The 60,948-nt window shown below is 32.2% G+C and overlaps 4 protein-coding genes and 1 long non-coding RNA gene across 6 annotated transcripts; 4 read left to right on the top strand and 1 right to left on the bottom strand.

Moving 5' to 3' along the window:
• The first annotated feature begins 620 nt into the window (after positions 1 to 620).
• LOC131608035 (octanoyltransferase LIP2p, chloroplastic-like) lies at positions 621 to 6,856 on the top strand. Of its 2 annotated transcripts, XR_009285475.1 has the most exons (10): positions 621 to 875; positions 1,413 to 1,522; positions 1,693 to 1,762; positions 2,166 to 2,223; positions 2,314 to 2,381; positions 2,766 to 2,832; positions 3,050 to 3,398; positions 3,504 to 3,572; positions 3,713 to 6,060; positions 6,373 to 6,856. XR_009285475.1 is itself a non-coding variant. In XM_058879978.1 (3 exons), exons 2-3 carry the CDS (start codon positions 5,730 to 5,732, stop codon positions 6,633 to 6,635), a joined length of 594 nt encoding a protein of 197 aa, XP_058735961.1. In that variant the 5' UTR covers positions 3,637 to 4,085; positions 4,511 to 5,729; the 3' UTR covers positions 6,636 to 6,856. The 2 variants fall into 2 exon arrangements, 1 of the variants encoding a protein (XP_058735961.1); XM_058879978.1 differs by lacking the exons at positions 621 to 875; positions 1,413 to 1,522; positions 1,693 to 1,762; ... (3 more) ...; positions 3,050 to 3,398; positions 3,504 to 3,572 and having other exon boundaries at positions 3,637 to 4,085; positions 4,511 to 6,060.
• A 10,225-nt stretch (positions 6,857 to 17,081) lies between these two features.
• On the top strand, positions 17,082 to 18,042 carry LOC131608034 (thaumatin-like protein). Its single transcript, XM_058879977.1, has one exon. The coding sequence runs from the start codon at positions 17,130 to 17,132 to the stop codon at positions 17,658 to 17,660; it is 531 nt and encodes a 176-aa protein (XP_058735960.1). The 5' UTR covers positions 17,082 to 17,129; the 3' UTR covers positions 17,661 to 18,042.
• Positions 18,043 to 24,080: 6,038 nt separating this feature from the next.
• Positions 24,081 to 24,845, top strand: LOC131608033 (uncharacterized). Its single transcript, XR_009285474.1, has 2 exons — positions 24,081 to 24,255; positions 24,446 to 24,845. It is a non-coding gene; the product is annotated as an uncharacterized LOC131608033 (long non-coding RNA).
• Positions 24,846 to 33,115: 8,270 nt separating this feature from the next.
• LOC131605902 (uncharacterized) lies at positions 33,116 to 37,240 on the bottom strand. Its single transcript, XM_058878194.1, has one exon. The coding sequence runs from the start codon at positions 37,238 to 37,240 to the stop codon at positions 33,116 to 33,118; it is 4,125 nt and encodes a 1,374-aa protein (XP_058734177.1).
• A 14,746-nt stretch (positions 37,241 to 51,986) lies between these two features.
• Positions 51,987 to 52,698, top strand: LOC131608032 (thaumatin-like protein). Its single transcript, XM_058879975.1, has one exon. It carries the CDS (start codon positions 52,003 to 52,005, stop codon positions 52,531 to 52,533), a length of 531 nt encoding a protein of 176 aa, XP_058735958.1. The 5' UTR covers positions 51,987 to 52,002; the 3' UTR covers positions 52,534 to 52,698.
• The last annotated feature ends 8,250 nt before the right edge of the window (positions 52,699 to 60,948 follow it).

The following is a 60,948-nucleotide window of genomic DNA, read 5'->3' as shown; positions in this document are numbered from 1 at the left end:
GAGATGATTATGATAAATAATGATTGAGATTTATTCTTACTTTTCTTGTTTTCACTTTTTCTTACTAACAAGCATTTTCCTATTAATAATACTAGGAGTGCAAATCTTACTAAACATTGGAGCAAAATCTGGAAGATTAGGGCCACTGAGAGAACAAGAACCTTTTCTAGGATGGTTCAACATAAGAATATCAAAGTAAATCAGTTGCTTCAACCCCTTTAGATCAAAAACCATTTTTGTTCAGAATGTGATGGAATTTTTCAATCAACCATCCATGCGCTTAGATTCCGCATCAGAGACAAATATGGAGCTTGGCTAGGAAGCTTCTAGGAAATTGTATTATTGTAGTACCGAAGCTTTGAGGAGTGTATGAAGGACTGAAACATGTGTTTGACAAAGGCCACATGAAGTAAAACTTCACATAGATCTACAATATAAGAAAGTTAATTGCTCTGGAAAATACCGATTTGCCCCCCTGCTTCTATATTGTTCCACGTGGACAACTTAATTGCAAAGCTTCCCAATCTACCTATTCTACCTCATTGAATCACGTTTCTCTCTCATTTTTTCTCTTTCACGTTTCTCTTTCTCTCACTTTTTCTCTTTTTCTCTTTCTCTCTACAGAAGGTGGGGTTGTTCTTCCTCAATCTTCTCCATCTTCCTCTTCCTCAATCTTCTCCATAAACCTTCTTCCTCTTATCTCTCTTCCCTCTATTTGTTATTCTCTTTCTCTATCGTTGAGATGAAACTCTGATTTCTGATTATGTAATGATGCACAAAATTAGGGTTTCAAAAATCTTATTTAGCCTAAAAGAAGAAACACAAAATCAGGACTTTGGAGAAATCACTGGTATCCCTTTTTGTATTCTACCATGGTGAGTTCCGATTTCGATTCCGTAACTTATGTGAAAGAACAATCAAAGCATCCATCAGAACAATAGGCTATGGTGATACTGAATACTGAAAAATTGTTTATTTGTGATTCATTTTTATAAAAACGGAATGTTTGTTTATTTGCTGTTATTGTTGTTGTTTTTGTTTTTGGTGGTGTGTTTAGGGAAGCAAAATGAGAAGAACTTGCTGAGTTTAAAGGGTTTGTTTTGTGATGAAGTTCTTACTTTTTGTCATTTTAAAAAGATTGAATCTGATATGAAGCTTTTGATTTTTGATTTTTTTTCTCTGCAGAATTTTGGAGAGTTAGATGAGCTTTCTATTTTTTTATGCCAAATTCTAGAAAAAATATAATCTTAATCATAAATCACTAAAGTATTTTATAGAAATCTGATGTTACAAGAGGTATAATAAAATTGCAATCTTTTGATATCTTAGTAAAAATTGGTTTCTTTTAATATCAGTAAGCACACCTGTGTCCTTTGATTTGTGAATTTATACTGATTTTTTATTCCTTTCAGCTGAGGATTGTTGAAGCCTAATGTAGTGATTGAAGCATTTCAAGATAGGGATTCTAGGATGAATGTTGTTGTTGCTCAAAATCTCAGCAAGTTCACTAATCCTGAATACGGTAAATGATTCAATATATCATATATTGTTTGAATCACAAGCTATATTGACCAGTCCTGTTTTGCAACTTTTTATACTTTCTATTAGTATAGGCATGTGTTGTTTTATCAATATAATTTGTGCGACATGTCCGATATTATTGTTATTTGCTAATGGTTTTTCTCACCGTAGGTTTTCAAGAACTCTCGGCTGACTTAGTTGAGGCAGCAGCTGCTCACTGCCAGTTAATTGTTGTTTCCAAGTAAGTTTCTACTGAATTTACATGTCATTGCTTGTAATTAATGTGTTGCTGATTTTTACTCTCGCGAGCTTCATGTTCTCTATATACTTCTTATTCGGTTACTTCATGTTCTTTATATACTTCTTATTCGGTTACTTCATCATCAGTTGTTCAGAGTTTGAGAAGTTTGGCTGAATTGACTAGGTTTCAGGTAACGGGTTTAACAATTTTCAAACTTTGTGAACACTGTCATTTGATCATTTGACAGCAATGAGACTTTAGCTACGCTTTTAACTATAAATTATTTTGGAACTATGATCTATAGCCAGTCTTTACTACACGTTATATTTATAACCAGTTTTTAATCACTATTCCTATATTAACTGATCACTATTTCTATATTAACTGAAAGAAAATTCTGCAGGTAGCTACTCGTGGAGGTGGTTTATCAACTATCATTGTTGTTAGTATGGCTGTAACTGGTATAGAAGTCCTTTATTACCATCAATATAGTAAAAATGACTTTGACTTCAGTTATTCTGTCTCAGAGCATAAAACCTGCTGCTTCACAGGTTAGTGGTTCAAAGTTCAACAACTTGAAAAATGAAGCAGGTGCGCCTAAAATGAAGCATGTTCCTAGGTATTGATTTTACCATACTTTCATATTTCATGTTAAATTGGTTTGAATGTTGGTCATCAATAATATTGTTCAATTACAATTAGTCATCGAAGATTCGATTTCGATAGAGTTTTATAGTTAGTTTATTGAGTGATGCTTTTCCACCCCGTATGGTTCTTCTGTTTCGTATAATGTTAAAGTGGTTACATATTGATTGTAAATTAACAATGAATTGTTAATTTGAATCTAATCCGACCGTTATTGGAATAAAATTGTTTACCATTTGATTTGATGTAATTTTGTGATGTTTGTTTCGAACCGGTAATCTACGAGCTACTTGAGAACCTATCACTTATCTTTACATATTTGTTTTCTTAGGTGTATTTGAATCATTCGTGGGTGCAGGTTTACAGCGTCAGTTGCAGGAACCTGTCCACCGTACGATCTCGAGGTTCCACCGTAAATTAAATTGGTAAGTAGAGATCGGTAATATTTCTGTTTAATTTTGCCGAGATATATACTTTAATGAAATCAAGGATTATGAAATGAAGAATTTAATGCTTTGAAGTTATTAATATAAGTTAATATTTGTATTGGCTTCATGAAATAAACTTGCTGACAGTTTCAAAAATCCTTCAAATCATTGTGTTGGTTTGTTTTAATGATGTTTAGTGGCTTTCACTTTTCAGGTTCAATATTTCTTTGTTGGTGTAAAGGTATTGTTCCATCTACTTGGCGATCCTAAAACTCACGACGATACCTCTACCCGTATGAACATTATTGGATGTCACACGATTCTGTTAGAAATATGATGCTCATAGTGCCGGGGTCGTTCTCCTGTTGGCGGCAAAGTGAACGATACTGAACATTCAAGAGAAGTGTCTTCATTAAACCAAACCTGCCCGCTGTCAACATTCATGAAAGTTTGGTTTGAACCTATAACTTCTAAGGTGCATTGTTAGTCTTAAGCTAATCGGTACGTTGGATTGGTGTCGCTTATAGTTGAGCGTTTTCAGAATGTTGTTCGTAATTCGTAAGGTGCGTTTTAAATTTGAGACCGGAAGATCTAACTACCTTATATATTCATAGGATGATTTCGAGTATTGTTTTCTTTTGATATATCACAGTTATTTCTGTCTATAGGTCACTGGCAAGGCATTGATGTTAGCTGAAATCAGAAACTATGTACAGTCTCTTCAGCAAAAAATGAAGGTATGGATAAGATCATATTTCTAACCAGTGATTATAAATAAAATAATCCAACTGATTTCATCATATTTTTGAATTTCTTAACCATTGCAAGAAGTCGAGCACCGAAATTACCTAAACACTAATCCTTAATTATTTTTCAGTTATGCACTTATAGTTTAATTTCTACAACATTTCCAACAGCTGGATGATGAATCATATATGTTTGAACGCCGATCTCAATTGTTGCATCGTCTTAGGCATGTAAATTACTCGAGTATATGAAGTTGCTTCCTAATTTCCCCTCCTTAAAGTTGTCTATTTCAGTTTGATATACAGTTTTTGCTTGGAGGTAGACTTCATTTTGAATAAATACATGTATTTGCTTGCTGTCTTGCGGATGGAGTTAGTAATTTGGAGCTGCCAATTTGGTACAGGGTGATATCAAGACCTGATATGACAAAAACATTAAGCATTAAAGAGAACTTTATGGTAGCATCAATGTTGGGAATGTGTGGAGAATATTCACACTAACAGGTACATATGAGTTGATAATGATTAAAAAAATTAAAGTAAAACAAAACAACTAATATTTTATATTCTATAAGGTAGTAAAGAGTAAAAGTTGTATTAAGTGATGACTATGGCTTCTCAGCTCTCTTATGACAAGTTAAGGTTCTATTACGATTTATATTTTGGTATACTTATGTCAACGCCATAATATAATGTTAGAATTGGTTAATTAAAATTTCGTTTTACTGTGGAAAAAAGAAAAGGGAGAATGTATGAGTATGTTGTTCACGAAAAATAATGGTAATAAATATTTATTGTGCGATCTCATATCGGAATTTAAACTAATCGTCGTTGTTCTTCCATACAATATTTTACTTTAGATACACTATTTAGCATAACTATTTAGTGAAAAGTGGTTCTTCATTAACTTTTTGTTGCTTTTGCTTTAGCTCTGCTGACAATTCAGATCAAAATTGCAACCTTCCGCTCATAGAGTATTCATCTCTTTCAAGTTTCAGCTTCTCCCCCAATCGGTTTGAACCATTCAACCGTTTCTTTTTCTGATTTAAAATATTTGTTATAGCTTTGTTGGTCTATTTAAGTTGTTACTAATATGTTACTATTGCTATTTTACAATTTTGGTATTTGTTTGTTGCTGTTGGATGCTATCTACTGCTATATTGGTATTTATTTGTTGTTGTTGGATGTTGATCTGCTGCTGTTTTGCTGTTTATTTGTTGCTGTTAGAAGCCATTGAATGTCGTCTGTTGCTGTTCCGTTGAATGCCGTATGCTGTTGTTTGTTGCTGTTGGATGTTGTCTCATGCTGTTTTGGTGTTTGCCCGTGTTATTCTGATGCTGTCTCATGCTGTTTTGGTCATATTTTTAATACTTCTTATGCATTATGATGCTATTTTGAATAGATTTGAAGTATATGTTGACAAACTATGAATTTTATATGCATTTTTCTCTTCCTGTGTGCAGGTTCAAGCATCCCACAGTTTCGATTTGAACAAGGCTTATGTTTTTTCTTGATACTTCTCATCAGTATTTTCAATAGCTTATGTTTTTTCTTGAAGCAAATGCGTATCTATTAGAACAATAGCTTATGTTTTTCTCATGAGTATTTTCATATGCGGGAATGGTCTTTTGTCTATCTATTAGAACTCATAATATCGGTTTTCACGTGTCTACAGTAATTTATATGACAGGCCTTTATGGATTGTTCAGTAGCCGTCTAAATCAAGCCCAGATAAGAGTCACGATATCGTCACCGCCATTGAAAATTACAGCCTAAATGACTTTATGACATATATGATATTTTCTGTATGGTTGATACGTTAGGGATACATTGAGGCTGAGCCCTCGTGATCATGCTTACTATCTCGATTACGTCGGAAATGAATTGTGAGGACGATGCCTCCACCCAAAGATAAGTGTGTTTCCTTACAATATATATGTTTTCCATACAACAAAGTTATGCTTACAATATATGTGGCTTTGTGACAATATATCTGTTTGTGTGAAATCTCTATGCTTCACATCCACTTATTGCTGCATTTAAATACTCTGTACTACAAAAAGGTTGTTGGTCATAAAATACTCTTTATGATAGAATAACATTATTTTTTTGTTAAATTGTTACAACCATGTCTCTTTTCCCCTCTTCATGATTCGATGCAGATCTGGAGGAATGGCCCCTGCTGCTAAATACGGTGGGTTTAGTTTTGGAGGGCCGGGTATGTCTCATAGACAACCTGCTGCTGATAATGGGTCGGGGATCACTAACAATACTAGGTTTGGGTTTTGGAATTTTGTATTGAATTTTAAATGTGTTTTGGGGTTGCAGGTAGTGATGTATCCAATTATCAACCTTAGGAAACACAAGATGGATCTTTATTGGTATCTCAGAAAACTTGAAGAGGTTGTTATTAGTGTTCTGTCTTTAACTTTTTCGATTCATGCTTCTCGTGTGGAAGGTTTAACGCGTGTTTGGGTTGGTAAGTAAGACTCTACAAACTGAATTACTAAATTACTAATTTTCAACAATTTAGGTATTCTAACGAGTTTATGGAAATAAGTTGAAAGTAGCCGATGAGCATGTCATAAGGTGTTAGAGATTAGTATACTGCAACAATTTATCATAATTTTGGAATCTTGATCATAATTGACAATTTAGTATACTGCAACCTGTAGAGATTGTTAGAGATTATTCAATTTGTGTTTGACTTTTTTATGTTTCTAGAAATGCTGAAATTTTAACTGTCCATAATCTGTTTTTACTTATTCTTCATTATATCTTTGTATTTCAGGAAATGAGAAAGTGGCAGCTATATGTATAAGGGTGGCTCAATGGATAACATATCATGGCTTAGCACTTAACGTAACGACGAATTTGAGTCCCTTTAAATGGATCGTCCCTTGTGGAATACGTGGCCGTCAAGTTGGGAGTTTCAAAGGGTTGCTAAGAGAAGCTCAGTCATCATGTAATGATCATGGAACATCTAATTTGCATGGTTTGGATGATGACAGTCTTATTCATATTACTCATAAGTCCTTAATTGAAGAGTTCTAAAAAGTGTTTCAGCTTGAGTACCATAAAACTATTTCTGTATCCATGTTGTGTGAAAGTAAGGGAAATGAAGTTATATACCAAAGAAACAGCAAACCTGAGTTTCTTTAATGCACATAGACAATTTATTTAGTATTAATTTTTTTATAGGTGTGTATTAAGGCATGTGATGCCAACAAAACATCATTTATAAATTTGTAAATTAACAGGAATTCCAGTCATGTTAATTTCTAAGACATTCTTAATAAGTAGATTCTCCAATGTATCTGGACCTGCATAGCAATTAAAATTGTATTTTGAATTATGATATTATTTGGTAGGATTGTAATTTCCATGATGAAACCAAGTACCAAGTACTTTATTCGTTTAATTGCTACTTTTTTTTAATGTTTATATGTTTGTATTATACCTTAATCTTAAATTTGTATGAGTGAAATAGAATAGAGAATCACATAGGAAAAATGAGATTTATGGTGGTTCTAAATTTAATAAATGTGTTGAAATTTAAGGAAACATGAGTGAAATGTTTGACCATTGAAAGTGAGACAAACTTACAAATACGCAGAGAAAATAATTTTTAATTAAAGCTTAAACTTTCTTTTTTGTCATTATGCCTCAAATTTTTATTTTTTTTTAAATAATCAGACATTTTTCTATATGTTCAATTATTATTTTTTCACGGGTACCCGATATTTTTCTATACATTCAATTATTATTTTTTCACAAGTACCATATATTTTTTTATACATTCAATTATTATTTTTTCACGGGTACCAGATATTTTTCTATTAAAATATAATCTGAAACAAATGCGCGTCCCGTACCAGAACCCGTGCGAACGCACGGGTTTATTACTAGTTGCAAATATGTGTATATAAGTCTTACTTCTACAAACTACAATATGAGAGTTGGATGGGATTTACTTTAAATAATCAAGAATTGGCTAAACCAGGATTGTGTTTGTTTTTTTAGCAGAACTCGTTGGCACTTGTTACAGTAGGATTATAATGACTACTTACCACCTCACATATTTTTAGAATTCCCAAGTTGCCCATGGACATATTTTCATATTCGTAGTCCATTCAAAATTTTCAATAACAGATTAAAATTCCGATAGTTCATTTTTAAATATTTGGTGTGAATTATTTATTTATTTTTTTTGAAAAATATTTAACATATAGAAAATTTTGATAAATCTGGTATTTGCCTTATTTTTCAAAAATTTTTAAAATTTCGATAGTTCATATTCAATAAAAAAAAAACAAAAATTTAACACTACCAAAAATTTCAATAAGTGTTTAGTTTATTGAAAATTTTAAAATTTTTTTGATATTTTTTCAAATTTTTACCGAAAATGAGTGATTTTGTACCGAAAATTTTGATATATCTTCGCAAAATCAAGTAAATGCAATAAAAAATCATAAAAAATTTAGTAAGAACATAAAGATAATAGCAGTCACTATGTGGGGTGTCATGTATAATTGAGGGGTCGGTAGGTTAAATAGTCGATTATAATCCTGTAGTCTGTTTTATTTCATTGGGCCTAGACCCTTTGGTATTAAACAAAATATAAGATAAAATAAAAGAGAATATTTAAAATTAGGTTTTATTTATTTTTTTCATTAACTCTCTGGCTCATTAAGGGAATTAGGAATATGAGTTCATATTAAAGTATAGCTCTATTGATCAAGTGTCCAAAACATTTTCAAAAAAAAGTTTATTAGAAAGGTAAATATAGTGACCTTCATTTAAATTAAGATTCGCACATAAAATATTCTTATAATTAATTTTTAGGTACGACACAAAATGTTGAATTATATAGTACTCCCTCTGTTTTTTATTATAAGTCGTTTTGGAAAAAAAAATTGTATTTTAATATAAGTCGCTTTACAATTCCAATGAATAATTAATGCTATTTTTCCTATTATATCCTTAAATATTTATTATTCTCTCTCCTTTCAATTATATAAATTTATCTTCCACATGTCATTAATGAAGGATAATTTTGTAAAAACCTTCATAATTTCTCATTTTCATACAACAATTATTATTTTTCTTAATCTGTGTGAAAAGTCTAAAACGACGACTTATAATAAAAACGGAGGGAGTATATCCTAAGAATTAATAAAGTTAAATAGAGCTTTAATTATGTGACCACAACTAAGGTTGATATGTAATATAGACATGGTGTGAAAATTATAGTCACTTTTATAGTTTTAGATCATAGGAGTAATACATAAATTTAATTTAGAGACCAAGCTAAAACTCTAAATTGTAATTAACTTACATGTATAGGATCCAGCTAGAATGTTGAAAAAATTATCCGAACAGTAATAAAATAGAAGAAAATTCAACAGAATTTTATATATGTCATCAAAGTTAAGGTTATTATATAGACATCACGTGTAAACGAAAAAAAGAAAAGAAATTATAGTACTAGAATAATTAATAAAATATACAATTTAAAAAAAATATAAATGAGATAAGTCTTATAAAAAAAATTATATTCGTAGATGAAGAGTGTGTTATACACGTGATAATAGATAATTAATTTACAAATATAGATACGGACTAAAATGTTGAATAAGATATCTGAATGATAAATAAAATTTCGTAATTTTTATTTTTCATCAAAGCTAAGTTGAGATATAGACATGACTTAACTGTATTGAAAGGAGAAATTATTTTTATTAATTTTTCATCAAACAAAAAATGAAGGTATCCCTAGGCTTAGGCTCTTCTCCGAAGGGGTTTTGATTTGGTCCCCTGTATTTTTTGTAATTCTCCTTTCCTTTTGATTTATTGAATTTTCAGTTTATTAAAAAAAAATAGTAGTACTTAAATTAAATTTAGAGATAAAACTAAAACTCAGTATTTTGTAATTAACTTAAGCGTATAGCGAATAGCTAGACTATTGAATAAAGTATATGTAGGAACAATTAATAGAAGAAAAATCAACTGAGCTTTATTTTTGTCATCAAAACTAAGGTTGACATATAGGCATGATGTGTAGATCTGTAAATAGATTACAATAAAGTTAAATTTATGTTTATGATATCCAAGATTCAATTTTTTGATAGTTCGTGGTGGTGCATCGTTGCGCATGGTTAGTTAGCCCCAACATTTTTTAATATGATATTAAGAGTCTCGTTTAAAATTCGATGGATCATCTGCTATCACATACCAATTATTTCCACGCTTCGGATGTCTAATCCTGGGTGTGGAGGAATGTGTTAAGAGTCCCATAATGCATGACATGAACATGTCCTTATACGTGGGGACAATCATCACCCTATAAGCCAGTTTTGTTGAGTTGAGTTAGGCTCAACCACATTTCTTATTGTTCATTTTGATTGACCGCATTAGGTAAAACAATATGAGTAGTACAAGATATATTTCGGTGAAGATGCATCATGACGGACAAGATGTTCCAGCATGAGGGGCAATATCTGGCCTCAATATATTAGCTAGATTTCGTGAGTAAATTTGAGCTTGATTGTGTTTGTTTTTAAGAAGATTGTTTTTGAAAGAAGTTTGTTAATCCAAATCAGTTTGGAAATAGATTTTATTAAATCCATAAAGGTTGAAGATGACTTATTTGGATATGGTTTAATTATAGAGATTGAGATTTGGTTTAAATAAGAAGATTTGGTTCGATTGGATTTGCATTGAAAGAAAATTTATTTGAATATGGCTTAAAGGAAGATTTGTTTCAGATTTAGTTTAATCAAGATTGTGTTGATATTGGATATCAAAATATATTAATTGAAGATTCATTCCATGAAGAGATTTATTTTGAATTTGCACTTAATGAGAAAATCTTCAATCTTTCTTAATGATGATTTAAAGAGTGATTCAATTTTTGCAAGAGATTTATTCTGGATCCTTTGCGTGAGAAATTTGAATTATATTTTATATCAAGTAAAGATTTTATTTTATTTGTTCAAGATTCATAAAATTTTGTTACATGGACAAATGTCATGTCAAATGTTCCAGCATTCTGTGAGACATCTGTCTTGGTCTGTTACTTGGTGAGCAAGATAAATTAAAGTATATCTTGTCCTTTTAAAAATTTATTTCTTTTTCTGTTATATCAGAGATATAAGTGTGCTAGCTTGAGTTTGGATTTTGAAAAGATCTTATTTTAGCAAGATTGCATGTGGAATGCTTAATTTGTAATAAAGATTTGATTGATCATGTTTGTTTTTGTAGGATGTGATCTGAATCAAATACAACAAGAATAGTCAAGAAATTCAAATTTATTCAAGGTGATCAATCAAGATCGAAAATCATCATTGTTGAAGATTAATCACATGTACTTTTTAAAAGTCCAGCCAAAATGCATGATGGGCTTTTGGAGCTCGATTTTTTTGGCTATATAAAGACTTGATCTCCTTTGTGAAGACTCCAACCTCAAAAGAAAATATCTACTCATTAGGAGAATTATGTTTTAGTTGAGTCTTATTTTTGTAGGTTGTAATACTTTGTTCCTAGATACTAATTATGTAAGCTTGAGAACAAAGTATTTGTGAGTGTTTGATTGTTCCTTATTTTCAATCATAGTACACTTGGGAGAGTTCTTGAGAGAGTGAGAGAGGTCACTTATTCAGGGGGAGCCTAAATAAAGCTTCATAGGTAGTGTATTAGAAAAGTGGTCTTGAACTGAGAGAGTTTAAAGTAAGCCAATTTGTCTTTCTAACTATTAAGAGAGGAATAATTCTATAAAGAGTCCTGAATAGAAATACACATGTAGTATTAAGAAGACGGACATTGAACAAAGGTTTTTATTCTAAGACACTTTGTACTAATACAATTGAGAGTGAATTTCCTTTCTTGGGTCGGAAGCCCCATAGACGTAGGTGACGTTGCACCGAACTAGGTTGAAAATCTTTTGTGTTCTTTATTGTCTTATGATTTATTTTCTATTATCTGTCAAATCTGGTATAAGATGTTGAACACATTGTCTTAGACATCGTGTCCAACATCTGTTCTGAGAAGAACAACATTTTATTCCTTAACATGATCATGAAGTTATCAACAAATATGATGAAATGAGAGAAGAAGAGAGCAAAAAGAGAGAATTGACGAGAGTTTGTTACAATGATGATATAGTAGCTTTAGATGCAGCTAACTACTAACTAACTCTTTAACAATATAACTACTATATAGTTCACTTATGATAGCTTATCACACACTTTCACTAACTGCACAACTTAGCATACATGAACATGTTGCATATCTGTCACGAGCCTTCACACACACACACACACATCATGTCATGCATGTATGTATGTATTTGATAGTTTTAACACCCTCTCTCAAGTTTAGCATGATAGATGTCAATCATGTTTAGCTTGGATATGAAGTCGTTGAATGTATTAGGTGGTAGAGCCTTGGAGAAAAATCTACAAGTTGAGCATGAGACTTGATGGGAAGTAGTTTGAAAATGCCTTGTTGAAGCTTTTCCCTAACACAATGACAATCAATTTCCAAGTGCTTACTCCTCTCATGGAAAACTGGGTTAGCTACAATATGAATTTCACTTTGATTGTCATAATAGAGAACATTTGGCTTGCTACATTGGATCCTTAAATCTTTCATCAAATAGAGTAACCATTGAAGCTCAAATACAACAAATGAAAGAGCTAGATATTCTGTCTCATAGGAACTTCTAGAATTGTTTGTTGTTTCTTTGCTCTCCATGAAACTAAGGGTGAATCAATGAAGAAACAATAACCTAATGTTGATCTCCTAGTATCCAAACACCATGCCCAACCAACATCTGTGAAACTAAGAAGTTGCAGTGTGGAATCTCTTTTGTACATTAAGCCTTTTCCTAGTGAATTTTTGAGGAACTTCACTACTCTGCAAGATGCATCATAGTGAGTTATGGTTGGTGTAGTGAGGAATTGACTCAGTTACTTTGTAAAGAAAGCAATGTTAGGCCTTGTAGTGGCGAGGTAGAGTAGCTTTCCTACTAGTCTTCAGTAACTGAGTATATCTTCATAAGGTACTGATGTATCTTAGTGTATTTTGATGGCTGGATCAAGTGGAGTTTTGACAAGCTTAAAGCTAAGTAAGCCAATATCCTTCAATAAATTCAAGCAATAATTTCTTTGATAAATACTGATGCCATTGGTAAAGCGATCAACTTCTACGCCTAGAAAGTATTTTAGCTTCCCAAGATCTTTAAACTTGAATTCATAATCAAGTGGACTCTTGATTCTTTCAATCTCATCTAAGGAATCTCCTGCCAGAATAACATCATCAAAATAAATCAATAGTGCAATAAAATGAGATTCTTTGTGAAGTGTGAACAAAGAGTGGTCTGAGCTTGATTGTTGATATCTTTGTGTAGTAAGAAATCCTGTTAGCTTTTCATACCGCTTTCTATTGGCTTGTTTCAAGCCATAAAGAGACTTCATCAAGTTGTACACTTGATTTGGACTTGGACATGTGACTCCTTGAGGTATGGACATATACATCTCTTCATGTAAATCTCCATGCAAAAAAGAATTACTTACATCTAATTGGTGTAAATGCCATGAATGAATAAAAGCCAGTGCAAGTAATAACCTTACAATAGTTATCTTAGCTACAAGTGAGAATGTCTCAAAGAAATAAATCCACTTTACTTGATTATACCCTATGGCAACCACTCTATACCTTTTCTATTGTTCCATTTGCCTTATGTTTAACCTTCGAAACCCATTTTCTCCCAATAGGTTTAATGTTGCTTGGAGGATAATATAGATCCATGTTTATTTTTTGTGTCAAGGCTTCTAATTTAGACTTCATAGCTTTGATCCAACATTCTTGCTGGCTAGCTTCTTTATAATTTCCTGGAATCATGGTGGACTTCCACTCGCCTGACTAACGCGAGACACCAATGTTTTACACGTCACCAATCCTTAGGCCGAGCCCCCTGTTTTGTGTGGATGTCGCCTAGGTGACATCACTCTTAGGCGTGGATGCCACAACCTCCCTTGTTTAGGATTCTCACAAATATAACACTCCATAGTCCCTCAAGCGCAAGAGCTTTGTGAAGGTAGAAATATTTTCAAGACTTCTTCCACTTGTGAGGTATGTCCCTTGTCTTGGGGTGAGTCTCTCAGCTAAAAACAACCTTTTTATTAAGAGGCGAGTCCCTTAGCGTGGGCTGAATCCCTCAGCTAAATGCGACTTTTTTTACTAAGGGGCGAGTCCCTCAACTTAGGGTGAATTCATCAACTGAAGGCGACTTCTTTTTATTAAGAGGCGAGTCTATAAGTATAAAGTGCAAATGAGTTAGATTTTCTTTTTTTTTTTTTAGTTTTTAAGTGATGGTTCCTATGTTCTTATTTTTTCATAAATATGTTGATGAACTTATAAAGTAAAGTGCAGAATTTAAATGCAAAAAAAAAAAATAAAGAACACAAATATGTATACTAGTTCTCCTTATCAACCAATGATACATATAGTCCACTCACACACCGTGAGAAATTTTCACTATTTTTAGATATTTGTACAAGCATCACACCAAAATTTCTCCTACAATCTTCTAACAACAACAAAGAAGCATGTCACTTCCTTGATTTTACAAAAACACCAACAACTATGGTGGACTTTGAATCACCCCGATTCAAATGAGATTTTTCCAATAATCATCAACATTATGATTATTATTACAAAACAAGAAAGCACATCATTTTCTGTTTACAATACTTAGGAAGCACACCACTTTCTATTACAAACGAATGTCACCACACACTTGATGATCAATACAATGAATACAAGTTTGAATAATTTTTTCAACTTGACTTAAAATCCAAGATATAACAATTTTGATCTTCTCTTTCAATTGAATACAAATCGAGTATATATATATATATATATATATATATATATATATATATATATATATATATATATATATACCTTTTATTTAAATGGAAGTGGAGAATTCTTGAAGACTCCAATTCATTATGGTTCCGCATTTTGAAGGCTCGTTATGTAGATATTAGACTTCAAGTGATTAAGAACGGAGGGAAAATGCTTAATAGGAACTCTTGTTCGGCGTGGTGGGCGGATATTTATGCGTTGGAGAAAAAGGTCCCGGAGGAGTTTTTTGCGAAATTATGTTTTTTTCATTTGGGAAATGGATTCTCTACATCCTTTTGGCATTCTCATTGGATTGATGGAGGATCTCTTAAGGACCATTTCCCGGCTCTGTTCAAAGGTTCTGTTTTGCAGGATGTATCCGTCGCTAGCATGGGAGGTTGGAACAACGATTATTGGCAATGGAGCAATCTCGGAGTGCAGCTGCCAGCCACCCCGGAAGCTGTTGCGGACGACCAGCAGTTGCAGCAAGTGCTGCTACAGCGCTGCCCAACCGGTAATTCAGCCGATTCGGTCCAATGGCGGCTGTCCTCTAACGGTTGTTTTTCGGTAGCGTCTTGTTACTCGGCCTTATGTGAGAGGTATGTTAATTTTGGACCGCCTAATCGTTATGATTTCTCATTTTCTTCTATTTGGAAAGTCGATGTGCCTCTTAATGTGAGAGCTTTTGGTTAGAGATGTCTCCTCAATAGAATTCCTACAAAGGACTCTCTTTTTCTCAGAGGAATCATTCCCTCCTCATATAGTCTTGATTGCGTTTTTTGTGAAGAAGTTATCGAATCGTCGAATCATTCGCTTTTGTATTGTCGTAAAGTGGTGGATGTTTGGAAGGAAATGGCCGATTGGTTGGGATTGGAATTCCAAGTGATTCATGACTTCAAAGAAACTTTTATATATAACTGCTCAATATGTTTAAGAAACTTTTATATATGATGTATGAAATTTATGAATAAAAAGTTACACAACACTATTTTTGACTTTAGGCAACAGACTAATAGACAACGATTAAAAAACCGTAACTTAATAGAGAATAGGCAACACTTTTTACGCATTGTCAAGTTTCATGAATTTTATAAATTTTCACTACACGGTTATGGAATGTGGGTGTACTATAACCGTTGCCTATCATGTATATAAGAATTTTTTAGTCATAAATATTTTAAGCCACCTCTATAACCGTCGCCTAAACATAAAGAGCACAGATTTGTGAGATTGGCCACAACTAAGTAATTGTAGCCTATGAACTTCAACCAATAATAAAAACTACAGCCTAAAAGTAATATGAAACATACTAAACTTTCTTTTTGTTATTTTAATAAAATATATATTTTTCTTATTATTTTTTTGATATATATATATATATATATATATATATATATATATATATATATATATATATATATATATATATATATATTCTAATTTTTTCTTATATATAAATATATAGTAATTCATTTCACAAATTAAATTAATAACAAAATAGTTAATTATCAACTAATTATTAAAAAGTAATGAATTTAACTAAATATGATATAAATTATTTATTTAACAAATTTTATAAAACATTAATTTAATTAACTTTAATACTTAGAATTATGAAATATATTACAAAGCTATTATTTTAATTGGAATTTATTATATAAATTTGATTAAATAAATAATTATTTAGTTATAAAATTGAAAAGTCTAAAATATTACGAAATATTATACAAACATTTATTATATATGTTACATATGTTGCGTTATCACACAATAAAAAAGTTAAATTATTAAAATTTAACAAAATATTGAAAGACCAAAGCTTCAACAAATAAGAAAGGATAACACAATACTTAATATATATTTGAATGTATTTTAAATTTTAATGATATTAAGCAAAAATTATATTACGAAAATTAAATCATTTTAATTTTATTACTGTGATCTTAAATTTGATTATATTTTAATATTTGAATATATTTATTATAATCTTAAATTTGATTACTTATAATATAACTATATTAATTATATTATTACAAAAATGATGAATACAGAATAAAATAAACTTATATATTTTTAATACTAATAACTAAACACGTCTCCTTGAAGTGTGTGAACAATTTATCATTATATATATATATATATATATATATATATATATATATATATATATATATATATATATATATATATATATATATATATATATATATATATAGCATTTAAATGCTTTTATTTCTGTCCCAGATTTTACAATAATATTTTTGAGAAATTCGTTATATTGTAAGATAATGAAATATAAAATATTTTATAAAATTATTTTTGAGTTTCATGACGACTTTATTGAGTGACAATATATAATTTAAAACCAATCTTATATTCAAAACAAAAAGTTAAATTGTGAGAAAAAGAATCAACTAGAGATGCCGTGTGAAACTGTAAATAAAAAGTCATGTATCATTAATGATTAGACTTTTCAATTTAATTGATTTTTTTACATACGGCATTGTAGTTTCATAATAATTATGGTCCTGTTTGTAGCCTATATAAGCTAATCTTAATTCCTAATTTCTATTCACAAAACAACATCACTCAGTGTTCTAGTCTTGTGAGTTAATTGTTTATTTCTCTGCATGAAAAATGTCTCCCATGAAAATATCATTGTTGTCTATGTTCACTCTTTGCTTGTTATCTGCACAGGCAGCAAATTTTGAAATTGTCAACCGATGCTCTTACACTGTCTGGCCAGCTGGCATTCCCAGAGGTGGTGGTAGGCAGTTGAATTCAGGACAGTCATATGTCTTAGACATTCCTGCTGGAACCTCGGGTCGAATTTGGGGCCGAACTGGTTGCAGATTTGATGGCTCAGGCCGTGGTAGTTGTCAAACCGGTGACTGCGTTGGTGCCCTAAGTTGCTCCGTATCTGGTAAACCCCCTACCACACTTGCTGAATTCACTCTTAATGGTGGAAACAATCAGGATTACTTTGATATATCTGTGATTGATGGTTTCAACATTCCAATGCAATTTGGTCCAACCTCTAATGGATGCAACAAAGTGCGAACTTGTAGAGAAAAGTCTTGCTCAGATGCTTATCAGTATCCCAGTGATGATACTAAAACAGTTTCATGCCCAGGTGGTACCAACTACAGAATTGTCTTCTGCCCTTGAATCCATGATGTTATAGTTGGTTTTCCATAGCAAATAAAAGAAAACTCGAGTAAAATTTAGAATAATAAATATTGCTTAATTTACTCGTGAAATTTTATAAAATTTCTCGAGATTGCAATATATGAAATAAATGGTCTTTTGATATTAATAAACTACTAGTATCGTTATTATTATTTTGGCACTATATAGTCTTGTCTACAGAGATGTCAACTTGTCTCTGTTAGTGGAGATCTATGTGGGTATTTTCCGTTTGGGAAATATTCGCGGGGATTTCCATGGAGATTTCCTGATCCGCGGGGACGGGGATGAGAAATAAAGTCTCCCCGAAGGCACTTCGAGGATGGGGGTGACGTAAATATCCCCCGCCCCGTGGAGTCCCCCACTGCCTAAAATAACATATTGACTTTAATTTATATATAATTTTAAACTATTATGTAAGTTTATTTGTCATTTTATATAATTAATCTTATGCACAAATTTAAAAAATATATATGTATTGTTACTAAAAGAGAGATCTAAATGATTATTTTAATTTTTTTATTTTGAAATTTTGGTGGTCATACCACTTAATATTATAGGTTAAATATTGTTAAAACAATATATTTATCATAAAGAAATAATTTCTAAATTTCTTGTGGTTAGTTTTTGAAACTTTTACTATTAATTTAGTTTAAAATAATAAATAAAAAAAATCATGTTTATGGATCTCCTTATGAACCATGGAGATCCGTGGAGACCCGCGGGGACGGGGATGGGGAAGAAAATCCCTCCGTAGAGGGGATGAGGAATAGATTTGAGGGCGGAGATTATGATGAGAATGTATCCCCTGCCCGGACCCGTCCATTGGCATCCCTAATTGTCTAGTTGGTTCTGAATGTTAAGTATGAAGAATGACGGTGAAAAGTGTAGTTACTTATTCAACAAGTCAGCTCAATACTCTATGATCAATAGACTAGGTTAATAATAACTAACTTGTATTGGTTGTTACAAGTTGTTATGAGTCAGTCTGTGGCAATATATATATATATATATATATATATATATATATATATATATATATATATATATATATATATATATATATATAAGGATCAAATTACACTCGAAGAGTTATACCGCTAAATAACTTCATTTCGAATAAATATTTTTTTTAAATCAACTGTTGGATTGAAACTATAATGAGCTCAATACTCTACAACTTCGTAGATCATATCTATATAGTTTGAGATTCAACTATAATGATTTATGAAGTTGTAGTTGGTGAGGTTCGAACTCATGTGCAGTACTTATCCTTCGGTTTTACAGAAATTGAGGGTTAAAGTAAAAACTTTTATGACGCCCATCGTTACATCACATCGAGGTAAAATTCCTTTTTCAACCAAGGTAAAATGTGCTTTTGTAGTAGTGGACAGGGAAGACTTGAGCGGCTTATTGGTGTGGAAATGGTATCTTGGTAGGCCAGTGTGTAACTTCTATTCTTTCTCGGCCTGACTTAAGAATACTATCATGCACCTGAGCTAATAGCAGTTGGAGTGTCTACGACCTCCCTTTTGTATTCTTGGTGTTTTTTGGAGATCGGTATTCGTTTGTGTTGGTTCGTGATTGGGGAGCTCTAGCTATGTCTTTTTTTTCCTGGTTGTTTCTTATTTATATTTTAGGGAAGATTTGTATTTGTTTTTGTTTTGGTGGATGACATTTTTTTCTTCTGTTTGTAGTTTCCTCTTACTTCTTTCAGTGTTTGTATACCTTTTGCGCTTGTTCCAGCATCAAGTTGTACTAATGGCCTTATTTTAAAGGAATATATATATATATATATATATATATATATATATATATATATATATATATATATATATATATATATATATATATATATATATATATATATATATATATATATATATATATATAGGGGACGACTCAAGTGAGAACACTTGGTTAATGTGAGAAATGAGAACAATTAATCTTAACCATTAAATTTCGATTCATTGAATTTAATGAACAAGATTGATTTCTCTTTCCATAGTCCTCTTTATTAGTAATGTATATAATCTTCAAGAAAATTAATTCATATTTATATTTTAAGAAACAAAATATTTAATTTATTGTTTTTTTAGAAATAATGAAAATTGATAGAAAATAATTTTTTAAAGATGATGCATTTTATTTAATAATTAACCTTTATATTAATTATTTAATTTTCAAAATATAACAATTCTTCCAACAATTATTTACTTCTAATATAATTATAAATATAAAATTTATTTATATTTTAAAAATAACAATTAATATAATTATGAATAAATAAAAATTAAAATATTAGCATATATTACTTTTCATATTAATAATATTGTTATAGATTTATTATAATCCTAAGTATATTTATATGATTTTTTTTATAGAAATACTAAATATTTTCAATCGGATATTATTTTAAAAATACAACAATTCAAATAGTTCATTTCTTAAAATATAACATATCTTAAATTATAGAAAAGTTATATAAATTACAAATATAAAAGACATTAGAATGAGAAATAAATAATTACATTTTTAATTTCTTAAAAAAACTTATGATTTTTATCTAAAAATTACTAATATAATTATATGATAATTAAAATATTATATATTTAGTTTTTATATAAAAAAAAATTATTATAATTATATATTAATCATTAACATTAATATTTAATTATATAAACTATTTAATTTTTAAAAACAATGAGAATATTTAACGTTAATGAGAATATGTAACGTTAAAAACAATGAGAATATTTAACGTTAATTATTTTAAAAATTAAATAATTAATATAATTAATATAAAGTTTAATTATTAAATAAAATATATCATCTTTAAAAAATTATTTTCTATCAATTTTCATTATTTTCAAAAAAACAATAAATTAAATATTTTGTTTCTTAAAATATAAATGTGAATTAATTTTCTTGAAGACTATATAATATACATTACTAATAAAGAGGACTATTGAAAGAGAAATCAATCTTCTTCATTAATTTCAATGAATCAAAATTTAATGGTTAAGACTAATTGTTCTCATTTCTCACATTAACCAAGTGTTCTCACTTGAGTCGTCCACAAAATATATATATATATATATATATATATATATATATATATATATATATATATATATATATATATATATATATATATGTATATATATATATATATATATATATATATATATATATATATATATATATATATATATATAGAGAGAGAGAGAGAGAGAGAGGAGGGATCAAATTACACCAATGAGTTACACTAATTATCACACTCATTTATAACCTTTGATTTGTTTTAAATCCAATGGCTATTAAAAGGTAGCTTGATAAAATATTAATTTTCCCCACATAATTAAATCATTCCATATATAGATATTCTATGCACTCTATAATTAATAAAATATTCGTTCACAAAAATATTTTATATACATACTTATATGTACGGCATAATTAAAATAATATTTATATATTAATAAAAAATTATTTTTCTCAAGGGATTATTAAATTTCATATAGATAAAAAGAAATGCTTAAAAATATTTTTATTTTTAATAAAATATGATTCTAAATATTTTTTAAGATAATCATGATTCTTAATAAAAAATAATTTTTTCTTATTTTAAATACATTTATTTTTTCATTTAAATTAAATTATATTCTATTTATTTAAAATAAATGATAGAGTCTAATTACTAGAAACTCATAGTTTAATTTAAGTAAATAGAATTTTGTATTTAAATTCAAAATGAAATTGATTAAAACAAACATGAAAAAATTAAATTATTATGAATCATGTTTTTCTTAAAATATATTTAGAATCAAGTTTTATTCAAAACTATTAATTTTTAAACATTTATTTTAGTATATGAAATTGATTAGTGACTTGAGAGAAAGAAATAATTTTTTAATATATAGATATACATTTTAATTTATTCTATTAGCAATTAAATTGTTTTAAATTCATTATTTATGATAATTTTCTTTTAATCACAATTAAATTATTTACACTCGTTATTTTTACATTATTTTATTATTACTCCGTAATCTATTTAAAAATGTAACAATTTTATCAAATCAAATGGCTACTTACAACAATGAGTACAAAATAATATGAAAATGTAACTACTGTACGAAATAATAATAATAAAATAATATCAAAATAATGTGTACAAAATAATTCGATTATGATCAGAAGAAAGTTATAATAAATAATGAGTATAAAATAATTTAATTGTGAATAGAAAAAATTTAAATGTATATCTATATATTAATACTTTTTTATTTCTCTCAAGTCACTAATCAATTCTATAAATTTAAAATAAATGTTTAAAAAATAATATTTTTAAATAAAACTTTATTCTAAATATTTTTAAGAAATGTATGATTCTTAATAAAGAAATATTTTCTTGTTATTTTTAATAAATTTCATTTTTCATTTAAATAAAAAAATTTCTATTTACTTAAATTAGATTATGAGTTCCTAGTAATTACACTCTATCATTTATTTTAAGTAAATAGAATATAATATAATTTAAATAAAAAATAAATTTATTTAAAAATAAGAAGAAAATAATTTTTATAAAGAATCATAATTTTATTTAAAAAATATTTAGAACCACATTTTATTAAAAATATATATTATTAAACATTTCTTTTTAATTATATGAAATTTATTATTCACTTGAGAAAAATAATTAATTTATTAATATAAAGATATTATTTTAATTAGGTTGTACATATAAATATATGTTTATGAAATATATTTATGAAAGAATATTTTGTTAATTATAGAGTGCATATAATATCTATATATGGAATTATTTTGTTATGTGAGAGAAGTCAATATTCTATCAGTCTACCTTTTAATAGCCATTAGATTTAAAACAAATCAAAGTTATAAATGAGTGTAATAACTAGTGTAATTTATTGGTGTAATTTGATCCCTCCTCATATATATATATATATATATATATATATATATATATATATATATATATATATATATATATATATATATATATATATATATATATATATATATAGGGGACGACTCAAGTGAGAACACTGGGTTATTATGAGAAATGAGAACAATGAATCACAACCATTAAATTTTGATTTTGTTGATTTTAATGGACTGGATTGGTTTCTCTTTCTATGTTGATTTAAAATAAATACTAAAGATCATATAAAGAGAAACCAATCTAGTCCATTAAAACCAACAAAATCAAAATTTAATGGTCATGATTCATTGTTCTCATTTCTCATAATAACCAAGTGTTCTCACTTGAGTCGTCCCCATATATATATATATATATATATATATATATATATATATATATATATATATATATATATATATATATATATATATATATATATATATATAATATATATATATATATATATATATATATATATATATATATATATATATATATATAATTTTAAGTTGTTAATTTATCATTTATTTTATAAAAAATGATAAATTGTTCACACACTTCAAGGAGACGTGTTTAGTTATTAGTATTAAAAATATATAAGTTTAATTTATTCTGTATTCATCATTTTTGTAATAAAATATAATAAATATAGTGATATTATAAGTAAACAAATTTAAGATTATAATAAATATATTGAAATATTAAAATATAATCAAAGTTAACATCACAGTAATAAAATTAAAATGATTTAATTTTCTTAATATATAAAGTAATGTAACTTTTGCTTAATATCATTAAAATACATTCAAATATATATTAAGTATTGTATTATCCTTTCTTATTTGTTGAAGCTTTGGTCTTGCAATCATTTTTTCAAATTTTTCTTATTTGTTGAAGCTTTGGTCTTGCAATCATTTTTTTCAAATTTAATAATTTAACTTTTTTATTATGTGATAACTCGACAGATGTAATATATATAATAAATGTTTGTATAATATTTTAAAATTTTCAATTTTATAATTAAATAATAATTTATTTGATCAAATTTATAAAATAAATTTCAACTAAAATAATAGCTTTGTAATATATTTCATAATTCTAAGCATTAAATTAAATTAAATTAGTATTTTATTAAATTTGTTAAATAAATAATTTATATCATATTTAGTTAAATTCATTACTTTTTAATAATTAGTTGATAATTAACTATTTTGTTATTAATTTAATTTGTAAAATGAATTACTATATATTTATATATAAGAAAAAATGAGAGAAATCTATCATATAAGAAAGATAGATGTTCTTAAAATACCATTTTTACCCTTTTTCCCAATACTCATCAATGAAGCTGTCCACGTGGAACCCTCTGCTTCCTTCTTTTCTCTTTCCATAACTTTACACAACTTGCCTTTTCCCAATACCATTCGTTACTTCTACCATTTGCATGTTTACTATGGATTATTATTTTATTCTCATTTTTTTCCATCCACTTTTCATTCTCTCTTCTCTCTCTTTGTTTACTTCATCTTTCTTTTTTATCTCAACATTCTCTCTTCTTTCTTCCCTAACCTCTTGCTTAAAGATTCAATCTTTATGCTGTGTTTCATCTTAAACATGATTTTTTAGAAAGTATTTTCTTCATATCTCTCCTTCTCTTTCTAATCTCTATATTTTTCATTCACTTTTATGATTTTTAAGTTACTATCTTTTTTGTGTTGTGTTCTTACTTTGAAGATTCAACCATTATATTTATTACTTTTTTAAAAAGTTTTTTTTTTTTTTTGCATTTCATTAATATTTTGGGTGCTAATTTTTGTAGATCTGGACTATAATGAGATGGAACAAAAATTTTCAGATCTGAAATTATACGATATAAAATTGAAGGTGAGTTGTTACTATGTGTTTATTTTTCTAATTCTTTTTCGTGTTTGTGTTTTGGAGCAGGACACCGCGGCTGGGATTTCGAGCGAATGAAGGTGTGTGAGCGATATCGGCATGAAAGAGTTTTGGATCAGATCTTCTGCTTCCTCCTTCTGTTTGTTCTTGATCTTTTATTTTTTGCAAAAAAACTTGAACTATAATAATGTTGAGAATTTGATATTTGGTATTGTTTGATCTTATATTATTAGTGTGGGTTAATGTTGTTTTGATTGAAGTTAATTGTCATGATTGTTATAAGATTCATGGAGATCTTGAATAAAATTTACAGGTTTGTGAAAGGTGTGTTTTTTTGTTATTGGTTAAAATCTTTCCGACAGATTGGTTAGATTAAAAATACTTAATGTTTATCAAAAGAAAAAAGAAAAAATATTAATTAAAAGATAGTTTCATTGCTATTATTTATATGTTGGAAAATTATTATATTTCTTAACATTAAGATATTTATTCTATTTTATTAAAGTTTTATATTAAGGGTTGTATGCCATTATCTATTCCCTATGCTATAAAATATATAATATTTTTATTTAGCCACTCTATTTTTCTGCTATGATAGGACATCACATTTCCATCTCCTAGAAAGTAACAATTCTACTTGCAATATTTAACAAGCATGATATTTTGGGTCCCAATGAAACTTATATTATTATGTTTTTCACTCAATCTTGGTCATTAAATAACCATTAAATTAGAATGAAATAAGGATTAATTTTATCATTACTTTTATTTATTATAATGAATAATTTATTTAATAAATACAAAATTCGAATTTTTATTTTTGTTATTATAGATCTTTTTTGTTTTATTTTATTTCTTATATTTTTTGTTTTATTTCTTATTATAGATCTTTTTATTTATCTATAGAACTGAAAATTATTTCTTTACATTTAAGATTTTTTTATTTATACATTTTTGCATTAAATTATTTATAAATTATTTCTTCTACTGGTTGTAATCTCATTAAATTTGTCTTCAATCATAAATGCTATAATAAAAACAGAGATTTAATACAAAGTTAATACAATATACACATATCACATTTTTTAAGTAATTACCATCACAAAGTGGCAGCCATTTGAGCTTGGCCATTAGATTCATCAAGTAAATGATTCCAATAAATATTCTAATTGTTTTAATAATTGATAAAAATATTAATGAAAAAGGTAATTAATTATCATGAAATCAAATATTCTATGTCTCATTAATTAATTTACTAAAGATTGCTAATTCAATTTTATATTTTTGTTTAAATATATTTTTTATTCTTTTAAATATACCAACTTTTATTTTTAATTCATAGATAATATCAATCCATTTTTAATTTAAGATAACTTAATTATTTAATTTATATTAATTTATTTGAAGTTTTAAAATGAATATTAAATTGATGATTTAAATATTAATTCTTAGCATTGTCTATTTATTTATGTTCTCTCAACATATAAATTAGTTGTGTCACTCAAATAAAATTCAAGTGTCATCTTCTCAATTTTTTGCGGTTAGTTTATTTTTCTTAATTTTGTTTTTATTTCTTTAATCCGTTAGTTTTAATATTATGTTCTATATTTTTTATACTATTGTTCTATTTGTAAATATTTTGTTCTTTATTTTATTATTTGTTAGATATACTATTGATTTTATTCCTAGTTTATTATTTTTGTTTGACTTATTAGTTTATTTTTCTCAATTTTGAGGTTTGCTCTTACTCCTTTAATCAATTAGTTTTAATCTTCTGTTCTATATTTTTTTTACATATTTTAATAATATTGTATTGTTCTTAAATAATTTTATTATTATTATTTTATTTTTAAATTATTATTCATTTATTTTTATATTGCTCTTTAATATTTTGATCTATATTTTTAAATTTTTTTAATTTAATAAGAAATTTATTTTAAATTTAAATTCATAAATTTTGTTACTAGTAAAGAGAAATATCAATTTATTTTAATTTAAATATTCAATATTTAAGTGCTTTGATCAATTGAAAATCGTTTAAGGGAAGAATTTTTTTTATTATTGATTGAGAGGAAGCGATTTCCGGTCACTGGTAAACGATTTCCGGCGAACACTCTAGGTCTTCTTTTCTTGATCTGCAATCGGTGTGGTGGGAACTCCGGTCAGGTTTAAAGTCCTAGCCTTCGGGTTTAGGGACCAACCGGAGGAAACAACGCATTGAGGGTAGATCCTTTTATTTTAGGTCATGACTCGGGGGAGAGGAAGGCCAAGAAAGAAGGAGTCATCTTCTCCGATTTCCCCCTCGACCTCAGGGATTAAAACGGACACAGTAAATGCTTCAACAGACACAAAGAAGAAGGTTATAGAGGAACTCTCAGAATGCTCGGAGGAAGAGATAATCTCAAAGATCTTAGTGGAAAACCCTACCCTAGCTAATGTGCAAAAAGGAGAGGCGGCTGAAGAGAAAAAGAAATTGTGGGTAGATGTTATCAGTGGGAATAGGCTACCCACAAATGGTCTCACGATTGAATTCTCGGCCCCAAAATTAGTTGAAGGAAAATTTGAGGTAGAAATAGAAGAAGCTGACATTGAATCTGAACTTTTGTTTTGGGACTCAGCACTGATTATGTATGCCCTGGGAAGAAACCTAAGCATGAATGCCGTGAAAAACTATATGATCAAGTTTTGGAATTTTGTGCAACTACCCAGCATATACTACCATGAAGAAGGTTATTTCCTTCTAAAATTCCAATCTATACAGGATAGGGATCAGGTACAAATGAAAGGACCTTATTCAATCCATGGGGCCCCGATGGTTCTAAGAGAATGGTATCCTGATTTTGAGTTTAAACGTGATATGCTAAGGACTCTACCTATCTGGGTAAAACTCCCAAACCTGCCTCTTCAGTTTTGGGGAGCAAAAAGCCTTGGGAAAATTGGAAGTGTTCTGGGAACGCCGTTATGCACGGATGAATGCACAGCTAATAAGCTACGCGTGTCCTATGCGAGGATTTTGGTAGAGATTGACATCACCTCAAAGCAACAAGAGAGCATCATTATCCGTGATAGAGATGGAAGGAAGATTGACCAACCCATAGAATATGAGTGGAAGCCAAAATATTGTGAAACATGTATGAAGGTGGGACACAACTGCGAAGAGGAGAAGCTTAAAGTGGTTAAGCAGTGGCAACCAAAGAAAGCTCCACCACAAGCCTTAGTGACAGAGAAAGTAAAGCAGCAGAATGAGCCAGAGAAAAAGGACATCCCTGAAACATCCACACCATGGATAGAGGTCTCAAACAAAGGAAGGAAAGGTAAGCAAACACATGACTTGTTACCTATTAATGATGGGGATATCTTCATGGCAAATGGTTTTGAATCACTGCGATTTTGGAATGAATCGGAAGTGAACCTGGATCCCCCTATATGATTATATCCTGGAATGTTAGGGGAATAAATAATGTGGGGAAGTGTAGAGAGGTTAGTTCCCGCCTCATGAACCTCCACCCCGTTTTGAGCATTATTCTAGAGACTAGAGTAAAAGTTAATAAGGCTGAGAAAGTCAGAACTAAATTAGGAAACCAATGGTCTTACATTGACAATTATGAAAAGCATAGCAATGGTAGAATCTGGATTCTGTATGATGAGAATTCAATCCAAGTGAAAAAAGAGCATTGCACTGATCAGTTAATTCACACAGGGGTCTATGACAATAATGGCAATCTGAAGTTCTGGTGCACAGGTATTTATGCGTGGAACACTCTAAATGAGAGGAAGCAGTTATGGGCTGATATTATGACTATCAAGCCTCCTTCTAGTGAACCTTGGATGCTCATGGGAGATTTTAACAATATTTTGGGGGCTGAGGACAGAATGGGGGGCCGAGTTGTTACGGCTTCAGAATATGAGGATTTGAAGAACATGATGGATATTCTGCACCTTTTTGAAAAAGACAGCATAGGAGATCACTATACTTGGAATAACAAGCAAGCAGATGGGATGATATACTCTCGAATTGATAGAGTTATTGGGAACATTGCGTGGCAGCAGGAAAATATTGATACTTCTCTTCACATCATGGAGCCGGGTATCTCTGATCACTCTTTATTGTGCCTAAAAGATCCAAATCAACAGTTCCCGAGAAGGAAACAGTTCAAATTTCCAAATGTTGTTACTCAAACTGAGGGATTCTTGGAAAAGGTGAGAACTAGCTGGAACATCCCAATGGAGGGTGGTGCTATGTATGTGGTTTGGAAAAAGTTGCAAAGACTCCAACCTACTATTAGAAACCTTTGTCACCAATTTAAAGGGCTTCAGGATCAGATTGTTGCTGCTAGAGAAGATTTGATCAAAGCACAAACTGCCCTTTTAGGTGATAGATTCAGTGCAGAAAAAGCTGGCATAGTGAAAGACTGTACTGATAGAGTTATGTACCTGAACAATGTGGAGGAACAAATGCTAGCTCAAAGAGCTAAAATGGATTGGATTAAACTTGGGGATGGAAATAATAGGTATTTCCATGCTATGCTAAGAGGTAAACATAAGCAGACAAAGATATCCAAACGGCAAACTGAAGATGGGTCCCTTATAACTGATCAATCGGATTTGATGCAGGAAGTGAGGGGTTTCTATGGTAATCTTGTTGGCACCCCAGCTCATAATCTTATTGGTATTGAGGTTGGGGTGATGCGAAAAGGGACTCAATTGCAGAGAGCTCAAATGGAAATGCTTATTGCCCCTGTGTCTGATGATGAGATATACAATGGTCTGAAAAGCATAAAAGACAACACGGCACCAGGAGGGGATGGATACAGTGCCAGATTCTACAAGGCTGCTTGGGATATTATAAAGACAGATGTGTGCAAAGCTGTTAGGGAATTTTTTGAGAAGGAGAAAATGTATAAGGCTGTCAATAGCACCATTGTTACTATTATTCCAAAAAAGAATGAAGCAATCAGGATTCAAGATTTCAGACCAATCTCTTGCTGCACAGTGCTGTACAAACTTATCTCTAAAGTGATGGTTCATAGACTGAACAAAGTTATTAGCTCTCTTGTGCATCCAAGCCAAACTGCTTTTGTTCCAGGAAAACACATTCAAGACAGCATTCTTTTGGCTTATGAGCTAATTAGAGGTTATGGTAGGAAACAAGGCCCTCCTAGATGCATGATCCAAATGGACCTGCAGAAGGCGTATGACTCCATTGACTGGAATGCCCTTGAAACCATACTTAGGGAAATGAATTTTCCTCCAAAATTCATCAGGTGGGTGATGTTGAGCATTAACACTGTGTCTTATAGATACAAGATCAATGAGGAACTCACTGATTACCTTGCTGCTAAGAGAGGGCTCAGGCAAGGAGACCCTCTCTCCCCTCTTCTTTTTGTTCTTGTTATGGAGTACCTCCATAGAGTGCTTCAGAATCTGAAATCCAATCCAGCTTTCCATTTCCACTCCAAATGCAAAAAATTAGACATCATCAATTTAAGTTTTGCTGATGACCTCCTCCTCTTTGCAAGAGCTGACACTACATCTGTCCAGATCCTTATGGATGCTTTCCACTGTTTTGCTCAGTCCACAGGGCTTGCAGCTAACATGCAGAAATGCAAAATCTACTATGGACATGTGGATAACTCAGCAAAAGAGCAGATAGCCCAAATAACTGGTTTCCATGAGGGTTCCCTTCCCTTTAGATACTTAGGTATCCCTCTTTCCTGCAAAAAGCTCACATCTTCAGAGTGTCTGCTCTTGGTTGAAAGACTGACAGGCAAAGTAAGGCACTGGACTAATCATTTGCTTAGTTTTGCTGGCAGGCTCCAATTAGTTAATAGCATTCTGTTTGCAGTAGCCAATTTCTGGCTCCAATGTATCCCTTTGCCAAGGAGAGTTATTCAAAATGTGGAGGCAATTTGTAGGTCTTTTGTGTGGTCTGGCAGTGATAAAATCTCTCGTAAAGCCCCGGTGTCATGGAAACAAACGTGCAAGCCAAGAAACAAGGGGGGTCTGAATGTTATGGATTTGGACATTTGGAGAAGAGTGAACTTGTTGAAAATGCTTTGGAATATTTGCATTAAAGCTGACAGCCTATGGATCAAATGGATCCACTGCTATTATATGAAAAATACGGATCCAATGAATGTGCCAATCAAAGCCTCCTGCTCATGGATCCTTCGTGCAATTTTGAAGGAACGAGACAAGGTGGATAGCTTATCCACATGGACCAGCATGTGCCAGCAGCGAAAATTCAAGACTCGGGCTGTCTATAATGATCTCCAGGAGCCTGTAGAGGATGTGCAATGGAAGAGTATCTTTTTCAAAAATACAGCTAGGCCCAGAGCAAAATTCATTTTGTGGGTTGCATGCCACAACCGCCTTGCCACAAGAGAAAGACTACAAAGGTTTGGCTTACTGAACTCCATGACCTGCTGTTTCTGCGACGCAATTGAGACCTTGAATCACCTGCTTTTTGAATGCACGGAAACAAAAGCTATTTGGCAGTTTGTGTTAGATTGGCTGCAAATTCACCATGTGCCTCTTCGATGGAATGAGGAAATGAGGTGGATGATGGCTAGAAGCAAAGGAAAAGGATCCAATTTGGCCATTCTTAAATGTGCTTTTACTGAAACTATTTATGAAACTTGGATATATAGGAACAAGTATAGCTTTGGAAACCATATAGAGAGTAGCACCATTGGTCCTAAGATAGTTGATATAGTGATATATAGATGTTGGATGAATCATAAACTTAGGCAACATATTGCTAAGTTAATGATGCCTTAAGTTTCTTTGTTTTCTTGTGGCTGGATCGGTTTTGATCGCCTGGTGTTTGTATCGTTTTTGGTTTTGAATAAAGTTTTATCATTTCCAAAAAAAAAAAATATTCAATATTTAAATCATCAATTTAATATTCATTTTAAAACTTCAAAAAAATTAATATAAATTATTAAAATGGACATTAAATTAGTATTGAAAAATTTATATGAACTAAAATTTAAAATTATTTTTTAAATGAGTTAAAAACAAAAATTATATAAACTGCCAGTTATGTTAAATTAAAAATTGATTGATATTATCTATGAATTAAAAATAAAAGTTGATGTATTTAAAAGAATAAAAAATATATTTAAACAAAAATATAAAATTGAATTATCAATTTTTAGTAAATTAATGACAAAATATTTGATTTCATGATAATTAATTACCTTTTTGATTAATATTTTTATCAATTATCAAAACAATTAGAATATTTATTGGAATCATTTACTTGATGAATCTAATGGCCAATAATGTGTTGCTGCTGCCAATTTGTTGGCTGCTGAGGATCCAAATTGTATATATTACAAATAAAAAAAAGTACTTTTTTGTTAGCTTAGATATAAATTAACATAGACTATTTAAATGAATTTATTCTTGCAAGAGAGTGTAAACCAAAGTGTGGCTCCTCTGCATCTTGCCATTTTCTTTTCAAAAGGACTACTAACATCTCATTTAAAAATATAATCGATTGATAAATACAGAATAAAAGTGAGTTATTATTTGGTCCAAATATAATTAATAATATTAAATTTTAAAAGGAATGATAAGATCTTAATATTATTTTATACCATTTATAATATCCAATAATAATTATAATAATTATCATTGATGGTTGTATAATTGATGTAAATATAAAAATACACGGGTCATACATATTTAAACGTGCTTTAAGAATATTTTATGAATTGATATATTGTCATATTATTTTTGAAGTTAAAAAGAAAATAAAGGTTTAATTTTAAAAATATTGTAAAAAGAATAGTAAGATAGTTCTATTTTTAATACAAAATCAAATCAAAGTCTCTCATAATAACTTCAACATTTTTTATATGATAAATTTAAAAATTGGTATGTATAAATGAATTACATGAACTTCAATATATTGATATAAAATTATAGTTTAATTTATGATAAAATTAATTTTTTTCTATAAATATATAGTAAAACGGTAAACTTCAATTAATGGAATTAGCATATAGTTAATTTGTAATATTATGTAATTATTTGATATTAATACATTAAAGTCTATTTATTATGAAATAATTTATGAAGAAAATTGTAAATATGCTTTATTAGAAATAAATTTCACGTGATACTGTTATATTGATACTTAACTTTTTTTTTTCTTTTGTTAGATTAAATTATGGGAATAAAACAATGAATTGCATATTAAAATGTATTTTTTTTAAATTATGAGAATATATTTTAACTAAGTTTGATATAAATCTCACATGTTTTTTTTAATACTAAGTTTTAAAGAAAAAATAATATATAAAATAATTGTACAAATATTAATTGTGATTAGACAATTCTATATGAACCAAAATATTAAGTGGGATTGGATAAATATATTAAGTGTTATTTATCTTTCCAATACAATTTTCTATAACCTCATACTCAACCTTTTCAATCAAAATATTTTAATTAATTAAATTCAAATATTTTTACTACTTTACCTTCTACAACTTTTTTTTTTTTTTAAACTGAAATAAGGAATATCATTAAACAAAAAGTAGGAATAACAAGTTACACAAGGGGGGGACTAGACCAAAACCCCTTAACGATAGAGCCTGAGCCTGGGAGTACCAGCCTTGTCTAACAAGAAATCCCTATTGATATCCTTAATAACATAATTAAACCATTGCATATCTTTACAAGTAAGACCGAAATTAGCCAAGGAATCCGCACAAAAATTGGCTTCTCTAAAAATGTGAGTGCAAAGAAAATCAATCTTCAAGGTGTATTCCAAACACTTAAGCCAGCGAGAGCGAATTTTCCAAGGGACTAAATAGTGGTCCTTAAAAGCATTAACAACTAGAATGCAGTCAGATTCAACCCAGAGCTTCCTATAGTTGTTCTTTTCAGCAGCTTCTATACACAAAATAGCTGCCATGAACTCAGCAATAATAGCCGACTCGGGTCCAAGGAAAACAGAAAAACTCAATATATGGTTAGCATTATGATCCCTAAAAATACCTCCACAAGCTGCCAATGTAGCATTACCAGTGGAAACTCCATCAACATTACACTTAAACCAGTCTGACAGAGGAGGAGACCACACAATAGGCTTAGTGATAAGAGGCTTACTAGGATGAATTTGAATGTTGAATTTCTTAAGAAGACAGAAACTCAGCATGCTGTCATTGGAATATCTGGAGGTACAGCATCCCACCAAACTAGCATGAGCAGCAATCAAAGAAGCACAAGACTTCCAATGGGTGTGCTTGTCCTCAAACCTAGCCCTGTTTCTAGCAGTCCAAACAAAGTAAAAGAAGCTGACTAAAGAAGCATGGATCACAGCCGCAGCTTGCTTAGACCAGCTCAAAGACAAGACATTCCTGCAATCCTCTAAGCAATTGATGCCATGCTGAAACTGCATATTATCACAGAACCAAGACCAAATATTTTTAGCAAAATTGCATTCAAAGAATAGGTGAAAGGCATTATCCTGAGCAGAGAAGCACAAATTGCAGACTGAAGGATAATGGAATCCTCGTTTGGCTAGATTGTCATCGGTTGGCAACTTGTTATGCATAAATCTCCAAACTATCATGGAGTGAGAAGGAGAAGTATCTTTATCCCAAGGAAAGGAGGACCAAGCCGGTTGGGGGCTAGGCTTTAGGAAAAAATTGTAGGCCTCCTTAAGAGAGAGAGCCCCATTGACATAATTTTTCCAGGCAAGGAGATCGGGAGACAAGTCACTTATGGAGAATTTAGATATAGTGCTCAAGAGATCAGGGATAGCAGTTTGAATGTTGGTATTTATCGACCAGGCCTCAGAGTTCCACCAATGTCTAACCTTAGAGACAAGAGAATTGTGAAACAGACCTGTGACCTTAAACTTGCTAGCTAGAGTTTCTCCCACCCAGTTGTCGAGCCAGAAGTTCACAGTGTTGCCATTGCCTAGACTCCATATACAATTCTCAATAACATCTGCATAGTAGACTTTTATCCCAGTCCAGATGGATGACTTTATAGAGTACTTGATGAGCCTACTATTCTTCCTCACGCGGGCATTTAGAAGTTGAGACCAAGCTTGATTATTATTGGCAAATTTCCAGCAAAGTTGAAGGTTTGTGGCAGAATTGAAAGCACTGATTGAAATAATTCCCAATCCACCTTCATTTATCTTTCTGCAACAAGACCTCCAAGCAACGGTAACAATCTTTTTTTGATCAGTGTTCCCACTCCATATGAAGTTTCTGATCCATCTTTCAAGATTTTTGATGAGACTGCCAGGCCAATTGTAGATAGACATACAATGCACCAACATGCTATGAATGACAGATTTGACAAGTTGAACCCTGCCAGCCATAGTGAGGGACCTAGCCTTCCAAGCAGCAAGTTTCAGTCTGATATTATCTGCAATAGGATTAAAATAAGAAACTTTAGGCCTGCCAACAAAGATTGGGACACCAAGATATATAAAAGGAGGGACAGCAATTGTGAAACCAATAATATCAGCCAAGCAACTATGTCTAGAAAGAGTCATGCCACCAGCATAAATAAGGGATTTAGAGTTGTTACAAAACTGCCCTGAGTAGCTGCCATAGCAAAGCAAAAGCTCAGAGATAGCCTTGAGGGATTTAATGTCACCCCTGCAGAAAATCATGATATCATCAGCAAATAGAGTGTGAGAAGGAACAAAATGAGATCTGTTAGCTTTTATATTGTTTATCTTGTCATTGTTAACAAGGTTTGTGATTCCTCTGCTCAGCACATCCTCAGCAATGCAAAAGAGAAGAGGAGACAGGGGGTCTCCTTGTCTCAGGCCATTAGAACAATTGAAATAACCAAGTTGACTACCATTAAACCCTATGGACATGGTTGCAGATGTGAGAATAAGATGAATCCACTTACAGAACCTATCATGAAAACCAAAAGCTTTAAGAGTATGAATAAGAAAAGTCCAATTAAGAGTGTCAAAGGCTTTGGCAATGTCAATTTTAAGGGCAACATTGCCACTAAAACCCTTATTATTGAGGTTATTAATAGCTTCAGAGGTAAGGCATATGCCATCCCTTATGTTTCTACCTAGCACAAACCCTTTTTGCTCATTAGAGATTAAATTGGGAAGAATAGAGGAAAGTCTGTCAGCAATAATCTTAGAGATGATTTTGAACTTAAAGTTAGCAAGGGCAATAGGTCTAAATTGCCCTATAGTGTTGGCTTCCTTCACCTTTGGGATGAGGACCAAACTGTTAGCATTAAAGTTGGGCAGAATCCAATCCTGTATGAAAAATTGTGTCACAGCATCAATAACATCATTCTTAATGACATTCCAATAGTTATGGTAGAAAGTACCACCAAAGCCATCAGGGCTAGGGGCAGCAGTAGCTTTAAGGTTTAAGACAGCTCTGTGTATCTCCTCAGCATTAGGTATCATAGACAACATATCATTAGTCTTAATATTCACAATGGAAGGAACACAGGAATTAATGAGGTGGTTTTCCTGGTGGACAAAATCAGTGTTATAAAGATTCTTGAAATGGCTAACAATGTGATCCTCCAATATATTTTGATCAGAAACCACCTGATTATTAATAAGCAAAGAATTAATGAGACTAGTTCTCCTTCTAATTTTAGCATATGTGTGAAAGAACCTAGTGTTTCTATCTCCATGAACCTGCCAATTAACTCTAGACTTCTCTCTCCAAAAATCTTCTTCAATGTTAAGAGCTTGCTCAAGCTCATGCTGTGCCATAATCTCATCATCCTGTAAGGAGTCAGAATAGCCAAGTTTACTAATGTCATCCTGAATGTTCATGAGCTTAACCTCAGCATTTTTAACTTTAACAGTCACATCACCAAAAGAGTTCTTATTCCATTCCTTAAGTTTTGTCTTGAGAAGCTTAAGTTTCCTGTCTAAGAAATACATAGGGCAGCCCCAAAATTTGGTTTTCCAAACTTCTTCAATGATTTTAAGACACTCCTCATTTTTAGACCAAATACTAAGGAATCTAAATTGGGATTTAAAAATGACCTTATACAGGTTTATGGTAAAGAGGAGAGGATAGTGATCGGATTTCACTTTAGGGAGAGTATTGCAATTAACAGAATTACACACATCTAAAAGATCAAGATTGCATATGACTCTATCAAGCCTCTTTTCAGTTCTAAGTCTGCCCTTCCTACCATTACACCAAGTAAAAGGATTACCTAGGGTAGGGAGATGAATCAAATTATTACTATCAGTCCAGTTAAAGAAATCCTTGATAGGAGTTTTAGAAGGAGTGGAGTGACCTTTGTACTCATCACTGCTCACAATAGAGTTAAAATCTCCTATAAAAGACCAGGGGGTATTAGGCATGGTGTTCCCAAGGGAGGCCCAGAGATGCCTTCTAGAGATGTAATTAGTGGCAGCATAAACTACAGAAAAACCTAGCAAAGTATCATTGTGATTAATAGTAAAAGACACATATTGATCCTTAGAATCAATAATAACAGGATTAAGGTGAGACTTACAGAGACACCAAATGTTTGGAAGAAGATTATCTCTACTATTAGTAGCAAATAATTTAAGATCAAACCTGTTTAACCAAGCTTTGGGAAAGTTATCAAAATTCATCCAGGGCTCAGCAATAAACACAAAGTCTGGAGAGTTCTTAAGTATGAGGTTCTTTAGGGCAGCTCGAGAAGAGTTGTTTGCAATTCCTCTTATGTTCCAATAGATACAAATCATTGCAATCTATTAGGTTGACTAGACACAAGTCTAGTTTTTCCAAGAGTCAAACTTTTCTTGCCTTTTCTTCTTTTTGAAGTAACCAGCTTAAAGTCTTTTTCAATAAAGAGATCCACTCCTTGGTCATCATCTTTATCCGCCTCTTCCATGTTATCCCAAGAATCCTGAAGAAAATCTGTGACTTGCCTCTTATGGATCTCATCAATCTGTGTTTCAGGCACTTCCTCTACCATGGCAGTAGCATCGATATATTCACTTTCAGAACTGCCTTCTTCATTAGAGGAAGGTTTTGTGACAAAATTCACAACAGCATTGTTAGGATTGTTAGGGACAGTGACATTTTGTAGTGGAGTATTGGAGGTCTCCCCTGCAACAATAACAACTTCCTCAATAACAGTTTTGTTTGCGTTTCCTTCTGTGTTTGTTTCAACAACAACTTCTGTGTTTGTTTCTACATCAACCACTTCAACAGCTTTCTTGCCCTTGGGTTGAGAATCTGTTTTGTTCAGCTTTTTTCTCCTCCATTATCCTTGTTGGAATCCTTCCTTTTGCAATCTCCATAAGAATGACCAATGCATGAGCAATAAGTGCAGAAATCGGGAACTTTCTCGTATTCTATGTCTACAAAGAAGGCAAATCCCACCCTTTCAACCAAAATTTTATCAACAAACTCCTTTGAAAGATCCAGATCAACCAAAACCCTAACAAAGTGTCCAAAAGGCCTTTCAAAAGATGACATATTAGAGGCAGAATCTATACAAATTGGTGTGCCAATAGTGCTTGCAATGGCAAACAGAATTTTTGGTCTCCAATACTCCTGCGATAGCCCATGTATCCTGATCCAAACCTGAGCAGAAGTTTGCTTAAGAGTAGCAGGCACGAAGTCTTTTGTCCAAGGGAACATCTTAAGAACACCTTGAGGGATTGACCAAGCACTTACTGATCTCACCCGTTGGACATCTTCTAGAGAAGAGAAAGCAAATTCGAAGAAACCTTTTCCCAAAGAGGTAACTCCCCATTTTCCTATGGCCGGCCAGATTTCCATCAGCTTTTTCTTCAAGTTTAGAACAGTTAGAGGCGTAGCACCTTTTGACCAAATAACTCTGCCGTGAAGATGATGCTTACAAGCCTCAACTCCTAGCTTATATTCTTCTTCAGGGATAGTTATGGCTAGCCTATCCCCTTTAAGGCAAGGTACAGGGAACTGACTCAGTGGGATATCACAAACACTGTTTGAGACTGCTGCAGCGAAGGATTTGTTGTGTATTCCGTCATTCACTTTTTTTCCATTAACTGGCAAAGAGGAAGCATTTCCTATTTTTCCAGGAGTTTCAGCAATTGAAGGGTGACAAGTTTCAGGGAACAAAGCAGAGAAATCCATAGGAGAAGAAGAAAGGAACGGGGAAGAGAGAGTGGCCTCCGGAAAGAAACTTTACCTTCTACAACTTATGAGGACAATAATTAATGATTGTTTTTAATTTTTTTATCATTCACTATCGTAATAGTCATTTAATGAGTTTGGTAATAAGTGATTTTAAGACCAATAATTTTTGTGACAAAATAAACTTAGCCAAAATTCTTATTTAAGTAAATGATTTTATAATAGATTATTTTTAATAAATATTTTTTTACAATTTTGGATTTTAAAAATAAAATAATATATAAGAAAATTTATGCTTATAAAATGAAATTAATAATATTTTTTAAGTTAGATTTAGTGTATAAAATATGATGAAAAAAATAAGATTAGGTTTTACTAAACCTTTTGTACCGGGAACATGAAGTTAGTGATAAAATATAAAATATTGATTATTAACGGAACATGAAGTTACTGATCAAAATATTTTTTAAGGTACGCGGGGACATGAAGTTATTGATCAAACTAATATTTGTACACGAGAACATGGAGTGTTTTATCAAAATATTGATTATTAACGGGACATGAAGTTACTGGTCAATTTTTTTTTGCATTTTACATTCAATTATTATTTTTTTCACAGGTAATTAGATATTTTTCTATTAAAAATATACATCTGAACCAAATGCGCGTCCCGTACCAAAACCAATTGATTCAGATGAATATTTCATAATATCAACACACAAATCCAAAAATATCACAATAACAAATGAACAATTTAATCAATAATATTTTATAATTATTTTGTAATTATATGACAATATATCAATTCAAAAATATAATTATTTTTTATAATTATCACAATAACAAATGAACAATTTGAACAATTTAATCAATAATATTTTATAATTATTTTTTAAGTTCTAATTAAATGATCTCATTTATTTTATTCTTCAATTATCTTAAACGTAACGCGAATAACACAAATTACACTGTTGCAGTCTTCAATTATTTGGAAAAAATTATATTATAATGTTTTCCATATAATAAAGGTTATAACGTGACGCGAATGATGACATTGGAGAGAATGCACGCAAAATTGAAGTACTAAAGTCTTTGCGAAGTAAAAAAGAGTTAAAAATCATGTTAATAATTAAAAATAAAAACAAAATTTTATATTAAAAAAATGTACATCTAATATTAAAAAAAAATGTACATCTGAAACGGGACATGAAGTTATTGATCAAAATATTGATTATTAATGAGACATGAAATTACTGATCAAAATATTTTTTTAACGGGACATACTTAATGTTGATTATTTATTTTCCAAATAATAATTATTAATTTTAATTAAAAAAATGTATATCTAATATTAAAAAAATGTACATCTAATATTAAAAAAAATACATCTGAAACGGGACATAAAGTTATTGATCAAAATATTGATTATTAACGGGACATGAAATTATTGATCAAAATATTAATTATTAACGAGACATGAAGTTATTGATCAAAATGTTTTTTTAACGGGACATGAAGTTACTTAATATTGATTATTTATTTTCCAAATAATGATTATTAATTTTAATTGAAAAAATTTATATTAAAAAAATGTATATCTAATATTCAAAAAAAAAAATTAACATCTCAAACGGAACATGAAGTTATTGATCAAAATATTGATTATTAACGGGACATAAAGTTAGTGATCTATATATTTTTTTTATTAATTATACCTTTAATTATTATTTTTTCACGGATAATCAGACATTTTTTTATTAAAAAAATATATATGAAACAAATGCGCGTTCCGTACCAGAACCCGTACGAACGCACGGGTTTGTTACTAGTTTTATTAAAATAACAAAAAGAAAGTTTAGTATGTTTCATATTTCTTTTAGGCTGTAGTTGGTTGAAGTTCATAGGCTATAATTATTTAGTTGTGGCCAATCTCACAAATATGTACTATTTATGTTTAGGCAGCGTTTCTTAATTAAATAAGAAAAGGCCACGGTTATAGAAGTGGCCTAAAATATTTACGACTGAAAAACCACACTTTATACATGATAAGCAACGGTTATAGTACACCCACACTCCACAACCGTGGTATAAAAGTGAAAATTTACAAAATTCATGAAACTTGACAATGCGTAAAAACATGTGGTATGTTCTCCATTAAGTTATGATTTTTAATCGTTGTCTATTATTCTGTTGTCTAAAGTCAAAAATAGTGTTGTGTAACTTTTTGATCATAAATTTCATACATCATATATAAAAGTTTTTTTTTTTTGGAAATAAGAGATTATATATGTCATACCCCAATTTTTGACCCTAAGATCACACATCATTTGCATTCAATCATCAATCAAGAGCACCATTGTGAAGCTTTATCTTTTGATACTGTGATTATCTCTGAGGGGAATTATCGAGCATTTATAGCCTTTTTATTTGTTTATACTAACCAAAAATCAAAAATATATGTTTTGTCTCTTTTGTTTATATTTTACAGGTGAAAGATCGGGCAAAAATCAAAACAGTGCAAGAAAACAGTTTTTGAAAATTTGAAGGTGGAAATCGATTTACCCCTGTAGGAAATCGATTTCCTGTGCGCAAAATTCAAAAAAATATAAGGAGGGAAGCTTGACATCATTTTGGCACCTTTTTATTTGATCATTTTATCAATTTTCCACCTCATCAAAATTAACTCATTCATTAAACCCACTTTAACCTCATTTTACCATTTTTACCATTTAATTGCCACTTTAATCACCAATTAAACACAAGTTAATCACCAAAAACAAAAAGACCAATTTGCCACTACTCTTGCTCCAATTCTATAAATAGAGCCCTCTACTCTCTCATTTCTCAAGCTTTTGATAGCCAAAAAAGTTCTTGCAAATTCATTTCTCAAGCTTGGAGAGCCAAAAAATTGCTTGCAAATTCATTTCTCACCCTTTCCAAAACCCTCACCCAAAGTTCATTTTCATAAGATTAGTAAGGTTCACATTGAATCTTGCTAATTTTGAACTAAGCCTCCTACATTTCACTCTTTTCTTTGATTGTTCATCTCCATACTTGAAGGATCTACACTTTGTGCTCGTTCTTGAAGCTACTTCAACACTTTAATTCAAGGATTGGTAAATTCCTCAATTCTAAGATGTAGATCTTTGTTGCTTGTGTTCAATGCATCTTTGATGCTATATTGGTGCTATTTGATGGTGATTTGATGGAAAATTCGTGCTCCAATGGATATGTGATCATAAGGTGTTTGTATGTTTGCTTAAGTCAAGTTTTATGCCTCCTAATGCTGATTTTTTGAATGCTGCGTGCAGGAAATCGATTTCCCTCTGTAGGAAATCGATTTCCACCTTATTTTTTTTCAAAAATTTGAACTCTGGACTCAGGAAATCGATTTCCTACAGAGGTAAATCGATTTCCTGCTGGCATAATGTGTTTTTTTGCCTTTTTTATGCTTGTTTTGGCTTCCTACTTCCTCCATTTCATTAATATCATTGGATCTAGGATGTTAATAGGTTTGAAATGACCTAATCCATAATATTAGATGAATGATATTAATGATAGTGTGAGTTGATTATCTTTTGTGAATTTTATTCTTCTTCCTCCATTTCATTAATATCATTGGATCTAGGATGTTGATAGGTTTGAAAGAACCAAATCCATAATATTAGATGAATGATATTAATGATAGTGTGAGTTGATTATCTTTATGCATTTTATCTTCTCCTTCTCCTTTTTTTCTTTTGATCGATGAAAGTCTTAATACTTTGAGAATTCTTATGGATTCTTGGTGAAGACTAGATCGTTGCCTATTTTCTTTTCGTGCGGTATTGCTTTCGGAAGGCGATCTACATATCGTTCTTCTCGCATGCATTAGCACATAAAGTTTTGACCGGCCTCGTTGTAGGGTGATTTCTACATAAATCACTTGGCGATCTGCTTAACATAGCGCAATATTTCGTGTCCCGAATAAAAAAAGATCAAATATGGAAGAGAATTGTATGCGGTTGATTTAAGACTTGTGGAGGTTTTTATCGTGTAGTCGCTATGATTCTATCAAGCTTCTGATAAACCCCATTGAATTTAAATCCGAGTACATCATTCACTCACCATAGATCTTCCTACTAACTTTGATAACATACTTGACAAGTTTCAAGATGGTTATCTTTAACACTTAACAACTAACTTTAATTTCCGCACCTTTATTATACCGCTCTTTATATTACCGCTCTTTATATTTCTCGCTTTATCGCTTTACTTTATCATTTCATCATATTTACTTTCCGTCATTTTCTCTTTGTCCACTTGGACATATGTTTATGTTTCCGTTTTTTTTCTTTTGTCCACTTGGACCATACTTTATTTTTCGCTAAAACACTAATAAATAACCAAAATCTAAAAAATACATAAGGTTCTCTTTGGACTATCGGTTACTATCCCTAGCACTTTGGAGATTCGGACTTATGGACCTAGTACCTCTGGACTCATTATATTACTATCCTGTGATTGTTCTGTCTGTCTGGCATTGTTCTGTTGTATGTTTATGTGTGCAGGTATTTCCTTGAAAGCCCTTGATGGTTAATTCCAAAGCATTGATATAAGGATTTTACCCGAAAACAGCCGTTACTCTGCCCAATTTTCGTCAGAATCTTAATGTGCTTAATGAAAAATGGTGCTAAGACAATAAGTTCATCTGGATCCCCAAGTGTTGATAAATCCAAAGCATGGGAAAACTACATTGACTCTTAATGTCAAGTGTTGGCTTCTTATTTGGTTAGACCGTTCCTTTCCTTAGCTTTTATTTTATGTACTAGGTTAGCCTCTTCATCTCCTCCCATTCTTAAATTTTCAAAATCTTCTCCCTTTTTCCAAAATATTCTTATGTTTGCAAACCTTTTCAAAACCTTTTCTCAAAAAATATCTTTCGCCCTTAGTGGCTTTTCTTCAAAAGTTTAGACACCGTTAATTGTCGAAACGAGTGGTTATACCCCACGATTTTGAAATTGATTGATAATAACGAGATCTTTTCCGCGTGAGAGAGCTAGTGGCATACTCGTTGATCTTATCCGAGTTGGCGCCCTTCTTTCATTTGCGATGCAAAGAACTTGTTTGTTCTCATGCTCAAGATCAATGGCTGAGTATTTCTCTCTAACGACAACAAAGTGTTTATTCGTTTTAAAAACTTTTTTTTCCAAAAGCGGAACTACATTAGCTCTGACTTCTCCATTGCACCGAGGAGGTATGTAGGCCCAAAGCTTAACGCTTTGCCGAGCTTATTTAAAAAATAAAACAAACTCTTTTTTAGCACACACACAACACAGATTTTCAAAAAGGTTCCTGTGGAGTACCACAGATATGAGGGGTGCTTAAAACCTTCCCCTCATATAATCAACACCCGAACCTGAGTTCTCTTTCTTGTTTTAAAAACAAAACTTTGGGTTTTACGTTCTTTTCCCTTTTCCTTTGAAAAAATAAAGCGCGGTGGCGATTTCAAACGGAATATTGATTCGAGTCAATCCCATGGCTTCGATATCAGATTTTCCCCGCTACAATATATATAACCAAAAAACCGTTTAATACAAAGCGACCCTAAGGGTCCAGCCTAAATGAACAAAATCACACTATTTCAACACAAGAAAACCTAATTTCTCCCTAAGTTTAGGATGCATCCATACTCTATTTACAACTTTTTCTATAATCCGTGTAACAATATCCCTATCAGCTTTATCTTTTCTATACACACTATAGTTTCTCATTTGCCAAACAGCATACACATGCTTCGGCCAACACCACCTTCAAGAAGTTCCTCCTCCAGTTTTTACTCTTACACACTCTAACAGCCCATGTGATCTCCTGCATCATATATAAAAGTTTCTTAAACATATTGTACACTTTGAAAATATATATATATATATATATATATATATATATATATATATATATATATATATATATATATATATATATATATATATATATATATATATATATATATATATATATAACGTATCATATGAGAATGATTTTATTTGAGAAACATGAGAATGAATCTAAATATGATGAATTCACCCAAGCTGAGGGACTCGCCTCTTAGAAAAAAAAAGTCGCATTTAGCTAAGGGATTCAACCCAAGCTAAGGGACTCGCCTCTTAATAAAAAAATCGCTTTTAGCTGAGAGACCCACCCCAAGACAAGGGACATACCTCACAAATGGAAGAAGTCTTGAAAACATTTCTACCTTCACAAAGCTCTCATGCTTGAGGGAATATGTAGTGTTATATTTATGAGAGTCCTAAATAAGGGTGACTCTGGCATCCACGTCTAAGAGTGATGTCGCCTAGACGACATCCACACATAATAGGGGGCTCGACCTAAGGATTGGTGACATGTAAAACATTGTTGTCTCGCGTTAGTCAGGCAAGTGGAAGTCCACCAAGATTCCATAAAGAATATATGGTCAACAATCTCTCCTAGTCGTGAGGGAGCAGTTTCTGCCTCTAAGGGTTTCCCAAACCCTTAGTCCAAAGAAGCCTCTATAAATACTTCTTCCTTAAGGAGATAAGGACATATCCTAACACATAAGCTTACACCTAAGCACTCATCACATATACAGAGTCTCTCACTTCTCGTGAGCAAGTTCTCTAAATTATCAAAAACACCATCGTACATGACTTCTCGCTGTTGTGGGTAAGTCCTAACCACCACTATTCATTATACATCTATTAAGAAATCAGAGTGTCCTTGCCCATTGCAAGAGTAACATGCACACATGTACTTTATTACTAGTATATTTTTACTACTTGAGATTTTTTCAAGTTTAACTTTATAAAAAAATGTGTTTACTGCCGAATTTTAAATAAATACTTTTTTTAGATTTACAAATATTAATGGATCACGTTAGTTCATATTTTATCAATAAAAAGATGTTTCAAATAATTGAATCTTGGATATCATCAACATAAATTTAATTTTATTGTGATTTATTTACATATCATGTCTACATTTCAACCTTAGTTTTGATGACAAAAATTTATTACAGCTATCAAATACATGCATACATAGAGCTGTCAAAATGGGCTGCCTAGCCCGTTTAGGGCCGGCCTGAACGGGCCTTGGACTTTTTAGGGCTGGGGCATAAAGGCCCAGTATAATATGGGCTCGAAAATTACTACCCGAGTCCGGCCCTAGATGGGCTTCGGGCTACCCAGGCCCTAAATGGGCTTTTTTAATTTAAAAAAATTAAAATAAAAACTCCATAATATTTATTATAATTAAAATTAAAAATTATATTATTTTAAACATAATACATTTTTAAGCACTATATTATCTCTTATAAATATTATAATGTGCTTCTAAATACAATATATGTCTTAAATGTATAAAATAACACTTGAATATTTAATTTAAGAGAAAACAAATATAATACGATGAAAGAATATTGATTATATTAATGTATAATAATTAAAAGAGATAGATTGAATAAAATAGAAATAAAATTTAGTGAAATGAGAAAAAACATTTTACTATTTTGGAGTAAGACAATATAAATATTAATATATATTTTTTTAAATGTATAGTTATGCGAGCCTGATGGGCTATCCACGGTTCATATGGGCTAGCCCTAATGAGTAGCGGGCTTTTTAGAGCTGGGCTAAAAAGACCCTGAAAAATATGGACTCTAATTTTAAGGCTCAAGCCCTATGATTTTTCGGGCCGGACGAACCAGCCTATATGGGTTAGCCCATTTTGACAGCTCTACATGCATGCATGACATGATGCGTGCATGTGAAGAATCATGACAGATATTCAACATGTTCATGTATGCTAAGTTGTACAGCTAGTGCAAGTTGATGATAAGCTATCATAAATGAAATATAGAGTAGTTATATTGTTAGAGTGATAGTTAGTTATTAATAACACCTAAAGCTATTATATATATCATTTTAAAACACTTCTATGATCATTAAATATTATTATTAATTACAACAAATTTATACCCTACTTGAGAAGTTATCCCGGGAATGAAAATGTCATTTTTGTTTTAAGAGTTTTCCAATTTTTTTCCCTAACAATTTTATCATGTTTGTCATGTGAAGATATTGAAGCTAGTGATCATACATTGGCTTCAAAAAAATTAGTTCTTGATGTCATAATGTTTTTTTTTTGGGAAGAAAGATCATGTTTCTTCTCGTGCGTTTGGATTTTAAAAAGTCTTCATATCATTGAAGACCCTAGAAAAAAGTCTGGTGCGTTTATGCTTAATTTTTTTTTTTTTTGAGATACGTGGTTTGTTTTGTTTATAGCCATTCCACATGCATGAAACCATTTTGATACCTACGTGACATTAATATGAATAATGAACTTAGAAAATGAGTATATTTATTCAGCTACTTGCAGAAAGGAAGGGTAAAAAGTGGCATTTAGTCTAGTTTACTCAATAAAGTGACCACCATGACCTTGGATACTTTAAGAGAATTTCTAACCTCATCCTATAGATTTCTCATCTATCATTGATTTGTTAAAATTGTCGCTCTATTTTTGTAGATGTATCTCCGAAAATACTCTTTTTTTATTTAACGTTGTTTTGTTCTGTAGATGCATCTACGGAAGCATTTGATGTTATATTCGCGTCAGACTCTTCCTCTCTCCATTCTTCACTTTCTCATTACTAACACCTCACTTTCTTTCAAACTCAAAAATCAAACTTTCAAACAAGTTCATTTCTTCCTCTCGAGTTCGGTCGGGAACGTCAAGATCGACTAGCAACACATTCCAACAGGTTCCAAACTACATTTAATCGATAAGTTTTTGACGTTTCGAGTTATTTTAGAGTTTTTGAAAATAGAGATTGAATTCAATTTTTAGGCATAAAAATGATTGAGTAGTGTAAAAAATAAGTTTTAGCTATAATGTAGGTCCTGTTTCAATTGTAAAATGGACGATCAATCCATTAAAAAGGAGTTTTGAACCCTCTGTTAGACTGACCAGACGTCATTGTTGCGCTTTGGAGGTTTCAGAATCTTCTGTAGATACATGTATAGAATAGTGGAACGTTGGATCATTCCGTAGATCCACCTACGGAAGAAACCCATTTTTTTAAATGTAAGACACTTTCGTAGATACATCTACGGAAGGTTCTGTGCTGATATTTTCTTTTTCTTTTTCTTGTTATAACTACCTAGTAACTTACTCGATTTTATTAAATCACAATGCAGATATTATGGTCGACTATTCAGACAAAGTTATACATGGGAGGACTGCACAACGTGCATCAGTGCGGCGTGAACGAATGTGTGTAGTATCATAAGTGACAGATGGAGTTGTCGTTTCAGCTGATGTACCTGCTACATCCGATTTACCTGCTACACCCATTTCAGTCGGGTCGTCTTCATCAATTCCAGTTGACGAGCCTTCTCTGTCCGTTCTAGTTGAGAGGCCTACTCCATATACTACTACATCACGGAGGCCTCGGGATGATGCGGAGGGTTCCTCACAGATGCCCACCGCTCGCAAACTTCGCCAGGACAGTTTTTTACATCTGTGCCAGTGCTAGTGACAGATGTTACAGGATCTTCGGTGCCATCTGCCACTACAAGAAAAGTGTGATATAGCCACTTAAATGTTGCGACGTGATTATCACGTGGCTCAAAAAAGTGAATTGCGACGTGATAATCACGTCACTATAGGGTTTTTATATTAAAAAACTAAAACGAACTTTGGCACATGGGGTGTCTTTAAATATTATTTTTTTAAAAAAGTTGGGAAATGAAAAACACGTCGCAACACTTAAATAAATTAAAAAAAATTGAAAACAGATAAAGTAGTCTGACAAAGGGGGGAATTTCAAAGGGGGGAATTTCAAATTTTCATTTTTTTTTGTTGCGGCGTGTATTTCACGTCGCAACTATTTTTAGTATACCACGCCATATTTAATGCTGAACGTTGACTGACACAATTATTGCTTTAAGAAGTTGCAACGTGATTTTCACTTCGCAACCTAGACACGTGAAAATCACGTCGCTAAACTCTTTATTACATTTGCCAAAAAGCTTCTTCCCCTCCCTCGTTCCAGAACTCTTTCTTCCCCCATTTCTTTCTCTTCTTCCTCATTTCCTCCAACCCTTCTTTCCCATTTTCTCCAACCCTTCTTCCTCATTTTCTCCCAAAATCTCTTCCCCATTCAAGGTAAGTATGAAATCTCTTCCTCATTTTCGTTTTAATTTGTTAATTTCGTTTTAATTTTTATAATTTATTTGTTTGTGGTATAAACTTTTTTTAGGAGTAATATTTTGTGATTGAAGATTAGAGGAAGATATTTGAAGATATTTGAAGATTGATAGAGGAAGATAGAGGTAATTTTGGCATTTTATTTTTTTTAGGATTTTTTTTATTGATGAATTAGATTGTAGAAAATTAGGTTTGTAGAAAATTATATTGAAGGTTAAAATTGATGGATGTTAGTTTTGTAGTAAATTAGGTTTGTAGAAAATTAGAGTTGAAAATTAGATTGTAAATTAGAGTAAAAAAATTGATGATTAGAGTTGAAATATATTGAATAGATTGAATATTAAATTTTAATTGAATATTTAATTTTGATGATTAGAGATGATGAAAAATTGATGAAATATATTAGGTATAATAAGTTTGTATATTTGGTATAATTGAATTTTGATGATTAGAGATCATAAAAATTGATGAACAAAATAGAAATGAAATTAATGTTATTAGAAATGAAATATATTAGGTATATATTTAAAATAAAATACAATGGATTAGAATTATATTTTATATTTCTTAAAAGGAATAATAAGTTTGTTAAGAACAAAATAGTGTGAATTAGTATTTTTTAAACAACATTTTAAATGAAGGTTACTACATATTGTTATCTGCACAGGCAGCAAATTTTGAAATTGTCAACCGATGCTCCTACACCGTGTGGCCAGATAGCATTCCCAGAGGTGGTGGTAGGCAGTTGGATTCAAGACAGTCATATGTCTTATACATTCCTCCTGGAACCTCGGGTCGAATTTGGGGCCGAACTGGTTGCAGATTCGATGGCTCAGGTCGTGGTAGTTATCAAACCGGTGACTGCGTTAGTGCCCTAAGTTGCTCCGTAGAAACTCACTCTACTATAAGGTTAGAAACATGAAAGTATTCTCAAGCCAAGCTGAGAAGGAGCAAGAATGTCCCACATACTTACTGATATACCATTTCCAAGCCAAAACAATGCTCTTGTCTTCCACGTCTTTTGATGTCACCAAAGAACGTGAAGAAATATATCATTTCTAGATTTCTAAATTGACCAGACCACCACATACCAAATCATCCACAACCCCCTCTACTCCTAGAACTCCCCTTAAGGGGACTAAACATTTGAAAAAGAGTAGAGATATCTCTAGGAAGAGTAATGCTCCTCCCAACCATCTAAAGATCCTATACCAAACAGAAGAGGCAACCTCGCAAGTGACAAAGAGGTGAGAGGACGTCTCAATGTCTAAGGAGCAAAAGGGGCAGGAAATAGTACCATAGGTCAAAAAGATTCCCCTATTAAGTAAGTTCTCTCTAGTAGGGATCCGATCCTGAAGAAGTTGCCAAGAGAAAACTAAAACTTTAGAGGGGGCCCAACTTCACCAGATAGAAGGAAGGAAAAACTCGATGGGGGAGACAAGTCTAATTGGGGGAAGTGTTCAGAAAGCAACCAAAAGTAAGCATACGACCAAGAATAAACACCATCACTCGCCTCACGCCACCTCCAAACATCCCTCTCAACCGAAGGTCTAAAGCCTATGATCAAAGAATGAAGGTCGCTAAAGTGATCCATCTCATAAACAAAAATGAAAGCCCTCCGCCACCTAAGATCTCAAACCCAACTCTCACCCTCCCATATACCCATCTCTCCAATAGAATGAGGGGCCTGATCAGAGAGATAAAACAACCTAGAAAATCTGAACCTAAGAGGAGTATCCCCAATCTACACATCCTCCATGAAGGAAGTAAGTAGGCCCGAACCAAGTCTCAAGGAAAACCCATGCCTAAACCAATCAGAAGTGTCACAAGTTTTCCCTCCTAAGAGGGAGACCCCTCTCCACCAGGGCGAGACCGATCGAAGGCAACCAGCTCTCCCGCCCGAGATAGAAGACACAGAGCTATCCCCATACCTAGCAGTAAGAATATCACCCAAATACCAAAAGCTCCTGACAGGAGACGCCACCTCCACTTGCCCAACAAGGCCAAGTTAACCAACCGAAGGTCGCATACCCCAAGGCCTCCGAGCTTTTTATATTTCAAAACATCGGCCCACTTGACCCAGGAAATCTCCGATTCCTATTTCACATCACCTCAAAGAAACCTCCACCGAATCTTAATTATCTTCTTCCAGACCTTGATGGATATCTTTAAAAAAGATAAGAAAAAGATATGAATCACATTGAGAACCGAGTTAAGTAGGATCACTCTCCCCCAATGAGACATACCTATACTTCCAAGAGAGGAGCCTATTGAAAAGATGATTAACAAGAGAATCCCAAGTAGACGCTAGGCGCTGGTTACCACCAAGAGTCCAAGGTACATATTTTTTGTATGTTTATATATTCTATTTGTTTTTAAAAGAATAACCAACAACTAATAGAGCTGTCAAATAACTATGCTAGTTGAATTGATGTTCATAAATAAAAAATTATGTGAATGTCTATGTTCTTTTTACCTTGATATAAGTCTCTTTAAAATAACTTATTATTTCTTCTTTAAATCATAATTCGATTGAGTAACATTTATTTCAAATCAAAATTTATTTTATAATATCAACGAAATATGAATGTTATTTTTCAATTATATTTAAAAGTATTTATTACTCTTTTCTACTAGTTATTTTAATATAACTTTCACATCTTATTTGTAAAAGATAACTTTGTAAAATAATTTGTAATTCCCTTTTTCCATAAAAAGTATTTAAATGTTTTTTTTCTATAATTCATTACAAATTTTTAATAACTACTATTTTGTTACAATTATAAGCAAATATATATATTTTTTTAAGATCATTGAATAATTGATGTATTTGAAGACCACATACATTAATTATTTTATCAACTAAAAAAAATAAAATTTGCTTATAATTTATAGAGAATGTTCACCATAATTAAAAACCAATGGAATAGAGTCTAAACAAAAAGTTAAATTGTGAGAAAAAGAAAACAACCGCAGATGCCGTGTGAAACTGTAAATAAAAAGTCATGTATCCATTAATGATTAGACTTTTCAATTTAACTGATTTTCTATATACGGCATTGTAGTTTCATAATAATTATGGTCCTGATTGTAGCCTATATATACACTAACCTCAATTCCTACTTTCCATTCACAAAACAACATCTCTTAGTGAAAAATGTCTCGCATGAAAATATCATTGTTGTCTATGTTCACTCTTTGCTTGATATCTGCACAGGCAGCAAGGTTTAATGTTGTCAACCAATGCTCCTACACCGTGTGGCCAGCTGCAATTCCCAGGGGTGGTGGTAGGCAGTTAAGCTCAGGCCAATCGTGGGGCTTAGACATCCCAGCTGGAACCTCCGGCAAAATTTGGGGCCGAACCGGTTGCAACTTTGACGTCTTTGGTCATGGTAGTTGTCAAACCGGTGACTGCGGCGGTGCTCTCAGTTGTAGCGGATCTGGTAGACCTCCGACCACACTTGTTGAATTCACACTTAACGCTGGAAACAATCAGGATTTCTATGATATATCTGTGATTCAGGGTTTCAACGTTCCATTGCAAATTGCTCCAACCTCTAATGGATGCAACAAAGTACGAACTTGCAGAGAACAGTCTTGCTCTGATGCTTATCAGTATCCCGGTGATAACAGTAAATCAGTTTCATGCCCAGGTGGTACCGATTATAGAGTCACCTTCTGCCCTTGAAGTCGCTGATGTTATAGTTGGTTTTCTAGCATTAATAAAATAAAACCTGTGTAAAATATAAAACAATAAATATTGCTTAATTTACTCGTGAATTATAGTTTCTCGAGAGTGCAATATATAGAATAAATGGTTTTATGATGAATAAACTAATTATAGTTATTATTATTTTGCACTATTCAGTGTTGTTTGGTTGTTTCTATGCTTGGCATATTATACAGTCAATTACAGTTTTTATAAAGGCAATTACATTATTTCCGCTATAGGCCATTTATTACATAGTGGCAACACAGGATTCATAGATTTACACGTTAGGTCCCTAAACTTTTTCATTTCAATAGTCGGAGAACGATTCCTCTGCGCGCGTTGTTTTAGAGTCCTGGAGTTCCTCCTCAGCCTTTGGGTTGGATGGTGTGTTGAGGCATAAGCAGAAAGCAATTAAAATTTTGCTTATGGCTCGTAACAAAGAGGTGTTCAATATGTGGAGTTCAAGATCAATAGGTGTGTTGAAAGACACCTATTCTAGAATTATATTATCTTAGTTTGCTTATAGAAGTTTTCTAACGAACTTTCAATATGCAGGAATGTTAGAATATGGTGAATTATCTTGATGCATTTTAGATGATGGTTCAAATGGAGTGGACATGGGTTTAGAATATAGCTTTTTCAGTATTCTAGGAGATCTAGGCAATATTTATGCTTCTCTGGTCTGTAACTCTGATACAAAATATCTTGCTAAGATTTCATGATCTAATTAAAGCCCTCATCTACTATTAAGAGATACTCCCCGTCCTAAAGTACAAGACGTTTTGGAAAAAAAAGTTGTTTTAAATTATAATTCAATTTACAATTTTACAATTCCAATACATCAGTAATACAATTTTTCCAATATACCATATATAATTTACTAATCTTCATTTTTCATACTCTTTTCATTTTGCTTTCTAATGTAAATATTTTGAATAACAATTTTTTTAAGTTTTAAATTTTTTCACTTTTCCATACAGTAGTAATAATTATATTTTTTTTATTTGTGTGAAAAGTACAAAAATGTCTTATAATTTGAGATGGAGATAATATAATATTGTATTATTAGGGTTAAGTATTAAGTATATAATGAAAATGGCTGTGGTTCTAGGTCTAGGGATTTTGTTTTGAGATTTTTTGAAAAACAAAAATTCAAATGTTTTCAAGACGACGAAAAAGAGAAGATGATTAAGAAAGTTTTCTTCTTGTTTTAATTTTTTATATTTGAATTTTAAAGAGAAAAAACCAAAATAGTAAGGTGAGTAAGAACACATGAAGATGACTATTTATACAACTAACAATACACTATTTCAAAGAGGAAAATATATTATGATACATAAAGGTACCTATTATATAATTAAATACAAAATTATCAACACATCAACACAAAATCATAATAAATAACCTGTATAATAAGTAAATCTTCCTTCAATCATAGTTGTCCATTATATGACATTTTAAATCAATGGTGTTAAAGTAGAGAACATTTTAATACACTCCTTGAATTTTTTAATTATCTGGCAAAATTCTAATTATGTTCCTGCTTTAGTTGATGCAAATTCGGAAGCACTTTTTTTTTTCAAAAAATTTGTTTCTTTCCGTTGCATCTACAGAACGGGTTAAAACATAGTGTTCCATAGATGCACCAACGGAACAGTTTGTTATTTTTTAAAATCACATACATTTCACTCCAAAACTCAATTTTTATAACAATAATGGAAAACCCAATTAAAGTCAATTAAAGTAATACAATTTAAAGGTAAAAAGTAAATAGCACATAACAAATATATAGTATAAATCGTCGGCCAATAATGTTGAATACATACATCAAATCCTCGTACAAAAATGAAATCAAAATACATATATGAAATAAATCTATCGACATCACTACTGTGTGTGTCGTACATCATCATACGCCTCTTTGCTGCCTCTGACCCCTCCTCCGCATCTGCGTCCACCGCGCCGTCTGCTGGCTACTCTGTTTCTACCGTCGAGTGCTCCACCTGTCCACCTCCTCAAGCGCATCAGCAGGATCAACCTCCCGCTCCTTTATCAGCATCACCATCGCCTCCTCTTTTGTCAGTCTACAATGACTAAGGAGGGTACCCTTGATAGCTAGATGTAGGAGACATGCAATGTCTTCTAGAGTAATGGTGATCTCGCCGTGAGGAAGATGAAAGGACAAGATCTCTGGATGTCACCTCTCCTCAAATGCCATCAGCATCCTATGAATCGTCTAGAAGCCGACTGTACAGAGGTCCCTCATACCAGAAGCTACGAGTGCATCTCGGAACCACGACTCGTTAGGTTGTGCGAGAGTAGCAATCTTCTGGGCATTGTTGTAGAACCTCTAGGGACCCCTCTCCTAAATTTTTCAAGAAAACACTGTTATCTTCAAGCAAAGTCATAAACTGAATAAAAATAATAATAAGTAATAAACAAAGAAAATTTACCTCCCTCTCCGAGATATGCCTAGCCGAATGATCTGCATACCCTATTAGTAGGGACGCGCCCTCGGGTACCAAACAGGCTCCGACACCACATCATCCTCACGTAGCTTAGTAGATGGCACTGAAGATCCTGCAACATCCGTCACTGGCAGTGGCACAGATGTAGAAAAATTGTCCTAGCGAAGTTTGCAAGCGGTGGGCATCTGTGAGGAACCCTTCGCATCATCCCGAGGCCTCCGTGATGTAGTAGTAAATGGAGTAAGCCTCTCAACTGGAACGGACGGAGAAGGCCCGTCAACTAGAGCTGATGAAGACGACCCGACTAAAATGGGTGTAGCAGGTACATCAGCTGAAACGACAACTTCATCTGTCACCTATGATACTACACACATTCGTTCACGCTGCACTGATGCATGTTGTGCAGTCCTCCCATGTATAACTTTGTCTGAATAGTCGACCATAATGTCTGCATTGTGATTTAATAAAATCGAGTAAGTTACTAGGTAGTTATAACAAGAAAAAGAAAATATCAGCACAGAACCTTTCGTAGATGTATCTACGGAAGTGTCTTACATTTAAAAAAATGAGTTTCTTCCGTGGGTGCATCTAAAGAATGATCCAACGTTCCACTATTCTATAGATGTATTTACAAAAGATTCTGAAACCTCCAAAGCGGAACAATGGCGTCTAGTCAGTCAAACAGAGGGTTCAAAACTCCTTTTTAATGGATTGATCGTCCATTTTACAATTGGAACAAGACCTACATTATAGCTAAACCTTATTTTTTACACTACTGAATCATTTCTATGCCCAAAAATTGAATTCAATCTCTATTTTCAAAAACTCTAAAATAACTTGAAACGTCAAAAATTTACTGATTAAATGTAGTTTGGAACCTGTTGGAATGTGTTGCTAGTCGATCTTGACGTTCCCGGCCGAACTCGATAGGAAGAAATGAACTTGTTTGGAAGTTTGATTTTTGAGTTTGAAAGAAAGTGAGGTGTTAGTAATGAAAAAGTGAAGAATGGGGAGAGGAAGAGTTTGACGCGAATATAACATCAAATGCTTCCGTAGATACATCTACAGAACAAAACAACGTTAAACAAAAAAAAATATTTCCGGAGATACATCTACGAAAATAGAGGGACAATTTTTACAAATTAATGATGAATGAGAAATTTATGGGATGGGATAAGAAATTCTCTTAAAGTATCCAAGGTCATGGTGGTCACTTTATTGAGTAAACTAGACTAAATGCCACTTTTTACCCTTCCTTTCTCAGCAAGTAGCTGAATAAATATAATCATTTTCTAAGTTCATTATTCATATTAATGTCACGTAGGTATCACAATGGTTTCATGCATGTGGAATGGCTATAAACAAAACAAACCACTTATCTCAAAAATAAAAAATAAAAAAAACAAAAAAAGATTTAAGCATAAACGCACCAGACTTTTTTCTAGGGTCTTCAATGATATGAAGACTTTTTAAAATCCAAACGAACGAGAAGAAAACATGATCTTTCTTCCCAAAAAAAAAAAATAATAAATAAACATTATGACATCAAGAACTAATTTTTTGGAAGCCAATATATGATCACTAGCTTCAATATCTTCACATGACAAACATGATAAAATTGTTAGGGAAAAAAATTGGAAAACTCTTAAAACAAACATGACATTTTCATTCCCTGGATAACTTCTCAAGTAGGGTATAAATTTGTTGTAATTAATAATAATATTTAATGATCATAGAAGTGTTTTAAAATGATAAGAAAAATACTTGAGTGGAGTTTGTTTTTGAATTTGAAAATAAGAGACAGTTGTAAAGTGTAGCAGTAAAAAAAAGTGTTGTCGAAATGGTATGTTTCATTAATTGTTGCAACCTTTGTAAAACAACACTATTTATCTTTAAATTGATAATTTCAAATTAACAAAAAAATTGTCTTCATATAAAATTTTCTTTAGAGTTGACACACACTAGAGTATTCTCAATAAAACATTTGGTGTGTTCATTATACAACCAACTTTAACAAAAACGTGCTGCAATGTAATAATTTTTTATGTAAGGAAGGTGTAGTTTGAGTATATGATAGAATTAATTCAGCAACTATTAATTTGTAGATCTAGGGTTCTTCAAAAGGATAGAAACAAAACTACTTTTGTATAAGAAATTAAAAAGGAAATAAGATTTGTGTTAATTCTCTACTTCATTCAATAGCTAGCCACCCATTAAATACAAGAGAGTTTTTAGACCTAATGGGTCATTACAAATGGGCCTGGCCCAACAGCAACTAAACTTAACAAAACATAAAAGAAACTCTTAATTAGTAATGAAGCCTTGTAACCATTTAGGCTTAAGTTTAATTCTTGTGGGCCTACTACTATCAATACTATCCGGCCCAAGACAAACCTTGTCCTCAAGGTTAAGTTTGTTGTGATCCAATCCGGTTTGGGTAGAGGCGGCCCCATCCAGGGAAGGCCCAGTCGCTGCAGAAGAGAAGGATTTCTTGTGGTCATGTGATACAGCTGGATGGGAATAAGGATTAGTGGGGGACAGCTGTGAGGTAGGTTTGAAAGAGGCGTGGGAAACAGGCTGGCAATTAACATTGGGAACACGCGTGACAACTGTAGTGTCACGAGGCTCAACGGATAGATTAGGGAGCGGTGGAGATTGGATTTGGATGGAATACAATGTAAAGGACGGTGGAGATAGAGTCTTGGTCTTGGAACTCACAACAGTCCCACGTGATGTACTTGGCTTGGGGTCTGAGAGATAAGATTTCGTGGACAGAGAGTTTAAGTCATTACTCACAATACTTCCCAACTTGTCTTTTGGTACTTTGAGCTCTCTCTCTTTCTCTGAGTTTTTAGCGCAACTCCCTTCACACTCTTGACTCATCTCTTCATTACGCCTTGCATGTTTGTACTCACTGCTTGATGGAACTCGTGACCTACCTTCTTCAGCCAAGGTATCAGAAGTAATGAAACCCTGTGTTGTGTTCTCCGCCTTACTGATGGTAACAAATGGCCCAACTGATGTATGTGTGTGATTTGTTTGCAGGTGTTTTGTGTCAGCTTCGTTCCTCTCATCCCCTGGTTGATACTCTGATGGAATCTCAACGGAGGTGGAGAGGTGGTTTTCGTGGAATGCTTTCAGTTGAGAAACGTGGATCACCGGATGGATCCGTGAAGATGGCGGTAGCTCGAGGTGGTACGCGACGGCGCCGACCCGGTGAAGAATCTTAAAGGGCCCGAAATATCGTTTTGACAGTTTCTCCGAGGCACGGCGGTGGACCGAGTGTTGACGATAGGGCTTCAGCTTCAGCAAGACAAGATCCCCCTCTCGGAAGGTACAATCTTTACGATTCCGGTTTGCTTGAACCTCCATTTGTTTTCTGCTCTTGTTTAAGTTACTTTGTAAAGTACTTAACAATTCTTGTCTGTGTTGCAAGATTTCGTCCAAGTCCGCAACTGTAGTAGCACCGGCCGTGTAAGAAGGAAAGGAGGGAGGAGGAAGGCCATAAAGGGCTTCGAAGGGAGACATTCTGATGGCCGAATGATAGTTTGTGTTGTGCCAGAGCTCTGCCATGTGTAAGTAGTGAAACCACTTCTTTTGATTCTCACTAGTGAAACAACGTAAATACGTCTCTAAACATCTGTTTGTTACTTCTGTCTGTCCATCGGTTTCAGGATGGTAAGCTGAACTATACTTCAACGTTGTGCCTTGAGCCCGAAATAGTTCTTTTCAGAAGGTACTAAGTAATAGAGGGTCACGGTCAGAGACAATGGAAGATGGGACTCCATGAAGGCGACAGATCTCTACAGCAAACCGGAGTGCCAGATCTTTAGCTGAAAACTTTGTAGGAAGCGCAATGAAATGAGAGAACTTGGTTAATCTGTCACATACAACCCAGATCACTGTATGTCCATGAGAATTTGGTAAGTGAGTTATAAAATCCATACTTAGATCTGTCCATACTTGAGTAGGTGTTGGTAGAGGTTGAATAAGCCCTTGTTTTTTAGTAGTCAAGTACTTATTTTGTTGGCATGTGGGACAAGTCTTAACAAATGCCTTGATATCTCTGTAGATACTAGGCCACAGAAATGAGGATGATAATCTGGCCAGTGTTGGTTTGAAGCTGGAATGACCGCCTGATGGTGTGCTGTGGTATTCTGCGATGATTTGTGTTCTCAATCGTTGATTATCAGGTATAAAAATTCTCCCTTTGAAATAGAGTAGCCCTTCTTTGTTCTGGAAATGGTTCTGTGGTGACAAATTTGTTTGAGTTTCTGTCATAAGTGTTTTACCTTCTGGGTCTGATTGATAAAATGCTTTCAACTTGTTGAGGATAAGAGGAACTGGTGTGGAGACAGACAGGAGCAAGGCGTCGTTATCATGGTGAATCCTGCTGAGCGCATCTGCCACTTGATTTGTTTTTCCAGGTTTGTAATGAATCTCAAATTCAAATCCTTGTAGCTTAGATACCCACTTCTGTTGTTCTGGTGTCTGAGTTGTCTGAGAGAATAGGTTCCTGAGGGTTTTTTGGTCTGTAAAAATAAGAAATTTTCTGCCAATTAAATATTGTCTCCATTTCTTCACAGCTTCTGTAATGGCAAACATCTCGCTAACATACACTGAGGCGGCTTGGAGTCGGTTGCAGAGCTTCTTACTGAAAAAGGCGATTGGGTGATTATCTTGCGACAAAACAGCACCAACTGCGACACCAGAGGCATCGCTTTCGAGCACAAAAGGTTTAGAGAAGTCTGGAAGGACCAGTGCCGGCGTTTCTGTCATTTTATGTTTCAAAATTGTAAAAGCTGAGTCAGCTGCATCATTCCATTGTAACTTGGTAAAATGTAATAAATCGGTGAGAGGAGCGGCGAGAGTGGCGTAGTGACGCACGAATCTTCTATAAAAGCCGGTGAGGCCTAAAAAACCCCTGAGTGCCGTGAGTGAACGTGGTTTCGGCCATTCTTGGATAGCTTGAATCTTAGCTGGATCTGGGGTTACACCTTCACGTGATATAATGTGACCTAAGTAATCAACACTAGGAACAGCAAACACACATTTGGATAATTTTGCATAAAACTGGTTAGATAAAAGAAAGTCTAAAATAAGTTTTAAATGATGTGCATGATCAGAAATAGAAGAACTATAAATGAGTATATCGTCGAAGAAAACTAACACAAACTTTCGAAGATAAGGTCTTAGCAAATCGTTCATAGCCGATTGAAAAGAACTAGGAGCATTAGTTAAGCCGAATGGCATCACCAAAAACTCATAGTGTCCGTCAAACGTCCTGAACGCAGTTTTGTGAGTATCCTTAGGAGTCACCCAAATCTGGTGGTAACCAGATCGTAAGTCAATCTTTGAAAAAATAGTTGCTGAACCGAATTCATCAAAAAGTTCATCGATTGTAGGTATAGGGAATCTGTCACGCACTGTTACTGCATTTAGGGCTCTATAGTCCACACAAAAACGCCATGAACCATCTTTTTTTCGAACCAATAGGACAGGGGAGGAATAGGGGCTGTTACTTGGTTTAATAATTCCTTCCGCAAGCATTTCCTGAATAATAGAAGTCATAGCATCCTTTTGAGAGTGGGGATACTGATAAGGTTTGACATTTACTGGTGCAGTGTTGGGGACAATGGGAATGTGATGGTCATGTGGGCGGGTTGGGGGAAGGCCTTTGGGATGGTTAAAAATGGTTGAATAGTTTTTGAGGATGGAAAGTATCTGGTGGGGAAGGTTTTTTTGTGGAAGTGAGTCAAGGGAATTGGTACAAGAAATGGGTTTAGAGGGATCAGGTTTGTCATAGGGTTGGTAAAGTAAAAGGTGGAGTGATGCAATAGAATCAGTTTGGAAGAGGTGACAAACATTATTGTAAGATGATGGGGTTATGAGTGTGTTGGAGTCGCCGGTGATGGTTATATCG

This window comes from Vicia villosa, linkage group LG5 (genome assembly GCF_029867415.1).
Source record: "Vicia villosa cultivar HV-30 ecotype Madison, WI linkage group LG5, Vvil1.0, whole genome shotgun sequence".
Classification (NCBI taxonomy): domain Eukaryota; kingdom Viridiplantae; phylum Streptophyta; class Magnoliopsida; order Fabales; family Fabaceae; genus Vicia; species Vicia villosa.
This window is presented reverse-complemented; position numbering and strand designations above follow the sequence as displayed.

Coding starts and splice junctions, on each gene's coding strand:
- LOC131608034 (XM_058879977.1), top strand. CDS start 17,130: ATGTCTCCCATGAAAATATCATTGTTGTCTATGTTCACTCTTTGCTTG.
- LOC131608032 (XM_058879975.1), top strand. CDS start 52,003: ATGTCTCGCATGAAAATATCATTGTTGTCTATGTTCACTCTTTGCTTG.
- LOC131608035 (XM_058879978.1), top strand. CDS start 5,730: ATGATTCGATGCAGATCTGGAGGAATGGCCCCTGCTGCTAAATACGGT. Junction 6,061..6,372: donor TTTAACGCGTGTTTGGGTTG/GTAAGTAAGACT, acceptor TTTGTATTTCAG/GAAATGAGAAAGTGGCAGCT.
- LOC131605902 (XM_058878194.1), bottom strand. CDS start 37,240: ATGATTTGTATCTATTGGAACATAAGAGGAATTGCAAACAACTCTTCT.